The sequence below is a fragment of the Electrona antarctica genome (assembly GCF_951216825.1).
Source record: "Electrona antarctica genome assembly, chromosome: 14".
Lineage (NCBI taxonomy): Eukaryota > Metazoa > Chordata > Actinopteri > Myctophiformes > Myctophidae > Electrona > Electrona antarctica.
The window spans coordinates 18078865-18150953 of record NC_136795.1 but is presented as its reverse complement, the minus strand read 5'-3'; the positions used below and the strand labels follow the sequence as shown (position 1 = coordinate 18150953).

Below are 72089 nucleotides of genomic sequence, written 5' to 3'. Positions count from 1 at the left end.
ATTGAAAATTATGTTACAATTTAAGGTAGCCTATTGCAACTCTTTATTGGTTGTAACTATAAACTATAGATAGCATAATGAGCACCTGCACCTACACACACGTGGGTGAGTGAAAATAGTGATGCTATACACATTGTGACCTTGTAGATTGGCTGTTATTTGTTTTAGAAAATTTGCAGAAATATGTTTTCCAAAAGAAAGAATAAAAGGATTACCGGTAAATTCAAATGTTTCGGTTAATGACACGTCACACGCGCAAAAATAGAGGTTAAAAGAGGTCGAAAAACATGTTTAGGGTTTAAATTGCCTCTGTATCGGTAGTGCGCAAGTACTGATGTAGTAAATAACAAAAATATTCATAACCTTTTGTATAGTACAGTATATATTGCATAATAGTAGCTTGTCACAACATGACACAGAAAACAAGCACACAACTCCAACCATTCCTCGTCAATTCAGTGTATACTGTAAGTCCATTTGGTTCTGTGGACAGATATGGATAAATGAACACTGAGGATTTTACTGTGCACTATAATTCTCTGTTCAGGGTGGACGTGTTATAATTTCAATAATATAATCTACAATGCAAAGTGTGATTAGATAAATATCTCACTTTTGAGCACTCCGAGTCCTGACCAAACCCCCATAGCCCTCTGTTATGCCTTCATGCAAAGCTTGTCAACCAATACAGGAAAATGACATGCATGAAGTGAAATATACCATCAACTTTCACTCAAGGAGGACTTCATTTGAATATAGCTTTGAAATAGTGAAATGATTTAGTGGATATCTGTCTTTTAACAAATGAATGTTTCTGTCTGGTCAGAAAAAAAAGAATGTCTGGATATTTATTGTGGTTTTAGCCACTTAAACACTATACTTTGTTGACCCCGGCCTTCAGAGGTCTATACTTGGAACTCTCCTTTTGGCCTTTACCCCAAAAATAGCTGATCTACAAGCCCACAGGTTGCAGCGTGACATTTTCAAATGTTCACCTATTGTGATCTGCCCAGAACAAGGACTCTAAGGTTCATGTGATTCAATATGGAAAAACAGGAGAGTATGATGTATCACCATGATGTTATCACCTACGGTACAGTGACAGGTCACCAATGACCCAGTTACTTTAATATCAGTCTATGAATAGCAATTGGAATCACTCCAGTACTTACAGATTCTAAAGAATCCTAGAACACAGACAGCCTGCATAAACACACCATGAATGTTACATCATAATCCATACTTAAACTTCAACAAATATTATGGTTAATTTGACTTGATTTATTTAGCACAAAATACTAAAATACAAAGAAATTAAGAAATAGTACACAAAATATAAAAAGAAAGGTGCCAGGAGGCAAGAAGCCCAAATGGCTTACACGAGGACTCTATCTACATCATAGTCAACCCACGGTTGTCCAGAACCGCCCCAAAAATACCTCTGGACAGGGCCCCTGCCCACTGCCCAGGGTCCATATATGGAGCTGGCCACCACTCCTTATTTGGGCATGCCTGACATAGAACTCCATAAGCTGGCCTGTTCTGACATTACAACACTCCATATTTGGGCAAAGAACTCCATACAGTATAATGTATATGGGCATAAAAGGGACACATACATTATAACTGGGTGGGGCATGCATATCCGGTTGTCCAGAACCAGCACAAAAGCCTAGCCTGGCCGGGCTCAGTACCTGATCACCCCTATATCTCCATATATGGATCTGGCCTGTTCTGACATCACAACATGCTCTAGTATTGCAAACAAGCAAACAGGGAATAGACAAAAAAAGGTTATCAGCCATCAAACTGTAAGTACTACCTTTGAAAGGTTTGCCCTCATAGTCATAAATGGAGCACACATTTAATTACGGTAAGGAAATTAGATTAGAAAAGGCATGAGATAAGATAACAAATTAATCATGATGTGATTCCTTCACATTTATACTAAGTGACACTGAAATGAAATGAAAGTTTTGTCATAACAAGGATATTATATATATATACGCGTGTGTGTGTGTGTGTGTGTGTGTGTGTGTGTGTGTGTGTGTGTGTGTGTGTGTGTGTGTGTGTGTGTGTGTGTCAGTATGCAAAAATACATTGGGAGGTTGCAGTTCTGCTATTTCTGTCAAATGCTCTGCAATGTTCCCCTATTTTTCTTGAATGTTCACATGACATTCCCAGAATATGGATATAGTCTATAGTTAATGTGGTTCACAGGGAAAAATAATGTTGAGAAAATAACTAATGGCTAAAAAGAAATACATTACTTGTTGAGTTACTTCATTCCACTTCACTTTAGTGACGACAGTGAGGGTGAATATAGCCTACTGTACATCTAATCACTTATCTAATCACTGCCAGCTCAGGTTATCAGGGTGAGAGTTGCATTGGTCTTAATGGAATCAATAGCTATTTAAAATCTAAAATATGTGAAGGCTGAACTTGGTATCACATTTTGGCACAAAAGTCCTCATGTCTGTTAACATCTTTATGCAAAGCTTGACTCCCATGCAAAATACTCTCCCCACAAGCAGGGGCTGAAATGTCTGCAAACCACAGTTCATTTAAGAGAGATATACATTGTATGTTCCCAGCTTTATTCAGACCCTGCTCGAGACATCAGTTAATTTAAATAGCACTAAATAAAAAACTAATAGTGAGATGCACTGCCTGCATAATAAAACAAGTTATTCTTGGCATTAAACTAGAGAGACCCTAAAGTTTTAATGAGCGAGTGACCATGAGGTGAAGTTTACTTTGTTTAACATCTAATGCAAACTGAAGGCACCAATTGCTTTGTATACAGCATAGCAACATCCTCTGTGTTGATGTTGAGGTACATTTTACTAGCTAATTGATCACTGAGTGTTTTGCCCTCAAAAGGGACAATAGCCAAATCGGGTGTCCAGAGCAACCCTAGAGTATTGTAGCACCAAACAATGTATTGATTGTCTCACTGGTGGCAGTGGTGGCTGTGTGCATTACTAGCATTAAGCTATATGAGCACAGCACAATGACTAACCTGACTAACCTGAGGCCGATTTGATTCTACCAATGTCTTTAGTTTTCTGAAAATCAGACCCGTCTGAGCTGAGCTGAGCGGTGCTGTGTGTACTTGTTCTGTACTGTACTGTCAACAAACGCTATTTCCATGCTTGGATGGACGTACACATAGGGACACACATTTCTGTCTATAGGAGTGGTTAGCACCACTCAAAAATGTATGTTTCTATATAAGTGGTGCTCAAACCTTTTCATGTCAAGGATATACATATTTGATATATGTATTTGGCCATCAACCCACATCTCAAAATATTCTAAGATTTTTCAAAACTTTCACTATTTTTCAAAAATAGACTCATAGCGCGGTAGTTCAAATAAAAACATGACACAGATGCATTTCAGGTCTAAATGAACAGTGATGGACAAAGGGTATTCTCAAGTAAATACTCATAATGTATTCAAAGGTACACAATTTTAAGTACATTTTCTTTTCTAATATCAATGCAATGAAATAGGATACAATTCAAATAGAATACAAAAAATGTATAGGCTACAGAGATTCTACTCACCTCTCATCAGTAGCATTAGCAGAGTTCCTACACGGAGTAGTTGGCAGACAGCCATCATGTGTGTGTGTGTGTGTGTGTGAGCATGTCACTGAAGTGATTCTTGTTTAAATCAACTTATCTACTCCTCCCTTTACCAAACACACGTAACACACGTACCTATATAGGAGGTGTCACTTCATCAGCCCCGCCTGTCTGTCGGTCCCTACACCGCGTCAGTGCCTCTCTAAACCAAAGTACTCAAAGACTTTGACCAAAGTTATAGTTGTCAACAGCAAACAAAACCTGTTTTTGAGATGCTGTGTATATATGCCTTGGGGAGTCAGTACGCTGTATTCTGCTGTACGTCCACCACTGATGGCATATTGGCTATTGGGTCAATTCTCAAACGTATTTCATCATTTGGTCATTGCACTTAGACCACGAGTGGAACTGGACTCAAGTGCTAATGAATGTCATTCTGTCTAATTGTGTGCGACCTTAGATTAGCTTTTGTCTACCTGCTGTCCACATGTCACAGTAAAGATTACTTCTTAATTACTATTATCGGTTTTATTCGTCCCTGATCTTCAATAATAATAAGAAATATAATAAAGGTTATTTCAGCAACAAATTAATGTTTCCTTATGGTAGGTAGGGTATTGTTTTGGTTTAAAGGAGTAGTTCACCCAACAAATTACTTATTTTCTATCAATTACACATGCCATAAAGCCTTGAATTCATGGAGATTTCTTTTTGCCACATTCCTGAGCCAATAATTTGATGCCCAGGTGGGCTGCTCGGTAGGACAGTCTGAGACTCCTACCGGATAGACTCAGCCGGTCATCAAATTATTGTCCATCCCTCCATCCCTTTAGTTGGACCTTAAAATAAGAAACGGATGGACACTCTCTTATGTTTTTGGATAGATTGTTCCAGCCATAGCTACACTATAGCTGAATATAGCCTCTCCAAAACAAGAACTGAACAAACACTTTATAGCAGGGGTCTGCAACGTTTTTCCAGACCAAGGATCCCTTAGCTGAGAGAAAGATGAAGCAGGGACCCACACTAAATATTGTATACAATTGTGTTGCAGATTTCATAGATAGAAAAATTAGACTTGTTTGACAACACAATCATCAGTGTTGTGTAAATGCATGTTTTTGTTTGTTTACTCACTCTCACTCTCTCTCTCTGGGTCTAGGCCTCTAGGGCATCCTCAGACGAGCTCTCCTCTCCCAGTCATCCCGGTTCTCCATACATCTGGCCAGCTCGTTGGGGCCTGTCCTGCGTCTTACTATTAATATGTTGAATTCATGTTAATATGTATTTTCAGAAATCCCACTTAATCCCTCAATACTTAGTAAACTTGACCTTTGGCTATGTACTTGGTCTGCTTTTTTCCCCTTTGTACCAAATCTATAATATAATAATACTAATACTACTACTACTACTACTACTACTAATAATAATAATAATATATTGGCAGGCCCCCAACTCCGAGGTGTCCCCCTTCAACCCCTTGTTGAAGACCCATGTATTATTATTATTATTTTATTTTTTTAATTACGTTAGTTCATCATATAGAGGTATGATATAAAGGTAGTAAAAATAGCCTATCTACGAGGTCACATTGAGACGCATTGTGAGCTTGCATTAACAATTTGTAAGTGTAATACATTACAGATGATATGGAGGGGTGTTGTCCATTTTGGGTAGTTTTTGACTGCTAGTTGTGTGAAAAAAAAGAAAGAAATGGTTTTGTGTCACTTACGGTAGATCAAATGTGGGAGGGGCAAAACAGTTTCTTTGCAAAGGTTTGAGTCATGATTGATTTGTTGTTCTCTTATCTCATGCCTTTTCTAATCTTATTAACTTAATCACATGCATCCCTGTTGAGCATGCCACACCAACACTCCACTGCTTGTACCAAATGCACCTGTATGAGAGAGTTACAACAAAACCCTCTTGAATATTGATTGCATAATGTACTGAATCCATTCTGGACATAATGGGCATTCTGTGAAAATAGAGCGTCGCAGTCCCGCCTCCTACCCTGGACCAGGAAATGAAACCCAATGCATTTTTCCCATAGACATTTCTTAAAGTATTTATTTAAAGACGGTTACACGACAAAGCCAACTCGAGTCGTGACAACTCATGACAACACAAACAATATTTTGGACCAAACAAATAATTACAAAGAAGAAAAACAACAAAAAAAGTGTTGTAACCTGCCGTTTTTTTCTTCTTTCTAATTATTTGTTTGGTCCAAAATATTGTTTGTGTTGTCATGAGTTGTCACGACTCGAGTTGGCTTTGTCCGCGGCGTAACCGTCTTTAAATAAATACTTTAAGAAATGTCTATGAGGAAAATGCATTGGGTTTCATTTCCTGGTCCAGGGTAGGAGGCGGGACTGCGACGCTCTATAGACAATAAACAATTGCTAAAAACCACAACAGCTTGTAGATCTGCTTTTGTGGTGAAGAAATTCAGTGACAGAAGGGAAAAAAGGAACTGGGCGACACCAGGCAATGAAGTATACTGTAGTGGTGTAGTGGATTTATGGACATTCCTCCTGAAGTAATCTGCACTTCAAGCCTGAGCATAGCGGTGCCTAACCGCTCCAATGCCTGTGTGTGTACTGTGTATGTCTGTCGGTCTGTTTGGGGGTACGACACGTTGACCCATGCAGCTGATTGGGGTCGCATTCGGGTCACACACTGTGGAGCAGCCTAAAGGGCCATTCACACTGAGCAGTACAACTAGAACTGAACACTGTGGAGCAGCCTAAAGGGCCTTTCACACTGAGCAGTACAACTAGAACTGAAAACTGTGGAGCAGCCTAAAGGGCCTTTCACACTGAGCAGTACAACTAGAACTGAACACTGTGGAGCAGCCTAAAGGGCCTTTCACACTGAGCAGTACAACTAGAACTGAACACTGTGGAGCAGCCTAAAGGGCCTTTCACACTGAGCAGTACAACTAGAACTGAACACTGTGGAGCAGCCTAAAGGGCCATTCACACTGAGCAGTACAACTAGAACTGCAGCCAGCCAGTGGTGTTGTTGAGCAGCCTACAGTTCGCAGCTGTGATTTTTTAAGATATTTGGGCATTTGGAGAGAGACCGGAAATGTGCATAGGGACTAGAGGGATGAATTTAAATAAATATAGTCTAGCTTGGCTGGCCGGGGACTGGCTGATCAGAGCACTTCCATGTGGTACTGCATGTGCCCCAACCACTCACACCGTGCAACCACCACAATGGAAACAAGTTTCGGCTTGTTTGTCTATTCCACTGTGGTACTTTTGATTGGCGACACTGTTTTTAAAATTGCCTGCAAATAAAATGTGAATTTTGTAATGCACAATCAATGTAAAGCACCTTGGATAAAGGCGCTATATAAATGCACCATTTACCATTTAAAAGGAAGGAAGGAAAATTCCATGTCTAAATAAGAGACAAATAGAAAATGTAGACATATTCAGTTCAGTCAACCTGGCGTCAACCTGGCGACGAACTGTGACAGCTGAGCTAAAGGAGATGAACTTTACATGGGCGATGCACAACATGCAGTACAAGACAGCTCCCGATGGAGGAAAAACGTTAAAGCCTTATGTAAGTAAGGAAGTAAGTAAGCTTTCTAAAGATAGACTTTTAGATGTTTAGATTTTTAGACATGTATTGTAGATAGATACTGTAGGTCAGGGGTGCCCACACATTTATGACGTGAGATCTACTTTGAAAATGACCAGCTCAACATTACCTACAGTGTAGGTAATGTATTGTTGTGGTGTTGTGGACCAACAGGATGTATCAGTTTGAGAACAAGGATGTTGCATGCTAGTTCAAAATAACTGTACAATCCTGTATTTTTGTGCTGTGTCACTCTGACATTCTAATAAAGACTTATTCTAATAAAGCAATATGATGCTGAATAAAACGCTGTAGGGCTGTCTCTGTTTTTTATGTTGGTGTGTTTCATGGTGTTTTTCTTCTTTTTTGTGAATGTGTATATGTATGCAGCTGTGACTGTCTCCAAGACAAATTTCTCCTGAGGGAGACAAATTAAGACAACCTTGAACCTTGAGGCCTCCATCTCTACCAAGTATCAGCCACATGGGGCTGAGATAAAGTAAGGTGTAAATGTATTCCTGATTTTGCTGTCAATTCAATTTGTGTTGACATTTCCTGGGGTTGCTCCGTACCGGAATGAATGGAAGAGTAAAGCCTGATTCATACGGCTGAGTTTTGCACCAATATACAAGCTCACAATTTGACAATTCACGATGTGTCGAAAGTCTTGGATTTTTGATTTGTTTGAATTGTTTGTTTCTGAAAACATTAGAAAATGGTCACAAAAATAGGGAGGGATAAAACAATTTAAAGTCAAGTGGCTAACATAATATTTTGGGGTGTATTAGCATTTTGAAAGCTGTAAGGGTGAGGACAACTGGAAGGAGGCCATAGACTCTGTTAAGAACATTTTCACTTCATTTCTTCACACTTGTGATACTAAACAAAACGGATCATCACACCTGTGATACTAAACTAAACGGATTGCACAATATCACCTCTGTGTACTAAATTCTAATTGTTTTTTGGTACTGTACTTGTTAGCTAGTATCCAGGTTAACGCAGTGGAACGCACGTAATCTCTCAAGACATTCATTTAAGGTCAACATAAAGCAGGATCTGGGAGCCTTTATCTTGGGCCTTTATCTTTATCTTTTGGCCTCCCCTCACAAGAGCTGGAACAGTGGTGATTCATTGCGACCTTGTTCTTTGCAACTGGAATTGACTTATTCTGTCAGTCCACAATAAAACCTTTTCCTGTATTTATTGAACACCACTACTCTGCTTGACAAATGAATAGCGGCCAAGTAACCGCGCCGTCATGCATCATGTGTTTTTGTTTTTTGTTCCGTTTTTGTTTTGCTTGCTGCTCACACTCCACCTGCACCTCCCCTTTCAACCCGACTGATTTGTCTTTCTCATAGGCACTATTGATACAGCCAGGGGTCTAACGGTTGTCCATCTTAATATTAGAAGCATCAGGAGCAAAATTGATGCCCTTAGAACATGGGTTACTCTTTACAAACCCAATATGATCACAATATCCGAAACATGGTTACACAATTTGCATGAAAATTGACAACTATGTTCTCTATCGAGCTGACAGGGATGGTAATGGAGGTGGACTGGCTACATATGTAGATTCCAATCTTGTTTCAGAACGTCTTACTCCTGCCATAGAGCCAGTTAAATGAATGTCTTTTTATTAATATTAAGTTTCATGATAACAAACATGACCTTAATCTATAGGCCGCGCTCAGCCCCGGCTGACTTCACCAAATGCATCCTGTCCACCATCAATTATCTTGACAAACAAAATGAGCTTATAATTTTGGGAGATTTTAATAATAACTGGCCGGACCATGCCTGCACAAATGACAGAAACCTATTTAGAAGTATAAATCTCACCCAATTAATTAAGGAACCCACTAGAGTGGACCACCGGTCCTCATCTCTTTTAGACTGGATACTTGTCACTAATCCTGGGAGAATTATTAAGTCTGGTGTCCTGTCTGATTGCTTTAGTGACCACTTCTATATTCTGTGTCTGGAAAATTAAAATCCCAAGATTTCCCCCCAAATACATAACACTAAAATATGAATGCAGACTCCTTCATCCAAGATCTAACTAGAATTGACTGGAATAGATTTCAACTAATTCCATCTGTTGAAGATGCTTGGGACTATTTCCACTCTGAAGTCACCAAAGTAATTGATTTGCACGTCCCTTTTAAAACAATTAGAGTAAAAGGTTGACAAACTTGACACCTACCTTGGATCAGCCCACATCTCATTAGTCTTTTCAAAGAATGGGACAAAGCCTGCATGGGCCAAACACAGAACAGCTAAAGACCCTGGTGATTGGGAACACTATCGATACCTGAGGAACTTATCCAAGACTAAAACAAGGAATGCAAAATCAAATGACTACAAAAACAATTTCAGCCACGACTTCCATAATCCTAAACAGTTCTGGAACAAACTAAACACTTAACAAAACCGACAAAACAACTCTATAAATCAGATACAAATAAATAATAATATTATCTTGAACCCTCTACTCATTGCCCAAGCTTTCAACAATCATTTCTCATCAATCGGTAGTTCCCAATCCATAAACTCCTATGTATCAGCTGATTCCCCAAGAACAAATGCTCTTAACTGTTCCTTTTATTTAAAGAAAATTCTGCCTACAGATGTCCTCCATGGAGTCCACGCTATAGGTGAGCTGAAAGATAGCTGTGGTGCTGTTCATGCCTCTAATACTGCTTGCACACATGTTTACCTCTAACTTTGACACAGGTTATAGACTATAGTACTGTTTTCTCCATTCTTTCCATTTATAAACAAGTTGTGTCAGGGGTGGGGTGAGTGAAGGGGAGCAAGCTAACTGTACCTGTATGTCCTGTGTATTTGTACTGTATGTTATGTTGCATATGTGTCTTTAGTACTGTGTACTTGCACTGCTGTAATGTTGTAGTTGTATGTATAGGACCCCCTCTAAAACGAGATGCTGCATCTCAAGGGGCCATCCTCTCAATACAATTCTAAATTCTAAATATATGATGATTTCGGGTGTGACTGTACAGTACAGTAGAGGGACCCCCTGGGGACCCCCACACGGTAACATCATTTCTCAACCGTTTTGGACGCGGGGCGGCTCACCGGAACCGGCCCGGCCCCCTGGTCGCGTTCCTGGGGGTAAAAAGCAAAGCAACAATACATTACCGGTACATTAGTGATCCTCACAGTGGGGTCTGTCAGGGGTTCCCCAGCAAAATGTGTTAATACAGTATCAATCATTTTAAACACTTTATGCATTGGATATCCAAAAATAGCAGATGATCACAGCATGGCATCGAGCTTGTACATCTTTGTACAGACGCAACATGGCTAAATGCTTCATCTTGGCATTACATTTTATGAATGAGTGACATAACTTACTCAAGTAGTATGTTGGGCGTGTGGTGGTCAATGTTCCCTCCTGGTGGACCCCAAGACCAGACTCCGAACCTGGGGTGACGGGGCTTTCTCTGTGGCTTCACCCTGCTTTTCCGAGTTGAGATTGATCTCAACACTTGTTTTACACTTTTATTGATTTCACATATCTTATTTTCTTGTCTAAGGCTTTACTTATGTCAAAAAAGTAAATCAAAGGACAAGATTCTTGGGGAGAATCTCCTCCTTTGTTAACAAGAGGGCTCTCAGGACATTAGCTGGGGCTCTTATTCAGCCCATATTTGACTACGCCTGTACCTCCTGGTTCTCGAACATCTCAATGTCACAAAAAATGAAGCTTCAAACCTCCCAGAACAAACTAATCCGACTCCTTCTAGGCCTAGGGCCCATGACACACCTTTATGCAACGCATTTTGATGGCATAGGATGGCTCCGGGTAGAAGACCCGAGGTAAAGCAGTTGAAAATGGGGCTGACATTCAAAATTGTAAATTCAGCCCTGCCCTCTGTGCCCTCAGTCCCCATTTACTTAACTGATTACCTCACAAAGGTGAGCAACTCTCACAGCCACAACACTAGAGGGAGTATAAATAATGATCTGGTGCCACCCACATATAGAACAAATATGGGTAAATTCACTTTCCACAGCACTGCCACTCAGGTGTGGAATGCCCTGCCCCCTTCCCTCAAAACAAACAAATCACTGGCTTCCTTTAAAACCGGTCTGAAAAATCACCTATCAATGTTAGCGGGTCAAAAGGAGAGAAGATGACTGCCCAACCGCCCTATACCCCCCTCAGAGTGATTTATTTGTATTTTGATTTTTTTTATACTTACCTGTAAATAGTCATCATGTTTTTGAGGTATCTCGATTACTGTCATCATTGTGTTGTGAATGAATGCATGGGACCCGAATGGAAACAAGACCGCAAGGTCTTTTTTCGGTACTATCCTTTTGGATAAATGTGCTTTGACTGTACCATGTACTGTTTTGCATATGTTATTGTCTAATAAAATAATCAATCAATCAATCAATGTTATTTTCTTGTTTGAGTTTCTTTCCTAATAAAGTTGTCCCCCCTCCCTGACATATATTTTAAATATCTTTAAAGTAGGAATGTCCCGATCTCGTATTTTTGCTCCCGCTCCGATCAATTGATTTTGAGTATCTGCCGATACCGTTTTTTCCCAATCCAATATTTATATTTTTTATTTAACATGCCATATCACAATAATGTGTTAGAAGTGTTGGATATTTCCAACACTTCTGATGTACAGACTGTTAATTTATGTTCAATTGTTAGCTTGGGTTGGTTTGGGTATTTTAACTATTTTTGACAAGCAACACCGCTTTGCGACAAAGTATGAATCATGCTTCTAAGAATTGTGTGAGCCAACAATCTGTCTCCAGAGACTCCAGAAACGGGGAAGTGGCTGGGTGCTTTACCACTAATAGGCAGTCACTGCCAGTCAGCATTCAAAGAATGAAGAAAAACAAGGAAGTATTGCTCTTCCCTAGTAGTTGCTGTACATAATTACACAACTCAGGTGATAACAATTACAAATGCCCGCGTTCACCGGTTTGTTTTAGGAACACTTTAATTTAATAACAAATAGGGACACGATACAAAAAGACTCATCCGCAATAAATACGACAGCAAAGGAAAAGCTAAAATCAGTTGGAGCTATACCATGACCTCTGAGGGACAGACACTAGGGGAATGTGGATGTGTGTCATGTGAATGTAGAGTAGACAAACAAAGAGAGCAAGACTTAATGGAAACACAAACGTAGAAGAGTTACATAGTGTCGGGGGACATAGAATGTCTCATGACAAAACAACGTCACCAGACATGTAACAGCATCCTGGAGCATGTGTGGGAAAGGTGTGGTTTGGGGTCAGAACGGACGGTGACGGAGTGACTGGTCCTGGCGTGGTTCAACAGGACAGCCAGTTCCAGCATGGAGGAGTTAGTAGGGCCTGTCTCTCCTCTCTTGCCTGTGATCCCCCCTGAAACAGAGACGTGTTTCATCCGATTAATATTTTGGCCTAATAGTTATAAAACTAGTTTCCTCACTGGGACCTGAACAAGGTATCGGCAGGTATAAAGAAGCGAAATTCAAGAAACTAAATATACATCATTTTTCGACCGCGGTCGAGATCACCACTCAGGAAATCATCATAAAGGAGGTAAAAACGGGCAAAAACATACAGTGAGGGGGAAAATGCGTGCGTGCGTGCGTGCGTGCGTGCGTCTCACCTTCCGTCCATCTTGCCAGGTCCGAATCCTCCCCTATCTCCGCCTCGGCTGCCTCTGAAGCCACCTCTATCGCCACCTCTATCGCCACCTCTATCGCCACCTCTATCGCCACCTCTATCGCCACCTCGCCCGCCTCTGTAGCCGCCCCGCTCGAATCCCCCGCGGCCACGCTCACCTCCATATCCACCTGCCAGCAGAACAGAGACATCACGCAGTTTGGTAATGTGCTGTGCAGACGCACCCAAACCACACCAGCAGGGACTCCTTGGGACTAAAACCTTTTAATTGCAAGGTTTTGTCCCAAGGAGTCCCTGCCGGTGTGGTTTGGGCTTAAGACTGGAGAATGAATCGCAAATATGGAATTTTAACTTTGTGTTTTTTTGTAAAATTAACACCCCACCTACTACTACTACAGCCTCACACAAAAGTATCAAAAATAGCAGATCTGGGAGCTCAAAATCCTGAAAAGTAACAGTTTTGGACAGTTTTCCATCCAACAGAGACGATATGCCATAATGTCATATTATAGTATTTATCACCACTTTGGTAATAATAAATAATAATTGTCATTGTTTTCCAATGACCCACTATAGGTAGCTGCGAGTGCAAATCCAACGTAAACACTTTAATTACGATTACTAGTAATTACTTATGTCATGCCGACAGAATGGTGCCAAAATAAACAGGCCCACGTGTGGCAGTATTTTTGTAGCTGCTGCTACAACCTTGGTAGTAATCCCAGCTATGTGGTGGTGTTGTATTACAGTGTTGGCCTGTGTCTGCTGCTGTGTCTGTGGCTGTGAATAGTGTCTGTCACATGATAGTGGTCCTACCTGTCTGCACAGGTCGTGATCGTTTACTGCAGGGCACTGCACTTGGTAACAACACCACTCACTAACAACAGTCTAGCATCTAAAAGAAATGGCAACGCACTGAAACACTTGATGCAAACTAGGGTGGCGAGACTGGCGACTATCGATTACTATTCTATCAATTACTTTTTGATTCAAGTTTTATGTTTTTTTATGTATCATATCAATTAATACATTACATTGAATCGAATCATTATCGACTAAATCAATTGGTGCGATAAACCAGTTGTCGACTTCAGTCACACTGTTATATTATGCGCAAAATACCATAAATAGCCGACATACAACTTCCCCAAATGATTAAAATCGATTATTTTTCATAATCCATTAAATCGATTGATTCAAGTAACCGTTGCACCCCTACTGAGAGTTGATTGATTCAGAAAACGTGTCCAGATCATTCAAAGATACTCCCCTAACCCAAGTGATGGCACGTGGTGTCAAATAACTGCTGTATCACAAGATGTGATAGTGACTAATAACTCACCCACTCTTTGAGGACCTAAAGAAGAGCATCATGTTCTTACCTCTCTCCATAGGGGGCATGCCACCAGCGCCCTCAGGTTTAGAACCTTTGCACTGGTTACACTCATTACGCCAAGAGAAGTTCAGGTTTCCACAGTCACTAAGTAGAGACAGAAAGAGAGAATCCTAGGAAAATATGCTGCATGTAAACATGCACAGTTAATCAAACTGATTCATTTAATCATATATTAAAATCGATTTGCTAAAATAAAACAAATTGTGGCTCCAATATGATATGACTACAAAGTATAAAACATGATCAATGGCTAAATAATTTCTTGTCTTTTCTTTTTTTGCTGGTGAAAGATACAAGATCATGTGTGTGTGATATGAAATGTAAGCATATTATATAAACACAATAATCATCGTTTTAGTTAACAAACTTTTCAGTTGCTCATCGTCAACTTTGTGCGTAAAGGGGACAGTCCATTACACTGAAAAATAACGGGTCATTTCAGCCCTAAATCTTTACTCACGGATTTGAACACTTCCAGTCTCCGGCTCTTTGCTGCCCTCCACCTCCTGCTGCACCTCCTCTTTCTCCACCCCCGTTACCTCCTGGGAAGCCTCCACCGCGCCCCCCTCCGAAACCACCGCGTCCCATTGGCCCTGCAGAGTTAAGAGCATGAAAGCATCGCGTCCCATTGGCCCTGCAGAGTTAAGAGCATGAAACCGCCGCGTCCCATTGGCCCTGCAGAGTTAAGAGCATGAAACCGCCGCGTCCCATTGGCCCTGCAGAGTTAAGAGCATGAAACCGCCGCGTCCCATTGGCCCTGCAGAGTTAAGAGCATGAAACCGCCGCGTCCCATTGGCCCTGAGGAGTTAAGAGCATGAAACAGCCGCGTCCCATTGGCCCTGAGGAGTTAAGAGCATGAAACCGCCGCGTCCCATTGGCCCTGAGGAGTTAAGAGCATGAAACCACAGCGTCCCATTGGCCCTGAGGAGTTAAGAGCATGAAACCACCTCCACAGTCACTAAGTAGAGACAGAAAGAGTGTTGATGGAGAGAATCCTCCATTGGCCCTGCAGAGTTAAGAGCATAAAACCACAGCGTCCCATTGGCCCTGCAGAGTTAAGAGCATAAAACCACAGCGTCCCATTGGCCCTGAGGAGTTAAGTAGGGATGGAGCTCGTTGTTTTTTATTGATAACCAGCACCTTATCGATCAGGCTCATCGAGCCGGGTTCTTATCGAGCCCACTATCGAGCATTTTATATTATTTTGTGGAAAGACGGGAGACAATAAATTCTGAACAGAACCAGTATCTTTTACTAGGGCTTTCAAATACAGTACTTTTCTAACAGACAAAAGGCAATTGAGATTAATTGAGATTAATAAAATAATAAAATAAACTGTTAACTGGTTCAAAAGCGTAATTTTGTTTACCCGGACAGCGCTGGTTGGCAGGTATCAATACACTTTTAGACCGAACATGCTTGTGCCAGCATGGGTGATTAGATTTATTTCTTGATCGCCTCTTGTCTTGATTGTTTAAACATGACGCCATGGGCCGCTATGCTCGATAACCCCAAAGCTTATTGATAACGGGTACTCAAGATTTGTTCAGGTATCAGTTATCGAGCTCCATCCCTAGAGTTAAGAGCATGCCATGAGGATGTCTACTGTAGCTACAGTACTTGAACTAACTATTTGTGTATTTTCGCAAATTAATGCCCTACTTGATAAGTAGCAGATCTGCAAGATCCAAATGTGGCGTTTGAGCTTGTCAATCTGCTACTACATTGTTTTTATTTGAATCCTGAAAAGTAACTGTTTTGGACATTGAGTTTTTAAATCTTCTTTAAATTTTCTTTTATTTAGAGTAGCCAATAATTTGCATCCCAGTCCCTGAGGAAGACATGAACATAGAACCATAACAACTAGAACAAGAACATAGAAATGCAACATCTAGATAAGCAGAACATAGAATCAAAACAAGTAGAACATAACATAGAAAAACAACATCTAGATGAGCAAAGTTTGAGACCGTGACAGCTTCAACACCCCCCTGCTTGTAGCGACAAAGATTACCCATGCCATTGGGCTTCCCTCCCCCAAACACGACCAATATTGTTTGTGTACACACTCAGCCAAACCGGCTGCATCGCTCTTGGATATTAAACCCTGGTGGTGGGCAGGTACTTTACCCCTGTGCCACCTGAGCACCCTTACGCATACGCACACACATACATACTGTACGTACCAGACTCACCTCCCCTCGGCCCTCCTCGGCCTCCCCTCATGCCTCCCCTGCCTCCAAAGTCTGCCCTGCGAGTAGCAAAGGACACCTTGATGGGGTTTCCATTGAATTCCTTCCCTGTCAAAGACAGTCACACATATAAATTCAGTCAACAGCTGCAGTCCTGTAAGAGTAGGAGTTTGGTATGGCAACAAACACTGCCTATCACATGAAACCAGGTGTCAGTTCACAGTTTAAACATTGGTCTTGGAACAAAGGGCCAAGTCAAAAGACTTATATTTACCGTCAAACCAGTCGATTGCAGCCTTAGCTGATGGGGGGTCGTCAAAGGAGACCGTGGCTTCCCCCTTCAGCTTCCCGGTCTCTCTGTCTGTGTACAGGTTGATCATGGGCAGACTGGTCTTCTTATTGATCTGAAAACACGAGGGAAAGATTTAGGCAAAGGTTCTATTGAAAACTCTAATCTCTGCCTGGTGGGATTTTTCAGGTTTACTGATGGTATAATAACTTTGTACCTTTCATACATAAAATGCAACCCAAAATGCTTCACATAATAATAGTGTGTGAGAGGTACCTTGATGATGCCAATCTGCTTAAAGAAGGTGGCGACCGATTCGACAGTGTAGTCGTCTCCCAGGCCTTGCACGAAGATGGTATTATTGTCAGAGTTATCCTGGTCTTCATGCACTGTTGGAAAAGAAGCCGTGGTGTGTATGTTTTATGGAAGTGCATTACAGTTGGAGGCCATCGATATTGTCCTTTTCTTTTTGCTGAGGTTTGCGTGATCTGCGCAAAAGGACAGTTAACCCATTTTGGGCGGGAACCCCTTTTGGTGTTTTAAACATTGTTATAATTTAGCTATTGAAAAATAGCAGATCTACAAGCCATAGCGCGCCACCGAGTGGCGCGCTATGAGCTTGTAGGTCTGCTATTTTTGAAAAATCGTGAAAATATTTATTTTAGAAAACTGGAGGATTTAGAAGGATTTATTAAAATTTTGAGGTCAGGCCTAAATGGGTCAAATAATAAGGGACAATATCGGTGGCACCCAACTGTATATGGTCTTTGAGAATGTCCCCATGCATGCACCCAACCTAATTTTACGTGTTGTAAAAACACTTTGATCAGAGGCAAGATTTTGTAATTCAGTGCTCATCATCACTTTTGAGCAGAAACCTTGTATCTGCATATTTCACAAATGAATGAACTATTTTATAATTTGTCGGAAAGTAGCAAAAAATAGCCAAAACATAGTGCCTTCTAACCAACAGCGACAAAATATAATATTTTCATATCCTCTAAAATGTAAATATGAGAAGGACACTTACTGGAGCTGTGTCCTCCATGTCCTTGTCCCTGGTCCCTTGGTCCTTGATGGGGTAAGACAGACAGATTTCAGTTAAGAAGCACTATGGATGATGTACACTCACACATCACACCATTACTCTTCTCACTAATGTCCATGGGCTGCAACTATTGATTATTTTCTCAGCGATTTGTTTTTGATTAATTGAATAATTGAAAAGTGAATTTCAACAAATCGACACAACATTCTATTAGATCTTTTTTTATGTATTAGTCTCCACGTAAGCCCTTCTTTATACTTCGCTGTACAACGGTGTCATGCAAAACAATAGCCCAAAACTGTTGCAGCCCTATTGAATTTAAAAAATGTAAAACAAAAACTAATTTGAGAACAAATGTTTCCGCAACATTTATTATTTTATAAAATCAATATTTATTTTGTTTGATTAACTGTTGCACCCCTGGTACACTACAAACTGAAACAACCTGCGTACAATGCTATGTACAGTAATGCTTCAGTTGATTACCATGACAGCACGTCTGTGTTCCACCATGGAAATATACTAAACATTTTTCAACCATGACATGATTGCCATCACGCTGACTGTGGAGCATTTACACCCTACACGACAAGTCACGTCACACAAAGGAATGTTTTCTGATGGAACCGTATACACTGGACTGAAATAACCCTGAAGCCGTTTGAGAGCAATTTGAACAACAAAAAAAACATGATATTTGAAGTGCTGACATCCGTGTCCTTGTGTCTATTGGAACACAACAATAATAGCAGGATCTCCCCGGATTAAACGATAGACATGGGCACACATTTCCATGTACATTCCGTTGGACATCTTATTTGGTCAGATGTGTTTAAAACCAAGCAGTCTCACGCTTGTGTTCTTGTAACTGAGGTGAAAACACTCGCCACTCCATAATCTATTTATTTAAATGCTCTCCTTTACACTGCTTGAAATGATACTGGCTCAATTCCCAAACAAATGTGTTACTTTAACCCATTAAGGCCTGAGGCCTATTCTACAAATGCCTTCTAAACCAGGAGTTCTCACACTTTCAAGATTTCTCAAAAATGTTCAAAAATAGCAGACAAGCTTGAATATCTGCTATTCTTTAATAGACAACTCTAAAATCTAAAATTACACAGTTGCTTTCCCAGTTTTAATGGGTTAAGAATGAACAAGAAGTCAACAGCTTGATCCACCGGCATCAGCTGAAGTGCTGTGAATATTTATATGTGTGAAATTCAGTCCTTTCAACATAGTTTCACAGTCTTGACATTGCACACCATTTGTGAAGGTATTCAACCAAGTTTTATAGAACACTTCCCAACAAATGTCAACAAGCTGTCACTTTGTCATTGACTGACACCTCATTTCCGTCAGTTAGTTCATGATGGATTCCCCCCGTAGAACATTGAATGACCATACCAGAGATGACCATACCAGAGATGACCATACCAGAGATGGTACCCATCAATACCCATTGAAAGCCAAGGTCAACCGTTTAGTGATATGGTTCAACATCAAGATCCATATTGTTTGCAACACCTTCTTTGGTGTGTCACCTTTCAAAGTCCATTTATACAGTACCGTTTCAATGGATTGACATGTAACGGTATAAGCGTGTAAGATCAGAAAACTACAGGGACTTTAGATGAAATAATCCCCCTGAACAAGTTAACGATTATAATCAGAAGTTACCAAATGTGGCCCGGGCAGCTGGTGTAGCTGTCTGGGAACCTTGGCTGGTAATCCAGTCTGGCAGTGTGCCGTGGGTTCGACTCCCGATCCCGACGGCCTTTACTGCATATCACCCCTCCATCTCTCTCCCCATTTCATGCTTTTTGGGAACGACAACCACAACCGTACCATCCCATGCAACAGAGATGCAACATGGTAAACACAGGAAGCGAGAGTCACAATTATTTTGTGCTCAGTTCCAACCAATACCCCTTACTTTCACTGACAGGCTCTCACCAGGGAGCAGGTACACCAAGGTATTTGAACAATAATTTCATGCTGGTTAGAGAATTACATGGGCAGGACCACAGACATTGTGCCATGTAGATTTAAGACATTTTCTGTGAAAAATACCTACGTGTATACGGTGGTAGAGAGGAAGAGACTTCCAGTAATGATCAATTCAGGGACAGACATTACCCCAGCCACATATTACACTCGGATCAACTTGCACACAGTCTTTGTGTATAAATAATTCTTACGTTTTATTTGTTTGACAGCAGGAGACACAGACAATCACAATGTGGTAAAGAAGTCTCTTTCCGGAATGTGTGACTCCACACGAAGCATTCCTTAAACTACTGTTGTCCCTATCCGAACCACTACTGCGCCCTTGACCTGGCAGAGTATCATGAGCCATAACAAGAGAATGTGGCAGAGTTTTAGCAGCTATCAGGCTGCTGAACAAAACCATCGCCTGTGCTTAACTCATTTGCACTTTACTGACACACTTTTAAGGACTTCTAAGCAACATGATACTGACATGCACTATACTGAATTCACTACATGTGTTACAGTTACTGTATAGGACCTCTTTTAATCGCAATATACTGAGTTTAGCATGCTGCTTTTTGTGCTAATTTGTTTTCCATTCTTCACTGCAAAGTGCAAACATTCTTTTCATTTTTTTATATATATATATATATATATATATATATATATATATATATATATATATATATATATATATATATATATGGTAAATGTATATAGCGCCTTTATCCAAGGCGCTTTACATAGATTGTGCATCAATTCACCCATTCACACACACATTCATCCACCGATGGCGGCGGAAACCATGCAAGGCGGTGCCTTGCATGGTTTCCAGCACATCAGGAGCAAGTTGGGGTTCAGTGTCTTGCTCAAGGACACTTCGACACTAACTCTGGGGGAGCCCGGGTTTGAACAGGCAACCTTGCGGTTACCATCCAGCCACTCTACCCCTGAGCCACCGCCCCCCATATATATATATATATATATATATATAAAAATAGGCCTATAATACAGGCATCCACACATACATGAGAGCATGCAGTAAGACTGGATACAATTACAATATGCTTTGTATTGATTTTCAACTGTTTCTGTTAATCACCCTGTAACTCAACCACCTTGGAGCTGCTTTTACACCGAAGCTCCACTGCAGCCATCAGGCATTCGTCAGCATCGTGTCATCGTCAACGCAGGGAATGCACCCTTTTTAAGACAGATTTGCTCACATTTTACTCCCAAATAAGATGGCTGGATTGCCATGGAATTTGCTGTGTTCCTTCATGCTCTACAAATGATGGCTCCTACCAATAAATCATGGTGACCCAATGGCCTTTCCTAGGCCAAAGTTTTCACTTGCACACAAGATACCTCAAAATGTATTTGGGAAGATTGCCAGGAAACTTGCCATGATCATTCATGCTAACTGAAGTATTTTGGTGACCCTTTCCTCCATTGCCACCCGTGGGCCAAAAGGCATGTAGCCTTCTTTATTATCATACTTAATTTTATTTCACTTTCACTTGCCGTTACAAGTATATTACAATATCTGTTGATTCGTTCAGTGAATATACAATAATTTTACCTGTGCCACCAAGACTCATGGAAGTGTCACTTGGTTCAAAGTTGTGATCATAAAAAATTGTGCAACAACCCAGTGCCTCTGTTTAGGTTTAACCTTCATATTCAGGATGATCTGAACAGATTTATGTAATCGTTACAATGGATAAATCACTCTATAACAGCTGTTTCCAGACCCGACAATATGCCTTCTTCATGCCTGAAGAAGGACCGAAAAGTTCCCTTATTAAAAGATAAAACTCTTGTACCGAGCAGATACACAGTGTGCGGGTGTATTTGTATTCCTTTCATTGATGTCCACTGGCCTACGCACCTGTGCATACGCCTGATTTCTAGGTGTGTGAAAGCTTTTTCCTACAGACCCGACAATACAAAGCCGAGCTCAAGCATAACATGAAAGCATAAAGAAACTGAGACATGATCAACCAAAATAAATAAATGAACGACATTCACAAGTGATTAGTAATCTGTGTTTAACTTCCTGATACTTTGGCTTAACCCACACAAGTTTCTGCTGTACTTTTTTTGAAAAGCATCAATCTTCACGAGTGTCAAAGCAACCAAACCAGTTACCTCTACAACATTCATGCTGGGAAACTTGCTGACTACTTCCTTTTAATGCCATTGTGGGCTCCAATTTCAAGTACTGACATCACAGGATGAGAACACATATTTTCCCCCATTTGCATTAGCCAACTACTCACGCCATGTTTGTCAAGTTTATCCACTTGAATCCCATACACTTTGTTGTACAAAAAATAGCGAGGTGGAAAAAAAAACAGAATTGGCTGAATGCTTTCATATTTTTGCAGAATATTCACGTACGTTCGCTTGACAAGCCCAAAATAGGGACACTGGGCTCATGTGGTTAAATCGAACTGCAAACTGCAGGCATCTTTCCATGCTGTAGTTGTGTTCCTTGTGACATTCTATAGTAATTATATAGTAACTAGAAAAAGTGCCCTTCTGGGCACAGGTCAGGAGGATAGGAGTGTGTGATGTTTGGCAAAATGTTGAGTAATAATGAACATGTTTTGTGTGTGTGTGTGTGTGTGTGTGTGTGTGTGTGTGTGTGTGTGTGTGTGTGTGTGTGTGTGTGTGTGTGTGTGTGTGTGACACGGCTTGGCCTGTTGTAGCGCCACCATGAGGCTGATTTGAAAGTGGCATTTCTTCCTCAGCCTAGTGGGAATATGCATGCACAGTTGCACCGCAATCGGACGCTGCGTTGAGTAGTTGTGGCGATTTGTACAAAACGGGTACAAAGCGGGCTACTCCTGAAAAGTTTAGAAGCCAATCGTAGGCAATGAAGGTGGATTATGAGAAATCAAACAAACCCGTCTTGATCACATGACTATGGAGAGCATGTGTACCGATTTGCGTGAAATTTGGATAACATCTGAAGGAGTAATATTAGAAAATGTGCTTTACATATGTCGGCCTCCTGGTGGCGCTATAAAGAGCAGATGTGAAAAATTCCAGGCAAAGGTTTTTCCTTGGCCTCTAGGGAGTTGGAGGTTGGAGGCAGTTGGAGGTAAAAACACTTTTCGGCCAGTTATAGCGCCACCATGAGGCTGAGTTGAAATTTCACGGAAATCACACGATGTGTTCATGATTTGCAGCATTTTGTTTAAAACTGAGCACTCCTGCGAACTTTGGAAGCCAATCTTAGCCAATCAGGATGGAGTCTGAGAAATCTGAAAGACCCGTTTCGTTGAATGGCTCTAGAGAGACGGTAGGTGTACTGTCCAAAAACTTGTTTTGCACAAAGCGGCCTCCTGGTGGCGCTATAACAGGCAGTTCTGAATTTTTTGGGGCAGAGGTTCATCGTTGACATCCAGGGAGTGTGTGTGCAAAATTTGGCATCGACCGTGTTAACGGTGCCGGAGATTAGCTGTTCACAGACGGACGGACACACGGACGGACGGACGGACACACGGACGGACGGACACACGGACGGACGGACGGAGTGCAAAACATACTCTCTCCCCATGCCTTCGGCCTGGTGGAGACAATGAGGACGGCAAAATGAACATGTATGGCGGTGAAATTGGCGCTGTGATTGGCTGGAAGGTGTGCCATTCTGCACTGTGTTTGGCTGAGCATGGCATAGCAGGTGTGCCACAGGGGAGGGGACCACCGTTATATAGAAGTGGCAGATATTCTGTATTTGTAATTGTACTGACTGTATCATTAATTAAAGATGTAATAAATGAAATCTTTTGCAATATTTATAGCACAAAATATTATTGGTATGGCAAGCCTTGGGCTCTTTTAACAATACACATAATATTTTTTTGTTACGATTATGTTGTTAGGCCTTTTCTAGGTTGCTGTATTTAGATATAGGCTATAGTACAGTGAGACAAGCACCTGAGGGCAGGGGGATGACAACATGTATTTAGATATAGGCTATAGTACAGTGAGACAAGCACCTGAGGGCAGGGGATGACAACATGTATTTAGATATAGGCTATAGTACAGTGAGACAAGCACCTGAGGGCAGGGGGGGTGACAACATGCAAAACAGGTCCCCAGTTGAAATCAACCCAGGAACGTTGCAATTATGTTAACACATTATCAGTCAGCTACCGGTACGTCCCTCTTCCACATACCACATGCCAAAGTATGCTACTATGTGTAACACCAGTGTCTTAACCACTAGCCTAAGGGGTTATTCCCCTTGGCCAGGGGCGATAGGATTTGGGTCATCAGGCAAAGGCTCTGAGCCACTACTGCTACATATACACATATCACATACACACCAAACCAAAATTGCGCTAAATAGCACTAAAAGTCGTTTGCTGGCTCTTACTCAGAATCAGAATCAGAAGCCTTTATTGCCATGACATGTAAAACATGTTTCGGTGAACAGCAGAGTACAGTTACAGAATGCAGTTACCACAGCTGCCATGGACGGCGCTTTACTCATAAGGGAACCACTTTTTTGTTGTTGCTATATAGCACCATTTGTTAAATGATGCTATAAATTTAGAACCAGTAGAGGTGCTTAGACGAAGAACCAGACTAGACTAGAGAACCTCTAAAGAACCTTACGTGGGCTTAACAGGTTCTTGTACCAGGGGCCTTATGTATCAAGGCTATGTACGCATAAAAACTATTCTGAGCAATAATCTATCTATGCAAAGATATCAGTATGTATGAAAGGGAAACTTGACGTAAGAATGTGCATACCTATCCCCACATTCGACACGTTTTCAGGCAGCGAGTTGTGTTGAGGTAATACAGGAACAATTACAAGTCTTTAAATAAAGACTAATTGCAACATTAATGTTTGTGCATTTGAACGACTTGAACCCCGCCATCAATCATAGGCGATTTCAAATCCATCTTTCTATATCCGGTCCGAAATGCAAGCGGAGATTAATGCTATTGGGTGCAAACGCAGCGAGGGCAGGTCTTCACTCGGTAGATCCAGTAGAAACCCTAGAAACATACCCTACTTTATCATTCATTTTAAAATGAATGGGATCATAATTTACTAAACGTATACCATGATGATTTAAAAAAGACTAGCAACTGAAAACAAAGTGTTTATGAAAAGGTTTGCTAAAATCAAGTGTAAAGTTTTCCCAAAACCTCTTTGAGATTATATTGAGATTCTAATGTATTGCAAACGGTAGAATATGAAATAACAACTTCTGCTGGGCCATCTATTGACCATATGCAGACTGCATCCATCTTGCCAGCAAGGTGCTAACTAGGTGCAACTTCCCATTGACAGCTCATTCATCCAAACAGAAAAGTCCTATCTAATTATATTAAACAACGCCAAACTCACCAACATTGCAGCTGTACAAAAAGCTTGAATTATCCTCTTTCAATCTGCAAAGTGTTTGTTTAATACAAATCCACCATAGACATGTTATGAGCTACTTCCTGTCAAGAAATTCCTTGCAGGTGATTTCTTTCTAAATGTTGGAGTTTGGAAGTGCTCGTTGAATATCACTCAACGGCCCATGCCTACCACCTTGCACATGACGCAGCAGGAGGTTGCTTCACTGCTTCTTTTTCACTGATTTGGGGAAATGTATAGACCGGGTATTTATTATTTAACGGGTTAATTGTGGGAGTTTTTCTGCCCATTTAGGGGTACAAATGGGAGTGAATACAATATGTGAGTGTTCCCAGTTCCACACTGTTTTGGCTGAGATTTGTTTGGCTTTATGAACAAAGATAGGTGTTATGTAGAGACTACGTGTCTCTGACAAAGCCTTCCATTCAGAGAAATGCAGAACAGTGTGTAAACATCTATTTGAAGCTGTGCAAACCTTGATACATGCAGCCCCTGCTGATGCTCTCCATAGAACACCGAAGTCTGAAGTAACTTTCAGTAGAGGGCGCCAATGCACAGGTTCATGTATTTTTTTAGTTGCATTGAGATCCCCATAGGGCGATTTTAGGTCGCTTCATATAAGAACTGTGTTTGAAAAAGAAACCGACCACCCCGGCCTTTCTGTCAGGGGAGTGGCTGTGCGTCGTTAATGATGTCCATTCATATTTGATACAGCCAGTTTCTGGAGAAAATGGAATTAATGTGGCCGCAAAAGCCTTGAAAATACATATGAAGGCAATGTCGCTGCTAATATACGTCACGCCCAGCTGTCAACACATTGCGTTCCTGAGATTCCTCGTTGACGTAAGCTCAGCTGGTGGTGACTCGACTCGTACTAACCACGAGACATTAAATATCAATAAAATAAAAATCACACCCGTGTGAACTGAGTGGTGTAAGGTCTTATATAGCCTGTCTGACGTAATGAAATCATGTCTGACTTAATGAAATCACACCCGGGTGAACAGGGTGAACTGAGCAACCATGCTCATTTTTTCTGCACAAACAAAGCCAGTTGTAATGAAATCACACCCGGGTGAACAGGGAGAACATAGCAACCATGCTCATTTTTTCTGCACAAACAAAGCCAGTTGTAGGAGTGGTTTACACCACTCAAAAATAAAAATCACACCCGTGTGAACTGAGTGGTGTAAGGTCTTATATAGCCTGTCTGACGTAATGAAATCATGTCTGACGTAATGAAATCACACCCGGGTGAACAGGGTGAGCATAGCAACCATGCTCATTTTTTCTGCACTAACAAAGCCAGTTGTAGAAATCACACGCGGGTGAACAGGGTGAGCATAGCAACCATGCTCATTTTTTCTGCACAACAAAGCCAGTTGTAGGAGTAGTTTACACCACTCAAAAATAAACGTAATTAACATTCAGTTTCTGTTGTGCGACGGGCAGATTCAGCCACCCGCCTATACCGGAAATGTAGTCTCTGGGTCATTTCTAACGCTTTTTTGAGTGGTGTAAACCACTCCTACAACTGGCTTTGTTAGTTTACGTGTCTGTCTGTCTGTTCGTACCAAAAAATGAGCATGGTTGCTATGGTCACCCAGTTCACACGGGTGTGATTTCATTACGTCAGACATTACGTCAGACCACAGCTGATCAGTCTATATAAGACCTTACACCACTCAGTTCACACGGGTGTGATTTTTTTGTTACTCTTTGGGTATATTTGTACATTTCCACCTTCAGTCGATGCTTCATATCCATATGAGTGAAAAGGCCGGGGTGATCGGTTTATTTTTCAAACACAGTTCTTATATGAGGCGATCTAAAATCCCCCTATGGAGATTACAATGCAAATAAAAAGTAGACGAACCTGTGGATTGACGCCCTCTACTGACAGTGACGTCAGGACTTCGGTGCTCTATAGTGAGACAATATAATTGTAATAGTATAACATTTTGTCACAATGTGCGACAATTTATATTTGCTACTCCATTGTTTACCATTAAGGTACTTTTTCCCCAAATGTGAAATGTTGATAATCATTCCTCTTCGTGCAACTAATAGTGGAAAACTATGGCTGATCTATAAGCTCACAAGACATTGCATCGCAACACGTTGTAAGTTTGTACATCTGCTATTTTTGCTATTTTAAGAAATTGTGTTACTATTTTTCACAATTTCCACCTATAACAATATGCCCCAAATAGGGATGCCCTGATTTCTTCACCTTTTTGTTCTACCCTCCCATTAGCTTTGACTCTTCAAACGCATCAAACCTCTTGTGGGAAGTTGTTTTTGTCACTTACCACCAAACTTATTGAAGCCTCCGCGGTCGCTCATTCTGATGAAGAGGGAGAGAAAAGGCGACACGCATTGAAGACTGGTGCAGACAGTGCAGGAGAGGGTTAACCTTCACTCTTGTTAGTCTCTCCTTACAGACTAGCCAGTTTTTCCCTTTGGCACTTGCTCTCTGTTCAACCCCTAACCCCTTTCTGGTCAACTCCTCACGAATAAAACCCTTTACCTTTTCTATTGTTTTGATCCTTGTTGTGGTGAGGATGTGGTCAAAGAGGCCAGTTTAATGGCCTTGTATATTTGCTGAATTTGTTCACAGGCAGCTGAAATTTCCAGTTTTTGCAACTCACAAGTTCAAAGTCTCCTTTTCGGGGACTTGTTTGTAAACTCATATTAACGTTGTTTTCCGTTTCCATCAACCAACCCAAAGGTTTTTGAGTCCAGGACATTGTTAGGTATTATTTTAGGTATTCCACCACAGTTTTCTTCACATGGAATGTGAAGCAAACATTTCCTGGGACACCGAGAAGGCATTTCCTGGGACACCGAGAATGAACCCAGGCAGGTACTCTCTTCTACCATGAATTGAACACTTTGGTTCACCGCCCCCTACTTCTCCTACGAACTGTGTATGACCTTTCCTCCTTCTGTTATTTCCCTTAACGAAGACCTAAATGCAGAAAGGCACCCTGGAGAGCGGGTATGAAGCCTAAGGGAAAATTCAAACATTGATTAAAGCATAATATTATACATTGGACCTGGCGGAGTGTAGTGGAAGGTGGTGGGGAAAGGTGAAGGAGGCAGGGGGATATGGTGGTGTCTGTGTGGGAATCATACTGAATCCAATCCATAAACAGCTCTGACTTATAGCCATACGAACATTATAAGACACACGTCTGGTGAGGGACAACGTGTTACAGTAAGGAAGGACCTCACTCACTTGCAACATTTTTAAAAGACTTAAAATGACAGATTGGCATCTATAGTAACATGTAGGCCTTCGTAAATTCAGTGTATCAACAAGAGAATAATTTAAGCCTTAAATTAGGCCTTATTCTGGGTAAGATAAATCAACTACAAAATTGAGAATTGGACAAGAGATTGTGTCTTTTTAGACAGGTCATGTGAACAGCAACTGTGAACAGCAACTATCCTTCTGTTCTGTCATAATATGGCAGGTAATATGTGGTAAATTATGTTATATCATCTACCAGGTAATGGTGTTAGGGCGTTCAGGGGATTGAGCTCCAAAACATTATAATGGCAGAAAAGGGTGTGTGTGTGTGTGTGTGTGTGTGTGTGTGTGTGTGTGTGTGTGTGTGTGTGTGTGTGTGTGTGTGTGTGTGTGTGTGTGTGTGTGTGTGTGTGTGTGTGTGTGTGTCAATAATTCATATACTTTTCATGGATGAGAGTACATACTATGAAATGGCAAAAAAATGTTTTGCTTGTGTGAGTTCAAAAGGCTGAGACATCACCAACATTGTGAGATAACAGAATTACAGTCCATCACACTGGTAAGAATTTACCATACCAGATTACAAGATTATCTAGTACTGGATGTGGCATTTGTTAACAATGAAAAGCTTTTACCTTTTTGCTGTGACTTTTAAAATTTACCAACTTCCAAATTAAATTAAACACACTCATTTCACTGCCTCATGACACGTCTGCAGTTTACATAAATCATATCTACCTGTTTTTTGTTAATGTCCCCGTTGTGCAATTTCTTCATTGTGCATTGCTATAGCATGCTTCTGTTTCATTAATTTATTGTGAATTTTATAGTTTGTTTAATTATTTTAGTATACAACGTAGTATACAGTCCACACAGCTAGGCAGGGACGTGCTGGCCATTGGGAAATGGCCGGTCCAGTCCAGGCCGGTCTGGGCCAGCCGTTTTTTTTTATTTTATTAGAGGGCCTCCGCAACTCCACTTCCCGGGCTGAATTATGGGCCCACCACGTCCCTGCAGCTAGGTCTATTTTGTCATAATGTTGACAGTCACTGCTAACATTTTATATTTTTAGGGGTATTTTGTAAAGTGAAAGAAGTAAAGTGACCAATTGGCAGAGGGTGGAGTTTCCCCACTGCCATTCATTTTGTCCATGAGACAATCATTCATCTATAAATGGCTTCTCTTTTTTGTTATTATTAATTGCAGTCCCTCACTTTTATAAGTCAGTGTGTTTGCCTTTGTTCTACATATTCCAGTTGATTTTATATTTAAATTCAGCTACTGCATTGCAAGTACCTTATGCACTTACAGTATGTGAACGCAGACATTTCATCCGTCATAACATTGTTAGAGGTATTGGTCAGTAAGATTGTGCAAGAGCACCACCAAGAGCACCATGCAATTATGCATCAGCTACTATAAAGTTATCTTTAATAAGTCTAACTGTAAATGTAAAAACATCAAACTCCTAGATTGTTGTCTGATTACAGTCATAAGCTTCCTGAGATAATTGAAACCACAGTAGCCATGTACCGTATCTATGACAACACCAACAGGAACAAAGGAAGCCGTTCATTTTAGTGCATTGTATGCAAACAACTTTTACATGGATTGCAGACCTATTATTCATGATTTCATCACTCAAATGGACCTGTTCCATCACCATTGGGTTGTGGTTTTAAACTCAACATTAAAGCATGGCGGTGGTCGTAAAGAGTAGTCTTTGTTATAAATACTTTAAGTGGATTAAGAGTATCTGCTAAATGCCTAAATTGTAAATATAATCTACATTTTTAAGCTATTTGTAAGGCATTTTAGTCATTGCATAATTACAAATGAAATGACAATAACTGCTGCAAACAGCCAAAATGAGGTACTTTGTAATTTTTATCAAAATGTCCTTATCAAGTTCCTGGGCTCACACTTTCCTACAAAAGCAGCAGGGCAGATCGAGTCATGAAATGAAAGCACATCACAGGAACCGACGATTCTTTGTGATAATCCTGCATTTTTTCGTTTTTAAAATGTTTGTGGTCCACATTAAGTGACGAGCACTGACGACAGTTCATAACATAATGTATAGCCTATGCATCTCTGTACAGACTTCGTCTGCCGTCATAAGACAGACGGAATGGCATGCAGGACCAGGGATGTGTAGACCGGAAGTAGAGGACACTCACCCCATACTGCCTCTGCCTCGTGGTCCTCCTCTGCCACCGCGGTCAAAACCACGGTCGTAACCGCCTGCGCCACGACTCCCATATCCACCTCCGCCACCTCCTCTGCCCCTCCCGCCACGACCATCCTGGCCACCGTAACCTCCCTCCTCACCACCGTATCCTCCACCTCCTCCACTCAACGGTGGGCTGTCAGGTCCGTATCCTGAGGAGAAAGGAAAGGAAGTCCTGGAACTCACATTTTTGGCGGGTGCCGGGCAGCGGACACTTTTTACCAGTATCGGTGTCCTCGACTTTTGTAACATTAGATAGATAACGTCTAAGTTAATATAACATGAATTCAGCCATTCCACCTTCCAAAAAGTATATAACAAAATTATTTAAAAAATATATTGACTGACATAAACTGCTTTGTTTGCTCATATGCTATAAATTGTGATTTTGAGAGCGGTTTCTCCATAAAGGAGAGTGAATGGAATCACTACTTATGTTTTCTCGATCAGAGCACGGAAGCAACAGATATAGATGGTGGACAATCTTTTGACTTACATCATTGGCAGGTACGTACCGTATACAACCCAAGGTTTTACAAAAAACGCTGCTTTACACTTACCAGTACTCTGACCATACTGGCTCTGCTGGCCGTAGCTCTGTGAAGGGGGGCTGTTATAGCCAGATGATTGGCTGTAGGGAGCACCCCCAAGTGGAGAGGGCTGTTGGTGACTCCCACTGCCTCCATAGCCAGCAGTCTGACCCCCGCTGCTCCCATAACCACCTCCACTCTGCTGCTGCCCATAACCAGATGCCTGCTGGGAGTTACTGCTGTAACTGCCGAGGAGGGTGAATCAAATGAAGGGTTAACCGCTTAAAGGAGTAGTTCAAACAAAACAATTATGTATTTTCCATCAATTACACATGCCATGAAGCCTTGAATTCATGGAGATTTTCTTTGTTTTTGTTGCATTTCTACGACGATAATTAGATGACCGGATGGCAGCTCCGAATACCAGCTCGGACGGTCATCGCTGGTCATCAAATGATTGGCTTAGGAATGCGACCTAAAAACAAACAAATCTAAAAGAAAAATATAGCTGCAAGCAGCAATAAGGCGGGAAAGAAGAAAATACGCAATAAGAACAATATGCACAAATACGACTGACGAGCTGAGTTGACAGTACCCGGATTTGAACACACAACCTTGTGGTCCGAAGGCAAGAGCTCTACTGACTGAGCTACACAGAGACAATGAACATTTCATGCAAATTGCTTAAAAATCAGGCGTTTTTTAAACTGCTCAAAGTGGCAGAAGATCTGAGGGCGGAGCTTACTGATCAAAGTGACACATATGTTCCCCATGAGTCAAATAACAAGTGGGAACAAGTGCCATGACTTTTGGACAAACGAGGCATGAGATATGCCTGTTCAAAGATTTCATTTAAAAAAAATTGCCATAGCGCCCCCCTTTGACCTATTGGAGTAAGACTGCTTTCAGTGCTATTTGGCATGACCCTCTACCATACTGTACAGTTGCAAAAGCATATGACGCTGCATGTATGTATTAGGGACAAACCAGCAATTTTCATTGGCTCATAAAAACGTATGTACTACGATTTCTTGTCCGTATAGGTCCAAAGTTCACGTGTAGAAGTTTTCGTGCATTTTGATCAAAGATGCTGGGAGGAGATACATTTTAAATGTTTTTCATATAATTCAAAATGGCGGGTGATCTAAAGGCCAGAGGTCAAAAGTCAGAACACGAAAGTTGTTCGGCATGAGGAGACACATATGTGTATCAAAGTGTCATTGCCAACGGTCAAACGGTTCATGAGATATGCACATTCAAAGTTTGCATTTTCAATTGAGTGCGCCACCATTTGGCCAATCGTCATGGGCTTCGCATAGTCACCGTTTGGCATGGCCCTCTACCTGATTACCGCGTTTCGCGAAAACCGACTGCACGGTTCAGCCAGAACTGCTATTTTTGGCGGAAGGAGGAGAAGAAGAAGGAGAAGAGAAAAACACACAAAAACAATAAGTGACCAAAGTCACTTTGTGACTTCTTGGTCCCTTAAAAAATGCTTTGTTAAAGATTTTTGTCTTTTTTCAAAAGCATCAGCTCTCAGGTGGTGGTGTGAATATTGTAACACAATACATGGACACAACAGCAGGGTAATTTCATAAAAATGTGGCATACCTGATTTTTGCTCAGCATAAGCCGTTCCTAGTTTCTACAGTTTAACGTTTAGCACGCGCACACCAGGGGTCTTACCCTGAGGGGGGAGATGAAGAAGGCTGCTGCTGGCCATAGCTGGAGTAGGATGACTGCTGGTTGTAGCTGCTAGGAGGAGGCTGGCTACTGCTGCTGTAGCCCCCAGAGCTGTAGGACTGACTGGACTGGCTGTAGCCACCTCCACCCTGGTTAGGGGGCGCAGAATCGTATCCCCCTGAGTGGAGGAGACAGTATGTTTATGATCACTATGTTCTGATTTATACTTACTTGTGTGGGGGTGTCACACCAAAGAATTAATTAGAGGCCTCCTGCAACAACATATGAAAGTAGATGAAGGAAGAAAATGTTTATTTTGTCTATATCTGGGTCTTATTATACTACACTAACACATCAACTCCACTGACAAATAGGACAGCTGCTGACATGAAATGGCTATGTACAAAATATTATGAGACATTGGATAAGACATACAACATTGGATTTGACCAGGTAAAATAAGAAGAATGAATGTGATGTACACTGCCCTTACCTGACTGGGGCTGGCCATAGCTCCCATAGCCTCCTTGGTTGTAGGAAGGTGGACTGCTGTCTGCGTTCTGACTGTAGCCTCCATAGCCTTGCTGGCCATAGCTCTGACCAGAGGACTGCTGCCCATAGCTCTGGTTCTGGGTACCACCACCACCACTACCTCCACCACCACCACCACCACCACCACCACCACCACCATAGGACCCATAGCTGCACAGCAAATGAACCCCACCCACACAGGAGAGATATTAAAAGTTCTAGATGACAAACCATGTGGTTCTGGATACCAAAACATTTTAATTATATAATTGGACATGGCAGATTTAGTGATGTAGATGTAGTAATGATTATATTAGCCTACACCCTAGGACAGTGTTGATGGGGAATAATAAGGATTTCGGACTTACCCTTGGGCAGGTGTTTGGGAATAATCTAGAATAGAAACATTAGAGCATATCAATCAGTCTTGCCACACTATGTTAGCTGCATCACAATTTAAAAATTGTAGGAGGTCAACGTCAACCTCCCGACTGCCAGGATGTAACATTCTATGTTTTATTCAGTGAGTAATACGTACCCTCTTATTTGTTGTCAAATGGAACCAAATATGGACCCTTCTCTATAACTCGAGACGAGTGTATACAAATGGAACCAAATGGCCAGTGCGTATTATGATATGCGGGTTATGCGCCCTGTCAAGTGTAGCCGCCTATAGCCTACTGTATGTTTTCTGCAGTAAATTACACAGGCCTACTGTGCATGGGTGAGACTGGCCCACATATGACAGTAGGCTATAATGCTTTAGGTCAGGTATTGATTGATACGATATTATAAGATATTAATATGACCAGTGATGCTTGGCAGGTTGATATATGCTTGCTTTGCGTCCGTGCCACTATTTTATTGTTAATACCAAAATAAAGATGTATTTTTGTACTGTCCTAGATGCGCTTACGTTCGTATTCGTATAATCAAAAGATAGCTAGTGTGTTTAACCTCAACTGAAATAAATGCGTTTTGCTTCTATCAAACGTTATACGATCATATCATATGTCAAATAATCCAGTCACAAGATTAAGCGTATAATATGATCCTCCTCCTTACCGTTAGATGCCATTCCTGCAAACCAAATAAAGCCTGCAAGCTTAGCTGCCGACGGGGAAACAAGCGCACCGCCTAGCGCTCGCACCACCAGTAGGCTGATGGGGGCAGTGGCAGCCTGGGACATGCCGTTTGAATATCCAGTCTGGAGCGGATACGGAAACGGTTCGTGTCAGTGCACGTATGTGTGTGAGGAAATGAACGGATACAGAAGGCGGGCTGTAGACCGGATGTCAAAAATGAACAGTAAATAGAAGCCATGCTTTCCACAGGTACTGTCGAAAGCCTGGTGACAGTCACAGTACATCCATGTCTAAGCCTGAGTGCATTGCTGCCCTCCAGTGGTTGAATACTGTATATGTATATATATATATATATATATATATATATATATATATATATATATATATGTATAACGGTCCTGAAAACGGTCCTGAAAGGTATGTATAACGGTATAATGAACTAGCTCATCGAGGCTTTCAGAAGTCAAAAATCTCTTTGAATGTCATTTTTCAGACTTACTGACTCCACCACATAGCACTTCACATATGACCCCCCAAAAAGACTGGGGACCTTAATATTACTATTAGTTGTTAAAGCATAATATCCCAATTTAAAGGTCTAATTGACCTTACGGTCCTTCCTCTCTTTTTCACAGCACATGTATATTGTTATAGTTGATTTTGAGACGAGTCTGTACAGTACACAGGACTACTGTATTTATCCGGACCGTTATACATACCTACTGTGATTTTGGGGGCAGTGATCTGTGGGAACAAAATCGAGCACAAATCACTGTATCTTGGTGTGAACTCTGCCGTCCATTTGAAAACAACATTAAGGTGTCAGTATAGGGGAGGGGGAGTATTGGAAATATGTTGAGGGAATGTGAGTCAGTCAAGAGCAGCTTTCCATCAGCTGAAGAATGTCTGGGGAGCCTCAGATCTTCCCATAAACACGAAGATCAGGATTTTTAATTCTATGGTGAAGCCGGTCTTGCTGTACGGAGCAGAAACCTGGAGAACAACTTTAAACACCATGACAAGAATCCAGACATTCATAAACACCTGCCTCAGAAGAATCCTCCGAATACGCTGGCCAAATAAAATCAGTAACCGGGAACTGTGGCAGCGAACAAGTCAACACCCGGTGGAGGCGCTGGCGATGGATCTTCGCAAGCCTGCATCTAGCATCACAAGATATGCCCTGTTCTGGAACCCACAAGGGAGAAGGAAGAGGGGCAGACCACGAAACACCTGGCGCCGTGACCTGGATGCAGATGTGAAGGGATGTGGCCACACATGGGGACAGCTGGAGAAGATGGCCCAGGACCGGGATGTCTGGAGAGCTCTTGTTCGTGGCCTATGCCCAAAGTTGGGCTATAGGCGTAAGTAAAGTAAGTAAGTAATGTGAGTCAGTGACTCACTCACACTAACACTCGTAAACTGAACTCTCAGCTACAACAATGCAGATGCAGATCTTTGTTTGAATACCACTGTTGGACACCTGGACACCGATGACTGGACTGTTCACAATTTGCACTCATTTCAACCCACACTCCAAAGCAATTGAGGAGTTTTCTAATATGGCACCATTTCCCTCAACAGGTTTGCAGAACAGCCACAGAGCCACTGGTTGAACATAACTTCCTACAGGTGTGTGTGTAATGTTTCTTTCTTGTAATGAAGAAACTGGTTGTGTTCAATAACTTTTTATTAAAAACATACAGCGCCAGCATCTCTCAGTCACACTGAGAGATGCTGTAAGGTAGCTGTAAAAGAAATCTAAGCTTATCACCGGAAATGACCCCCACCCAACTGTTTACTGACATTGTACATATCTCTTTTTTACTACTACTCGTATATATGATGTTTTGCATATAATTGTATATTGTATATTAATGTCTTGATGAATTGAATATACAGGACCTCAATGGAAACAAGTTCTGGGCTTATTGGGTTATCCTATTAGCATTATAAATCTGTGACACCGTGCCATTTTTGCAAACCAATAACTCATTGCCTGTCAGGCACATGCGCAGTTTTAATAAAGTATTCAATCAATCAAAAATTCAGGTAGGCTAGTCTGTGTTGCCCTCTATTGGTTGGAAGCATCGATCAACTATCACTACAACCCCTTTCCTTCAGATGTAACCCGCAATCAACATTTATGTTAACTGTAAACGCTCGTGAACTGTGAACATAAGTACAAATGTACTTACACGACAAACTTCTTCTGTGGCAGTTTCAATCACAACATGACATTTTTTTTACACTCAAAATAAAACATCCCAGCATGGATATGTGTCCTTAACTTAGCAGTGGAGTCAGAGTAAATATTAGTAATAGACCCCACATTGCCCTGCTAGGTGAGGCCCCGCTGATGAAATGAGCCTCTGGCACTCTAGATCTGATGAAATGGGTGAAGGCCGACACCTTGGCATAAACTCCAGGCCTGTTGCGCTGAGCACAGCCCTGTCCAAAGCTCACCACACCAGCCTGGATCCATGTCTGGTTGTCTATGGGGCAGACCAGCGGTCCTCCAGAATCCCCCTGGTTCAATGATCAGATAAGTAGACAGATATATGTTGTTAACGCGGAGTAACATTTTCCATTAAAGAAAATCTTCAACCCTTTCTCATAAATGTATTGTGTGACCACTTCTATAAATGCTATTGTTAGTATAGGCACAAAAAAATTGTCAATTCGTTGTGTTGTGTACATCTACATAAAGTGTCATATGTGCAATTGTATGTTTCATCTGTGTGTGAATCTCTTGGATACAAAATTAATTTGAGAGTCAACTGACAAAATGGTATTGGATTGAACCCACCTGACATGAGTCCTTGCCCCCCTCTGGGAAGCCTGCACAGATCATGTCGAAACGGATGTCCACCTCCTCAGAATTGTAAGACAGGGTCTGGTACATCCTGCGACAAGATGTCTGCTCGATGATTGGCACCTCAACCTCCTGCAGAGTTCCCGCCCCAGACAGAGGCACTGTGTTCAAAGGTGGTGTCAAGGAGAAGTAGATCAGTGTCAGGATTTTATATCAAAGTGTGTAGAATAGGTGAAAATAGGGGCTCATCATGGTTGAGTTGAGACCATCATCAATTGCAGAGGAAAAAAACAGTAGGCCTAGCCCTAGTTCACACAGTAAATGTTACATCTACATGAAAACCACAACCAATTTTTAATTGTGATATTTTCAGACAGTCTACATTTCCCAAGGGGAAGAAAGGCATGTATTTAATTCAGTCTGACCAGAAGGGATAAAATATATCCCTACCGGTGAAAAAAAAGAAAAGACCAGATGGAGGACATCAAAAGCAGAGACATGGATTTACCCCCAGCTAATTGAGCCCTGTTCTGCGGTATTCATTTCTATCTTCTATGACTGACAAATTTGAAGAGCGATAGGCCATGGAACACAAGGCACAATTGAACACTTCAATGACTAGAATGATAAAAACACCTCACTGTAAGGGCAAAGGGACATTGCTTCTTCCTGCGTGGCACAGAAGGGGTCAGTCGTCTATAATAACACTCAACAATCTTAGCTGCCTCTGAGTCTCACAGGGACTGCACAGTTTAACTTGAAAATCTGTTAAAGCACTAGATCCCAACCGTGACCGATGCCAGAGTTTTGTGTTCGATGCTGATACCTACCTATATGAATCCTAGACCACCAATTTATATATACCCATTAATATATAGGCCTACGGCCTACTCAGAAATGTTCAAAAATTGCTGCGCTGCGCTATTGTGGCGCAGTGGAAAGTCCCTGCCAACCACCACGGATGTTGTGGGTTTGAATCCACCGTAATGCAACACAATGGGCCCGTGTTTGCGGGAGGGAAGCCGGGCAGGGAGGGTGATATTTGTCACTGCATGTATTCCTACGGGCTTGGGCGGCACCTGTCAGCAGGGAGTGTTGGGTGGGAGGAGTAGGACAAAGGCTCTACGTCCTCCTGGTGGGGACTCCTCACTGGCAGGTGAGTCAGTAGGATACAACAGCAGTGACAACACAGAAATGTGTGTGGGGAGGAATTCATTGGAATAACGACAAGAAAAACAAGAGAAAGATTTGCTGATCTAAAAGTCCACAACGTGTTGCATCTTGTTATGAGCTTGAAGATTGCCTATTTGTCCACATTCTTTAAACATTTCCAAAAATGTTCATAAATCTTCGGCAATAATGACATGACCAGAATTCAGCCTTTCAATTTACTTGGATAGGATCAGGAACGAGTACATCAGACGGACAGCACATGTTTTGGAGATAAAGCCAGAGGTCAGACTGAGATGGTTTGGAAACGTACTGAGTCGGGATAGTGAGCATATCGGTAGAAGGATGTTGTAGTTGGAACTGCCAGGCAGGAGGCCGAGAGGAAGACCAAAGAGAAGATTTATGGATGTAGTGAAAGAGGACATGAAGTTAGTTGGTGTGAGAGAAGAGGAGGCAGAGGACAGGGTGAGATGGAGGCAGATGATTCGCTGTGGCGACCCCTGAAGGGAAAAGCCGAAAGGAAAAAGAAAAATGTATTTTCTCCACTCACCCCCCTCCTGTGTGTGTCCCCAGCCAGTGACGTAGCACAGGGTGCCACTGGCGAACGCGACGCCGGCTTCAGGAAGGCAGACAGGCTGAACATACTCGCTCCAGGCCACCGGCTCTGTCAGCTGTACCAGAGCCACATCGCAGCCACTCTGGGGGTCCTGGTAGTCGGCAGGCACGAGCACCCGCAGCACCCGCCGGTGGCTCTCGTATTGGTTGTAATTATTGAGGTGGTGACGGCCGATGTACAGACTGTAGGAGGAAACGTCCGACGGGCTGAAAGGCAGGGAGAGAATGGAAATTATCAGAGCAGATCAATACAAAACAATCACAATGTTGCCTTGGGTTAGTGAGTATGCGACGAGAAAACAGCAAAGATTCAGTGTATCCATTAACCACTTTCAACCTGATGTCACTAAAACCTTTAAAAAATAACCGATCTACAACTTCATAATGCGTCACAATGCAATGTGAACTTGTAGATCGGCTTTTACACCATCACATGGTGAAATATTAAATAGTCCAATATATGTGGAACAGTGGCAACTATTTCAGCCCATACGGCATAACCCATCCAAGCATCCATGCTGTATGCTGCAAAATATATCCATATATTTTTAAATGCCATTTTTACTTTGGAAAGCAATGGGCAGCAGAAAGCACCCAATCGCTGGCGATGAGGGAGCCCCCGCACATATGTCCACTGGAATCCAACTGGATCTGCACCTGCCAGGGCCAAGCCCCCTGCCGGGCTGCGTTCCCTCCCACTACACGGTTCTCCACAGGAACACGGCCACAGGCTGAAGGAACATTAGATGTATGAGTGTAGTGTGTTGGTGAAACACACGTAGGATGGAGTGGCATAGAGCCACACAAACACTGCCAACCCTGCATTCACTGACAATGACAATAACCCTAACCCCCCCCCCCCCCCCCCCCCCCACACACACACACACACACACACACACGAATGGTAGCCCTAGAATACAATAACAGCCTAAGGCTCTCACAAATTGCAAGGACTGAAAATTATGTTTCACAATGAGGCCACCTGTTCCTAAACCCTTACTGCCTGCAGGGCATTAGGTCTTCTATATGGAAAATAATACAGAATGGTTTTAATTCTTTGCATTTGCACATCGTTTTCAATTACCTTGAGCCTTGCATACCCTCAAACCTGTCGAGCACAAAGAAGGAAAATTCAGTCAGTTAAACCAAAAATATACAATATCAATATCTAAGTAGAGTAGCTTATTATTAATTCAAATTATAAACTAAGTCAATAAATAGGGGACTTACTTGATGCTGCAACGATAAGTGTGATGAGGTTCAGCATATTTAAAACTTGTAGAACACAAAAATGTTGACATTTGCTTGGGTTTCCGAAACATTCCTTTTAAAATAAAGCGTTCACATCCCTGGTTAGATGCACGCACACCGACGTTACGCGTCTCAAACAGATGTGGTTATTTAACGCTGCATTGTGCAAACTGTGGCTCTTGGCATCCACACAAAATAGATTAAAAAATATATAGATATTTCATTAATGTTAGTCAGATAGCTCGACAAATTTAAATGAAACGTCCCGTTCAATCTGCAAGCTGCAAATAAACAGAACAGAACAGAAAGAGGGAGGAGCAGTTTTACCTGTAGGCTATTCTACACCTGAGAGCCTCCAACAAAACCTCCCACTACACAATCAAATCCTAAGACCTAAGCGTTCATTTAACTGAATGTGTACAAATGGAACCATTTTGTTACATACCACAACGGATTTTACTCCACAGATGGGGGTTCCATTGTCAAATGATTTGCTTCAAAACCAGTTTAACTACTCTTATAGGGGTGTAATTAGTGTTGATCAATAGTATTTGGTGACACAATGCCTGCTATTGAAGCACCGAAATAGTACCTGGATAGGCTGATTGTCGTACAATTACAATAATTACAATCTCCTTCATGAAAACACTGGTTTACTCGGCTCCTTACGTAAGTAAGTAGTAGTGCCCTTTGTTGAGGCTAGATTACCGAAAAACGACTTGCTTCTACTGGTGCACCTCACCGAATTATACAATAAGCTTGTTAATTTACCAGGCTCTAAAACACTTATATATTATATAATTCTGGTATAATTGTGTAGTGTGTATTGCGTTTAATGACATTACCTGGTTATTTCTTGTTGGTTTTTGACCAGAAACCTGGTTAATTTAGTTTCTCCTATAAAATAAATTGTGTAATTCTTCATTAACTTCTTAAACCTCTGCTTTAGAACTATTATTCAGCGGTTTCTCTCATCATTGATACAAAATGTAATATACACGACTATGTCATAAATGCAAAACACTGATAATTAAATACGCAGACAAATATCTGAATTCAACATGTTTTACTTAAAAAAAGAACAAAATATTAACAGTCTGGTAATGTACATTGGTTCTTCTTAACCACATGAACCGATAGCTTCCCTAGAGTACCGACATCCTGAAGTCACTTGTTCATCCCGAGTAATCATCTCATAAGCATTGTTGTACAAAAATAAACAAATTGTCCTGGCGATATTGTAGTGGCAATCTTACAGTGGCTCTGTATCGTTTACCACAGTCACTCATATTTATGGCAAAAATGAAATAAATGTGGCAGCGGTAACATTAGTGTTTTCTCACTGTCACTTGATGCTTCATATCAATATGAGTCAAACCACCGTGCTTGTTTGTTTATTTTTGGAACACAGTTCTTATATGGTACGATATTAAACACATCTATGGTGACCCAGGTAGGATGCGTAAATTACGTCAGACTTCGGTGGTCTATTCTGGGCATGTCATACATGCAGATCTACAAGCTCAGTGTGTTGCGATGGGACGTGATGTGAGATTGTAGATCAGCTATTTTCCCTTTTTTTAACATAACATAATATAATATAATAAAAGAAAGTTTTTGGACATACAAGGTTTTCACCCCACAGAGCCTATATAGGGTTAATGTGGTTAAGAATGGAGCTCCACAATTCAAGACAGATTTGTGGTAAGGAGGGGGAACTTGGTGAAGGGTCGATGAACAGGCCCAATCCACCTCTTATTTCTTCGACAGCTTGACCTGCTTGTGTTTGGGCGGTGCCCACTTCAGACACATGGTGTCCACTGTGGAGGAGAGAGAGAGAGAGAAAGAGAGTCACACGTGTTCATCACTACGGCTGTCACCATCACATTGTTCGGTGTCTGTCCAGCTGCAATAGTTCCAGGCAGACCCACAGCAACACAACCTGGATTAGAACATTGAGCGTCGCGGACCCATATCAAACACACCTGTGCGTTTGTACAGTGGTCGCTCCCACAACCATGAGAAATTGATGTTTAAGCTGTTGAAAGAGGCTATGCTAATGACACAACCTGGCTGGATTAGAACATTGCACATGTGAATCTGCGTGCTATGATGACGATATCCAAAGCACCCTCCCGCTCATAAAACACAGTGTGTGGACAGGGGCCGTAAATGAAAGTCCTTTATAAGTTTGAAGCGTTCTCGGTCTGGCAGTGGTCGCAGGCAGTAAGCAGCAGTGGCTGTAACCATGGTGATGACAAATCCCATAGCCCGACCACTGAATGCCCAGTGTTTACATAAAAACACTAATAAACAGTTTAGATTTTGGGAAAGTGAAAAATGGGCATCGTTATTTTGTGCATATGCCATTGACCAATGCCCATGTGCAAAATGCAGATCAATTACTCCAGCCACAGAGGGGAACCAGTCAGAACAGACAGATTCTGAGGACAGAGGTTTGCCTCAGGCCTGTGGTAAGATTTTTTTATAGATGATATAATAATTTGACAGTCCTATTCCCACGTCCGAGAGCACCATGATATCAGCTGCGCCTGGCAGGGCAGGGACACAAGGCTATATTCATATCAGCTGCGCCGTAGTGCGTATTAGTTTCTCAAATCTGATCAGTTTTGATTTGTGAATTCAGACATTGTTGACCTAGCTGCATTGGTTGCTGTGGTAATGCTATTTCAAACTTATATAGCGCTTTTCTGAGTACCCAAAGAAACTTTACATGGGGGCAGAGGAATAGCAACAAAATAAGAACAATAATGTTGGTAATGGTAATGTTGCAATGACATACGATGGTGTCACTCACTGAAGGCCTACAAGCTCAATGTGTGTGAGCTAGATCTAGCTGTGTAGATCAGCTATTTTCGCAGTGACACCATCATCATGCGACAAAGTCAAGACTGACGCATCTTTAGGAATCCGTTTTTAACTAGCATTTCAAACCATCTAGGCAGTAGGAACATGGTTTCCATGTTGTTTCTTACAGTTTAGACTTGATCAAATACCAATCTGATTCCAATCGGATTTGGGCTGCCAGTCTGAACATAGCATGAGTGAACTGGTGTATACCTGTGATTGGTGGCTTCTTGTACTGTGCGCTCTTGAGGTGTTCCTCCACCAGTTTAGGTGTGACACAGATGACATGCTGGCCTTTCCAATACTTGACCATGTTGAGGGACTGCAGTGTGCTGATGATGTCACTCTGGGTGATGCTGGTCATTTGGCTGTAAGGGGTGAAGTAGCGAGTTTGACACAGTGTATAATATAGTAGTACAAAATCTATAGCAGTAGAGAAACTAAAACATCTGGCAAGTGGACCCGGGTGCGACTGCGAACCCAGGACCCTAGTTGTAAATCTGCCTTTAGATTCAGTAAATCAGTAGGGGGAGATCTCCGACTATCCGGCTATGTGAAGACTAGGTTTATTCACAACTAGCTTTCACACTAGAGCAGTGGTTTTCAACCAGTGGTCCTTGAGGGGGTTCCAGGTGGTCACCAGCTAAATGATGGAGTTGGTAACCAAATGGACTCTTATAGATCTTTAACTCTCAAGTGTAAAATGAAACCAAATGGAACCGTACAGGTTTATTTGGTTTCATTTTACGCACTCAAGAGTTACATTATTGTTAAACCTGATACATCTGCATTACTTAATTTACAAGAAGTCTACAAAATTAGAGAATGTAGAAGAATTGTAATTTTGATACATTTTCAATGCTGTTTGCCAACAGCATTGAATTGTGGACAAAATCTTAGCCAACGATAACAAAATATTCTTCAGTTTTGGGTCTGCAAGGGTAAATCTCATCAGATGGTGGTCCGTGGATCAAATGCCAAATAAATAATGGAACTTGATATGAAAAAGCTTAAGTGACCATTAAAGGCAGAGGGGGAATGTACTGATGTTACTGACATTTTTTAACCGAGTTTCTTCGCAATTTGTTTCCATTTGACTTGAATGTAATACGTCTTTCAACCAGTAGGTGTCCTACCCAACCACAGATAGGACACCTACTGTACTAACTGACTGTACAGCACTTTGGTTCAACACTGTCATTTTAATGTGCTATATAAATAAAGTGGATTGGATCTGAAATTAGCAGTTGTGTGTGAGACTGAGAGAGAGTGTGTGTGTGTGTGTGTGTGTGTGTGTGTGTGTGTGCCTGTCATAGTTGACAGAGGAGAGGCTGTCTCGCTCTGTCTGCTCTCTAGAACTGACACTGATAAATGACAGACATTAACATTGTCTACCTGAGGTCCTTGATGGAGAGTGTACCCCTAAAGTCTCTCAGGATCTCCAGGAGCACCCAGGACCAGTAGCTGCGGTAACTCAACTTGCCAAGGTCCGACAGCGGCTTCTCTGGGGAGCCCACAGCACTTTCCAGCTTAGACAGCTCGTAACCTACAGACAGACACACAGTTAACTGAATGCTAGCTAGACTAGTGCTTCTCAACCTGTGGATCAGGACCCTCAGGCCACTGCTCTAGACCAGGGGTTCCCAACCTTTTCTGGATCAAGGGCCACTCGAACATCTCAAAAGATTCTCACCATCTGACCATTTAAAACAGCAGCCGTGGCTGCAGTGTTAAAAGGTCAGATGGGTGGGCTGCGTGCATTTTGAAGCAGGTTTATTTTAATGATCAATCAATAGATTGTGTTCCCGCTTGGATCAATGAACGAACACAGTATCGTTCTAAAAGGTTAAGTGATTTTCTTTGGTTAAAATAAGTGTTAGATAGCTCTATATTCTGATCAATGTTATGTTGTGTGTTCAGTAACAGGAGTATCTTCTCAGGATAACAATTTTATCCAATCAGAATAGAGGACTCAGACAGGATACAGGAGACTCCCGTTACTGAACAGTCTATATGAATGATTAATATCAGAAAATAGTACTTTAGCCTTTTGACGAAAAACTTTTTGTTTTAACCAAAAAACATCACTTACTCTACCTTTAATATGCGTCTTATCTCCTACTCACTGAATGCTATGAGGAACTTTCCATAGCCTCTGCGTTGGTAGGGCGGCAGTGTGAGGATGCATGCCACATTATTCCCATCTGGAGACTCTTTCTCCTGTACAAACAAAATCATAAGATCCTATTCATTAACCGCTAAACCAGTTAACAAAAAAGAAAAAAACAAAACAAGGACAGCAGAACTTACTTTGGAGAAGTAACCGACTATGTGTGCGCCGTGTCTGTTGACTTCAGTGAGAATATAGAAGATGAAAGGCTCCACGTCAAAGTACAGCGTCTTGTGATCCAGGAAGAGCTTGGCTAGTAGACACAGGTTCTGACAATAGATCTGACCACAGAAACCAACAAACAACCATGATCATTAATGGCTCGTACACACTGCACGATATTTGCTCCGATTATGCTGTCGGGGACCATTTTTGGCGCTCGCCGATCTGACGCAAGATCGGGCTTTGATCGCCGAGGTTTTGCTCGCTGTGTGTGAAAGGCTCTGCGAGAAGATATAGCGCCGATAAGTGCTCGCCGACGCCTTCCTGACATCTTCTGAATATCAAGCAGGGTTGATATTTGGCTCTGTCGCCGACTGGACATCGTACAGTATGAAATGGGTTGCGATCGCGTCCAGAGAATTCCTGTATTACAGCCAATGAGAGCACAGGACAGCTATGCTCACTGACACTGTCTGTCTGTCTGTCTGTTGTGTCAACTGTATCGATAGATGATCAGATGATAATATATATAACCTTTATTCCTTGGGTAAATTCCTGTCCTGTGTCGTACATGTAAGCTATATTATCCCAATGTTGCTGTTAAATAGTCTATAAAAGCTATTCCTGATTCCTGTGTGTGTGGCGTGCACGCAGAGAGAGAGAGAGGTCTCGCGCTTGTATCACAGTATCCTGCACCTGCGTGAGATGTCAAAATGAATTGGAATAAAAAACAAATGATGTAGCCTATGTATCGGGTCTGGATCGCATCTTGGTGTTTATGTTTATGTTTATTGAAGGATCCCCATTAGAGACACATGACTGAGCCTCTAGTCTTCCTGGGGTCCTGAATAAAACAAATACAATACAAATGTACAACTAAAAATACAATTTAAAATAAAAAACAGAACAAAATAAAAACAAATACAAAGAGCAAATTCACATTATAAATCAAAAGAACAAATTCGCAAAATCACAGTTATGTACTTGGCAAATTGGCAAGGTATATCTTGATATTATTTTTGAAAGTAATTTTGTTATGAATTGTAGATAAGATGTTTTTGGGCAGTGCATTCCAGAGAGTTATTGACCTATATATACCAGTGTCAGTGTTTAAGACAGTTTGATTTTGGTGTTGTTTTTATTCTTATGTTGCCAGAAGCTGCTCCTCTGGTGTTGTAACCATGTTCAGAAGTCATTTTTAACTGGTGAGCCAAGCTATACGGCTTACCAGTGGAAATAATGTTCCGCAGTAGCATTAGAAGACTCACTGCTAATTTCTTTTCAACCATTAGCCATGCCAGATGTTCGTGCATATAACTAATACTTGACTCCTGCAGTGTGAAATACATAACGATCTGATGACTCGCCGACAACTTTAAAACTCCTACAGTGTGTAGGGGCCATAAGAGGAGTATGAACTAGGGGTGCAACAGTTAAAATAGTTGAAGATCTACAAGCTCACAACACATGTTGCAATTGTGAGCTTGTAGATCACCTCTTTTCAGTATTTTTGCGGTGACTGTATTGTACGACAGACTTAATCGATAAAAAAAAGAAAAACATTGTTTTTTCGCAATGATTCGTTGATATACAAAATTAGCCCCAAAAAGCACGCTTTTCAATTAATCAAAAAAGCAATTAGCATAATAATCACCAAGAAAATAATAAATAGTTGCGGCTCTACATGAAACTGAATCATTCTCATCTTGCCTCATCCAATCTCACTTTCCTCAGTGTTGATTTAACTCAAAGAGTTACTTAGGATTTACAGTGCATTTCCCCAGCTCTGCTTACCTTGTGATCTCGCCCATCCACCTCGTACACTGAAATGTTGCTTCTTCTGTAGATCTCTTTACCGGGCGGCTGCTTCCATTGGCAGTTGGACTAGAGACAGGAAGTCAACAGTTAATCCTCAGATGCAAGTCACCAGTTGCATCCACAGATGCAATAATGACATTTTCTAAACCACCAAGCAAGGCCACAGAAGACAAGGGGATTTATTTTTGCCACACTATGATTTCCTAGCAATGAGAAGAATGGGATTTATGTTCAAAACTGATCCCATCCCATTTCCCTTTAAATGGGGTGAGTGACAAATAAACAGAGATAGGCCTGGGCCATGGCTCAGTGGTCCAGGCACCTTGGCTGGTAATCCAGTCTGGCAGTGTGCCGCGGGTTCGACTCCCGATCCCGACGGCCTTTACTGCATGTCTTCCCCCCATCTCTCTCCCCATTTCCTGTCAGCCTACTGTCTGTCCCTCCATTAAAAATAAAATAAAGGCGAAAGCCACAAAAAAAACCATTAAAATAAATAAATAAACAGAGATACAGTACATCCTGTGTTATGATTATCCCGATACCATATCGTTGCTGTCGGGCAGAATCATTGTATCTCCATATTTCAACTTTTTTCGTAAATGAATGTCCTACTTCTTCATACAACAGTGTCCCACAAAAGTTGTGAAAATAGCAGATCTACTAGATTACAACGCGTCACATTGTGAGCTTATATCTTTTTTATTTTGTTAATCAATAATCTTTTTCATAATAATTATTTGGACAGATGAGATTTTCATCCGACAGCGACAATATTTTAGCTTGAAAACAGAACTAGTCCATCCCCTTTTGCAGCCTACATGCAGGGTGTTGAACTGACCAAGTGATATCGGAAGGTCTTCTCGTACTTCATGTACTTGAGGCAGTACTCGCAGATCCACAGCTTGGGCTGCTTGCCGTAGTCTTCTGGAAACGGCGAGAAGTACCAGGCATCGATCTCAAAGTTCCCTATCTGGATCTTGTCCACATATTTCACTTTGGTTATCTGGGGGAAGGAGACGCACAAGAATTATTTTCTCTTTGTCTGTGCTGGAAACATACATACTGTGAATGCAGTATTTATTTATTTTTATGTAGAGCTAACTATAATGGCAAAACGCTTGATGTGGATTTCAGTAGAGTTGTAATAGGCTGCAGCCTATCTTGGCTTATAAATACAGCTTACTCGATTCTGATGTGTAATTGTAAAAGACATTCTGATCATTCTGCAGTGGAAGTTTGCAAAAAATACAAAATAAAATAATATTTGAATGTCAAGTTATTAATTTTGGCGGTGAAGTAGGACCTCCACTTTGTGTCGGACAGCCTTTAAGCCACCTTGCCGGGTTTTGTTTTGCTTGCATACAGTTGAGTACATGGTGTATCTGAGCATTTGTCTCCAACTCACACCTCCACACATTCCTTACCGCCTCATGCTCCTTCTCCAAGGCTGCTGTTGTGGGGTCCATCTCTGCATAAGTCTATAGAGAGAGATGAATTAAATCCTGTCAGAATCATAAACCAACAAACTGCCACAGGTCAGGTACACAACGCTTGTTTTTTTTTTGTATTTACATTGCACCCTGACCCCAAGTAAAACGCTTCTCTGGTCTCAAGTGGGATTCCATCAACCAGTTTTTTTTGTGTGAATAAATGTCCCAAAACTTGATATTTGGCACAATAATAATAATAATAATAATACAAAGTTTTACATTTGGAGGAGGTGGATCTTGCCAGCTTTATAGAAAAAAGAAATGCGCAAATAGGGGATGGAGACATTTTTGATCAATTGAATATGTTCTCGAGAGCATTACTTGTATAATTCCATCAATAAGTATTAGTAGAAGATAACCATGTGAAGAAGATAACCTTGCAAGCCTGCAAGAAAGCTTGAACAAACAAAACAGTCCTAGGCAATGCCAATTATACAACCAACAATATAAAACTGACCTCAACAGTGTAATTGGGGGAAAATCAAGAAGCTCAAAGCAAGCCTTGGTCTGCAAAACAGAACTTTGACTGCAATCGAACAAAACAAGGCTCACGGTTTATGACACAAATCCCGGTCATGAGCATTCACAGAAGAAAATCTCTAGTTCTGGCTCTGACTGCTTTAGTGTTTAGACAACCTGGACAAGATTACACACCTTCTGCACATGGTTGATCTCATCATGCTTCCTCTTCTGGTTTCGGGTGATTTTTCTCTCCGGCTGCTCCCCTAGCTCACCGATGCCTCCGATCTCTGCACTCTTCCTCACTGCATCCTTCACTGTCTTGGTGAGTGCCAAGCGGATCTTGCCAACCCACTCATCCAGGCGCCTGTTGACTGCATGGGCCAAAAAGCAATGGATGATGGTAGAATTTTAATGGAACTCTATTTCATGTTTCTGTAAACATTTCAGACACTTTGATACTGACAGACTACACAAAATCGTTTTTAATGCCATCAATTTACAATTTAATTCAGGCATTAGCAAATACCCTTAATCCAGAGCGATTTACAAATTAAGCAAGGAAAACATAAGGCAATACATCAAATGCATAGAAATGGTAATCTATACTAGGAGCATAGATAAACCAAGAACCTATCATCAGTGTAACAGTATAATATAACACAATCACACTCGTGTGAAGTTAGGGGCACCTGTAATGTTTGTTTAAGGTGCTGTAAACAAACATTAAAAGTCCATAGACTTGACTGCCACATGACAGCACGTTTAGTGCTCTAACAAACATCAGTGATGTAAATAGGGTGCGTTTTGCGTCCCAAAACGCACTTTATAGTTATGGGACGCATTCAACCAAAAGCCTCTGCATCCATAGGACGCAACTTTATCCTGGCTGCACTGAAGACTATGGCACTCTCTCGGTCACACACTGTTCTACGTGGAAGTCTAGCACTCTTTCGGTCACACACTGTTCTACGTGGAAGTCTAGCACTCTTTCGGTCACACACTGTTCCCCCCCCCCCCCCCCCCCCCCCCCCCCCCCCCACACACACACACACACACACACACACACACAGAGAGAGAGAGAGACACGACATGATGAGCCCTCGATCGTCTTAAACGTATTTCTTGGACCACTCTGGAATAATATTGATCGTTATACATATACAGGTCTGCTAGTACTAACCTTTTCATCTCAAATTGACCGGCCAAAATAAATCCACGACCGATTTTAGTGTGTTGCTCCGCTAGCTTGTCACTCCAACATGCTTTGAGCTCGGTGGATCCCCTATATACTCTATGCGGTGGATGCGCTTTCAACGCAAATATGAATCAGCTGGTTAACGAGCCTCGTTGACCCTGACCCTGGTCCCTGACTTGACTTGACTTGGCAATCAACGGCACTATTAATGGCAGCTGTATAAACGCTTCTCTTTTGTCTCTTGTCTTGTGTGTATGCGTGTGTACTAGGGCATTAACCAAACGTGATTTTTGATAGTCGACACGAATACCATCAAAATCGATTTATAGTCGATTAGTCGGCGGTAAAATATGATATTTTTTTCCATCCAATCAAGCATTAAAACATCGTGTTCTGAAACGGCCAGCGCGAGTGAAGGATTAACTGCAGAACAGAGCCGTTGAATGCAGGCCGAGTGGAATAGTAAGAGAGTGGCGACACGCTTTGATCTCGCCACAAAGCGGGTGCCTATGGGCTATAGTTCCAAACATAGGAACTATCCCATTGAGATATAATGAGCACTTCCGCATTCCATTGTTACAATGGGAGTCAACGCTAGTGCCGCCACTCTCTTACTAGATTACGCTGAATGCCGCTCTGATTGGCCGAAATTCACATCAGCTGTTAAAAGTCAAGTCAAAGTTGCAAGTCCACAATGACTCACGGATGGACGCGCTGTGAGCTTGTAGATCTGCTATTTTTGATGCGCAAGACCTTTCTACGGCGCAGCATAGCATGTTACGTTGTTGAAAATGTTTGTTCAGTTGGAGAGTGGAGAGTAGACGGAGGAGGAGGAATGAACGATGCGATAATTTTCATACAACCCATGTTCAACAACAAGTTACAACCACAGTTCCTTTGTTTTTTAGAAGGAGCTACAAGCTAGGAGGGGGTTATGATTACATACTAGGCTTGCTAGCTAGCAGGCTTGCCAGGCTATGAATCAGATGATCAACTCCTTCACTCCACCGCGACTATTATAACTATGATCGCGCGGCATAGCTGTTTGTTTTTAATAATGCCGCACGCCTGCACTTTTGTTGGATAAGCATGAAGAAAGATTAATAAGAAAAATAATCATGAAATCACGGGAAGAGCTACTGTAGTTTGACTGTCACCAAACTGGATATTATTGGGCAGAGTGAGGAGGGAGTCGAGGGACTCCTGCTATACTACTCTACCGGACGAAACGACGACACGTCTCCAATCTAACTTGTTGAACAAACTACAGTAATAAACTCACCAATAGTAAAAGTATTTACACACTGTAGTTGTCCCCATTGAGCGTATGAGCCTATGAGGCATATGCTGTTTGAAAATCTGTCTTAAATGCTGCCAGTGCCACCGCCGCACACCGCACCTACACGAGTGACGGTGACGGCAAAACCCACGTACAGTCGGCTTGTATATGATATGAAAACAATCAGCCAGGAATGGATTAGTACTTAAGTTGGAGAACTACCAACACAACCACAGAGCTCACAGCTGCATGTCTGCTGTAAAAAAAGAAATATTAAAAATAATATTAACGATTACCCGATTTTTGATTTACAGTGTCGACTACCGTTTTGCTATTCGACTAGTCGACTAATCGATTTTCGGCCATTCTTCCCTGTAGACAGGGACTCACTCAAGTGACTTCTAAGTTCCAATTTTCCAAAGAAATTATTTTACATCCACAATGGCAAGCCTATTTGCATTTTGGCTAAGTACAATAATTGCAACTGCAAACAACTTTTGATTGGTATGTTAAATCCACTGTTGCCTATAAAAACATATACTGTATAGGCCTATTTGATATTTTAATATATATATATTTTTAATGAAAAATAAAAAATGTTTTATTATTATTTTTGAGTGGTGCAACCACTCCCTTACGGAGCTATGTGTGTGTCTGGGTGTCTGGGTATGAGCACAACAATAGCATGGTTGTTTTTCACCATCTGTGCGCAACCTAACGCACACACAAACACACACGCACGTATTAACTGTATATATGATGCTTTCGGGGGGTGCCAATACATTACAGTGACAGTACAGTACAGTACAGTAGAGGGTACAGTAGAGGGACCGCCACACGGTAACTCTGTCATTTCTCAACCGTTTCGGACGCGGCGCGGCACGCCGGAACTGGCCCGGCCCCCTGGGCGCATTCCTGGGGGTCTGGAACCCCCCCCCCCCCCCCCCCGCGAACCCCCTCACGGAGTTGCACCACTCACTTCACACAGGTGTGATTTTTTTTGGGACTCATAAGAATTTTTTGGGACTCATTCGAATGACCACCTGTGCATCCCGGGACCCATTACATTGAAAACCTATTTACATCACTGAAACATTACAAATCTATAGACCTGGCTGCTGCCATATGACGTAATTCCAAAAGCCAGACGCTAGCACCCCTCAAAAAAGATAAATTATCTGTACAATGAAACTATACACACACACACACACTATAGTAGTGGATCCCATACCTTTTAACTCAAGATCCAAGAGGGAAGCAAACTAGTTAAAATAGCAGATCTACAATTGCAGATCTGCTATTTTCACTACTTCAATGTTTTTCCAATTTTTGTATTCATGAAATACTTTTGAAAAATGTTGGGATTATTTTTACTTGCGTTGTTTGTTAAAACTTTTGAAATCTTTTGAAATTATAGATCTTTATCTTTATTTATATTTATTTGCGACCTATACAAATTGGTCCATGACCAAAACATGGGTCCTGACCCACTGTTTAGGAACCATTACTATAGACCAGCTCAGTGGCCTTGTGGTTAGTGTCCGCCCTGAGACTGGGAGGTCGGGGTTCAATCCCCGGCCGGGTCATACCAAAGACTCTAAAAATGGGACCCAGTGCCTCCCTGCACTGCTTGACACTCAGCATCAAGGGTTGGATTGGGGGTAAGTCCCTGCGACATACTAGCGTCATGTCCAGGGGGTGTACTTGTACATCAAGCTGCCTCACGCTACAGAAACAGGAGATAGTATCCTGCCCTATGGGCCTCATGGCTCGGCAAGGCTTACTATAGGATTCCAGGTCTACACATGGCATCTGTCTAAATAACATACTATGTAATGTAGATGCAACGATTTTACATAGCAAAAAATTAAAATACAAAATGCGCATTGACATTATTTTTGGTAGCGTGGCATTGGTTAGATATCTCAATTTAGTCAGACCATTATTAACACTATCCTAAACCCTAACCTAACCCAAGCCACGATGATTTGTAACCCGCAGCATGGGTCTGACTAACGAGTGGTCTGACTTGAGGGAAGTCCCCTTATTTTTGAGGGGCGCAAGCCCCTCCTATATTCAGCTAAGTGTAGATTTTTGTCTTACACAAACATTAAATTCCTGTTGACAATGAATGGAGAATTTACATCATAGTGTCTGAGCAAATAGACATGTTACGTCATGATGATGTACAATGATAAGAGTGCCCCTCACTTCACACGGGTGTGATTTTTTAATTGTAGAATAGGCTTCAAATAATAGAGCAGTCATACTATTAATATTGTTTGTTGTGTAATATTACACAAGGCTGTAATACACAGCATATCTCCAAATAGCAAATAATGTACAAATACCTTACATTTAAATTCAAAGAGGGGATGTTTATGGTTAAGTGTTTAAAAATAAGAATAAGAAGTGTTTAACCTGTAAACCTTAAGGAAATGGCAACCTGTTAATTAATACTATGGTTTATTATTATTATTATGTGCAAAGGTACCTTTTTACCCCTAAAGTGATGCCTGCATGTAACCTGTTAATTAATACTATGGTCTATTAATAATAATAATAGTAATTATTATTATTGCTATGTACAGTGGTACCTTTTACCCCTAATGTGATGCATGGAATCAGCTGCGCTATCATGTGACAAAAGCCTTGAGCCTTACCGACAGAACTCGGGGAGAAAAAAAAAATACCTCAGGACGTTTGTTATGGTGCTGGTGTTGTGCTTATGATACTTTAGTTTGCAAACTCTGTCTTTGTCTTAAGAATTGCACTAAACTTACAATCTGAATCAATATTTGAGCTTCTGACAACAATGTCATGGTTTGATAACTGAGCCAATTATATAAAGACGGATTTAACCGCGACGACGACGTGCGCTTATTCTTCATCATCATCATCGTCACAGCAGCATTTTTTTCAATGGCAATAATAAAGTTACAAAGATTGAATCACATAGCGCTAAACAGCACGTGTGTGCAGTTAATATATAGCAGAAGAATGGATTACAAGAGCAATCTCATCAACAACAATGTCAGAACGCAGCTGTGGTGTGGAGATGCTCCACCACACAACTGAACTGCGCATGCAGTGACTTGACTGATCCGTGCGACGACGGGTAAACTTTATACTTCTAATACTTGTAACTCTGTAAGTGATTCCATTCTCTTGCATATTGCACCTTAGTGGGGCTTTTTTCTATAGTCTCTGTTTGCAGTCTGTACATACTGGAGGTTGGATTCGCTCACTGCACTGTCTGTGCAGGACGGTCTGTAGTAAACATTAAACACGTTTCCGCCTCCTGTATCGGAGCGTGTATCGGTGGCGTCAAATCCGATCTCCGATACATTAATTAAGCTGGATCGGAGGCCGATCCCGATATAATATCGGATCGGTTGCATCTCTTAATTACATTTTTGCTTTTGCATAAGCCTGCAAGGTCATCAAGACTAGGGCAAGTGCTACGGTAAGTGCTATAGACGCTAAGGTAGTCTGAAGAGGTGAGTCTTCAGATTACAGTTGAAGATTGGGAGTGAGTCTGCAATTCTAACTTCAATGGGGAGTTTGTTCCACAGTTTGGAAACAAGAAGGGAGAAGAGTCCGGGACATGTGGAGCGCTGTCACAGATGTTGAATTACAGAAGGTTCTGACAGCTTCCCTGTGTTAGCTGATCTGAGTGAGTGGGAGGGGTTCGGTTGTAGGGTTGAATCCGGCTTTGAAGATATGGGGGTGCCATAAAATTAAAATACAAACGTGTTGAATGGATATCATTTTATGATATTAAATGTGTCAGTGTGTGAAACAAAATAGATAAACCCTATGGACCTGAAGTGTCATATAAAGTAAAGCATGATCATAGTCATATACAGTCTTTATTTTAGCTATTGTTAGGAAGTTGGTGTGTTAAGTTAACTCACATCCCACATAGTGGACATAAAACTCCTCTCTGCCCTCTTGTTCGTTCAACCGTGTCTGGATCACCTCAGCTGAATCTGAAAGGGGGAAAGGAGAATAGTTAGCAACCTCAATAAAAACAAATCCAGCGAAGCGATAGTTCATTGAGACACGGAAGTCAGAAGGTTTATCATATAATCCCCCCTTCATTCTCTAGCAGTAATTCATTCTGCTCCTTTAAATCAGCTGTCTCTCTGCATGTCAACTCCCTTCACTCTCATTTGCTGCCAGCTACACATTATAGGACTTTTAAAGTTGTCGGCGAGTCATCAGATCGTTATGTATTTGACTACAGGAGTCTTTTTTTTTAATTCGGCTGTCATTATATCTTTGTGATTTTCACACTAAACGATCGCCGACTAGGGATCACACACTGCAAGACGATGGGATCCAGACCCGATACATATAGGCTACATTTGTTTTTTTATTTAAATTCATTTTGACGTCTCACGTATGGGTGCAGGATCCTGTGATACATGCGCGAGACCGAAAGGATGTAGCCTGCGTCTCTCTCTCTCTCTGCACAGTGCACACACAGGAACATACAGGGCGAAATAGAGCGAGACAGGACGCTAAAATCTTGATTTTCATTAAATAATTCTGACACACACACACACACACACACACACACACACACACACACACACACACACACACACACACACACACACACACACACACACACACACACACACACACACACACACACACACACACACACACACACACACACACACACACACGTTGGTGAGATGCGTTGGTTTTATAGACTATTTAACAGCAATATTAGGCTAATATAGCTACCTATGACACCTGGATTTACCTACGGAATAAAGGTTATATATTATCATCTATCGATACAAATAGACAGACAGACTTTCTGTCTGTGAGCACAGCTTTCCTGTGCTCTCATTGACTGTAATACAGGCCTTCTTGTGACGCGGTCGCAACCCAGTTCATACTTCATACTGTATGATGTCCAGTCGGCGAGACAGCCAAATATCAAACCTGATAGATATTCAGAAACGCTCGGGGGGGGGGTTGTCGGCGAGCGCCAAAAATGCTTTCCGACAGCATAACCAGAGTAAATATCGTGCAGTGTGTACGAGCCCTAACTCAAGCAAGCCCACATTCAATCAGGTGTTCCTTTTAAGCAGTCAATAGACTGCATCCAGACAGTAGATTCACAAAGATGCCAAATGCCGCAAGAGGCAGGCGTCTCTTCCTGGTGGATGGAAATGAAGCTCCACCCACGCTGCAACTTGCAGTGTCGGCCAGAAAACTGGAAACGCTTGCCTCCGCGACAAGTGGAAGCTGCGCGCAAGCTTCATTTTCCATCCACCAGCTGTCTCAAAACCAGGAAGAGACTCCTGCCGCTCACGGCATTTAGCATCTTTGTGAATCTACAGTCTGGATACACTGTCCTCAGTCTACATGCTAGCTGACTCTGTGGGTGTTCAGATGTCAGCGTTCAAATTCCCTCCACCTCCCCGGCCTCCTCCCTGTGGCATTAGTTCTGTAATGGGTGATTCTATGATTATAGATGTGATTTATGGATTGTACTATATGTAGTATCTAGTTCTGTTAGGGTATCTTAGCCGCAATTTGCAACTTTCAGGGCAGGCCCACAGAGATCTTTAAATTAAAATAAATGTCTAAACATCCTAACAAAGGGTCTGGGAAGGGACTAAGGGAGTGCATTGCAACTTGCAAGGGGGGCTTTGATAACGTTAAACAACAGGCAGCAGCCTCTCGATCGATTCACCTATCGTCCGGATTGTCGATCGATATATTGCCATATCGATTAATTGAATGCAACACTAAATGCGATATGTTCAGTATCTATGTGATAGGCCTATATGGAAGTTATGTTGTTGATGACATAATGTTATGCTCTTCTCTGGGGTTTGTTGTTTATATCAGAGCTGTGTCTCAATGCAGATAATCTGAGATATCAAATACGATATGATATCAGAGTTGTGTCTCGGTGCACAGGTGATGATATCACATGAGCCGAGCCACACCGCCATACTAAATGCAATAGCCCTCTCGGAACCCTCGTAAAAGGTTTCTGACATTTGGATGTTTACCTTTTACGGAGGGTCCCTTGACAGTTGTCGCCCGCAACATGGCGATTCTGGGATACAGGCGGACTTGGCCTCGCATATGTCCTTGCTGCGCTGTTTCAGTGATGGTTATATGTCTCTAAAGAAGCATATATCTGCAATAGGAGACAACGGAGACAACGGAAACCTCAGCGAACGGCGCAGAAGCCGTTAAGTATTTTTAATCTTTGTTAGACCGTTTTGGCAGCTCTGAAAAACATCCTGCATGTATGCGGTCGGCCAATCAGAGGCAGTAACTAGGACGTGCAGCTAGCCAGCCACCGCTCGGGAGGCGGGACATGGGAAGAGAGAATTTCAGAGCTGCCAAAACGGTCTAACAAAGATTAAAAATACTTAACGCCTTCTGCGCCGTTCGCTGATGTTTCCGTTGTCTCCGTTGTCTCCTATTGCAGATATATGCTTCTTTACAGACATATAACCATCACTGAAACAGCGCAGCAAGGACATATGCGAGGCCAAGTCCGCCTGTATCCCAGAATCGCCATGTTGCGGGCGACAACTGTCAAGGGACCCTCCGTAAAAGGTAAACATCCAAATGTCAGAAACCTTTTACGAGGGTTCCGAGAGGGGCTATAAATGCAATAGCTTTACAATAAATGGTTAATGGTCAATCTGTGCTGAAGTCTTAATGAATGGTTGTTATATAGTCTTTTGTAGCCCATGATGCCCATCGAATTTAGACCTATGTGACTCTAGGGATATACAGCCATAAGCTATGACATAATGCATATTCTACCAACATGAATGATATGATATCTATGAATGCTTTGAAACTGCCAATATTCATTTCATGTTACATGTACCTCTAGAATCCAGAATTCCGGACCGGATAAGCACCATGCAATCTGCGACGTGCATTGATTCCAGTCTACTAGATTGTTGTTCTAAGTTACAAGTTTCAGTGCAACGCGACCGATAAAGCAATAACATTTAAATTTAAACAAATAAAATGTAAACAATACTCACGCCATGTTTTATCGGCTCGCTGACACAAGTACGTCTCTCCGATGTCCACCGTAACCTCCTGCTCCCTGCAGCCCGCCAAGTCCTCTCCATCCCCGCCGTGCAGGAAACTAGAGTCCCCGGATTCTCGAGACCGCTCCAAGGCCTCCGACTCGTCGTCCTCCCCGCCACTGCCGTTCGAGGAGCAGGCGGCCTGGATCTGCATCCCGCCGCCGTCCAGATCCGCCCGGTCCGCCATCCCGTGTCGTGTCTCCATGTCCACCATGTCCATTTTATGTCGTTGACGGTAGTCCTTTTGTGTAATATAAATGGCTAACAACAAGCTAAAGTGAAACGTAACGTACATACGCCGCTCACAATCTGAAAACAAACCCTGCGCCAGTGCGCTTGCTTGCAGTGTTTAGCCCCGCCCAGAAGATTGGCGTCGTCGGACTACGGTGTCGCGCGTCAGATCTACAAACTCACAACGCGCCAGTTACCCATACACTTGGTACCGTCCGCCACGCAATGTGAGCTTGTAAATCTGCTATTTTCGGCTCTGGACTGTGGGGTCCCACAGCCTCGGAGGAATGGTCGGAGAATACGTATGTATGTATGTGATGGGCTAGGTTTGTTGTCACATGACCGCTTTTTAATAATAATAGAGTTTAGAGTGGGGGTCAGGGGCTGGTCAGGGGGTGTGACTGTGCACGCACGTTTCACTTGTTGTAGTCTTTGATTGATTGAAAATGTTATTAACAGTTTGCAGAATTACAGTACATTTCAAGCACATTGATTGATTGATTGATTGAAGAATTTATTAACAGTTTGCAGAATTACAGTACATTTCAAGCACAAACTCAATACAAAGGCTGTTAACTGTGAGTGGACGACCCAATTAAGCATTACACTTGTTTCCAACAGGGTCCACCATGTTCAAATCATCAAAACATTTAGAGACGTACAAATAGACACTTCTATAGACAGAACAGGAATTCAACACAAACTCAATACAAAGGCTGTTAACTGTGAGTGGACGACCCAATTAAGCATTACACTTGTTTACAACAGGGTCCACCATGTTCAATTCATCAAAACATTTAGAGACGTACAAATAGGCACTTCTATATAGACAAAGAACAGAACAGGAATTCATCATAATGGAGGTAAAAAGGGAAAAGAAACATATACAGTGAGGGGGAAAGGGGGGGGGATTCAGATTTTACGGGGGCCAGTTTCGAATTGCAGCCATCCGTAGGTGCCCTTTGAGAGCGGTTTTGAAGGAGTCAAGGGATTTGCATGTCTTAATGACTGTTGGTAGGGCGTTCCACATTTTGGTGGCATAGGAGCGAAAATAATTTAGTCCCTTGTTTGTGCCGAATCTGGGTTGTACACGGTTCGTTGCACTCCCTCTGGTGTTGTGGGTGTGGACTTCGTTAACATTAAGGAAGTATCTAGACAGGTACATGGGTATCTTGGTGGAGTATCGAATCTTGTGGACCAGACCCATTGCAAGATGCTGTACTCTGTCGTCGACCCTAAGCCATGCCAGTCTGTCAAAGTGGGCAGGGGTGAGGTGGGTTCGGGGGGTGAGGCCAAGTAGGAGCCTGACCAGTTTGTTTTGGGAAGTCTGGAGCCTAGTTTTAAGGGCCTTTGAGGTGCTGTGGTACCAGGAGGTGCATGCATAGTCAAAGAAGCCTTGTACGAGGGCTCCTGTTAAGGTCTTCAAGGTGTTTTTGTCGACCAGTGAGGAGATCCTGTAAAGGAATCTTGTTCTTTGGTTGACTTTTTTGATTACGTTGGTGGCCATTTTATCACCGGAAAGATTAGCCTCCAGGATGGAACCTAGGTAGGTAATTTCATCTTTACGTGTGATAACATTGTCACCCACTCTAACCAAGAAGCCATTTGCCTTGCTGAGATTACTATTAGATCCAAAGAGAATGGATTCAGTTTTTCCCAGGTGTAAAGATAGTTTGTTATCAGCGAGCCAGGTGCAGATTCTACCGAGTTCAGAGCTGAGGGCATTTTCAACCTGCAGTTTGTCCCTGTCCGAGACCAGCAGTGCCGAGTCATCTGCGAACAGGAACAAGTTGCAGTCACAAGCTGAAGTCATGTCGTTTACATATATTAGGAACAGTAGAGGCCCTAGTATGCTTCCTTGTGGAACGCCACAGCTCACTGGGAGGGGGGGGCAGTGTTCCGTTCACTTCCACCATCTGTTCTCTCCCCTCCAGGTAGGATTGCATCCAGCTCACTGATGTGTACAGTGCTATCGAAACCAATTGCTTTTAGCTTGTTAACCAGGATGGAGTGGTTCACGGTGTCAAAAGCCTTTTGGAGGTCCAGCATGACCATGCCGCAGTATTTGCCAGCATCCACCTCTTGTTTGATGTGGTCGCTCAAGTAGAGAAGGCATGTGTCAGTGGAGTGGGATGTTCTGAAGCCAGATTGGAACTCGTACAATAATTTATTAGTGGCAAGATACTTTTCAACCTGTTCATAGATTTTTTTCCATCACTTTCGGGATGGAGCTTAGAATAGAAATAGGGCGGTAGTTGCCAGGGTATAATTTACTCCCTTTCTTGTGCAGGGGGGTTACTTTGGCCAGTTTGAAATCTAGGGGGACCTGTCCCTATTTGATGGAGAGGTTTACTATGTGGGTGATGATTGGAGCTATAGAGATGGCTGAGTCTCTGAGAAATTTGGAGGGAATATTGTCATGGCCAGTGGCCTTGTGGGGTTGGAGGGCACTCAGTTTCTTAAGTACCTCATCAGTTGTTACCATAACTAGTTTGAAATCGTCTTTACAAACACCTAGGTTTCTGTAGGTTTTAATGTGCTCTACACCAAAGAGCCCAGAGTGGGAGGGCAGATTGTTAACCAGCGTTGTTGCTATGTTTGTAAAGAAGATGTTTAAGTAGTTGGCCACATCAAGCTTGTCAGTGATGAGTGTTGTTCGCTTTAATGTTTAAGTTTGAAAACCTGGTCTGTACCTGGTCTGTGCGAAGTCGAAGGCCTACATATGAAGGCACAACAGGGCAACTTAAGGCCATCAAATAAAACAATGACAGTCATGTAAATACATTTCAAATCACCAATATTTATTCAAACTCCTGAGTCAAATGTTTATACACGCTCAGCCTTGGACTAATCAGTCACTGGGCTTGTTTGTAGATGGCGAGTTAAGAATTCAGAATCTCAACAAAACACTGATGTCAGATCATGTCACAGGTGTCTAAAAAACATAGGACAGAAAATAGGCTGAAAACTGTGATATCCGCAACTGCACTGGTGCTGCATCAAGGCGACGATGGCCCCAGGATTAATAACTAAGCACATATGGCCAAATTGAAGGAGCACGACCGCCATGCCCTTCATGAAATTCCTGCCCTTTTGTAAGATAAAACAATGACAAATCTTGTCATCAAATTGTTAATGAGTATTTCAGGCAAAGTTTCTCAGACAGACGTTTTGAATCCCCAGAATCGCTTATGATTTGCATATACCGTTCACTCACATTTAGCTTGCCAGGCCTGGTATGTGTGTATATACAGGTAGTAAATACACCCGGTATGTAACATAATTGTTGACTGGAGAAACATACTACATAAGATGCCTGCACATCATTTCAGATATCTTACAAAACACAGAAACTCCCAGAGAAAGATTACTTTAATTTTTTGCTCTTTCAATTCATATGGCAGCACAACAGAGACCAACAATAACCATCTGCATCGGATATAAGCCTGCATGAATGTGCATATCAAAGACCAGGACAACACCAATGCAAAGGATGGTAAGATGCTATATAGGACTTTAGTTCTGGTGCAGGGCTTTATGTTATACATGTTGATAATGGAGGCACACACACATTTGTTCTTTTGCCATCGCATGGCCCTTTGTCATAGCACCCCCTCCTTACCCACTTCTCTCTCTACCACTTTTTGGTGGAATCCTCTCCCATGACCCCGTCGAGGCCCACCTCCTCTGTTACAGGGATTATAGGCCCCTCCCCTGCTTCTTGGACCACGTCCATCCCAGTTATGGTGAGCAGATTCTGGAGCATCCCATTGGTCCGGTCCTCTAACATGCCTATCCTGCCAGCGGCTAGGTTGTTGTCCAGATCCACGAGGGCCTCTTCTCCTTTCTCGATGTGTTCGGCTATGAACAGATTCCCCGACATCCTTTGGGCAGTCGGTTTTCAGTCCATCCAGATTTGGCTGGCAAATTGGCTGTTTGTCAGAAACCAGAAGCTCTTTATCGTTCTGGACTGTGGAGCACTCATCCTCTGTCATCTTGGTTTGGTTTAGCTCTACATTTCCTACTTTCTCTGCATTTTCTACTTTCTGAAGTCTGGATTCAGAAGCTTGGCAATTGGTGCTGGCTGAAGACAGGCTGAGTTTGACAAACTGCTCTGAAGGTGGTGCAGTTCTTCCATGTTGTGGCCTTCCCCTGCCTCCTCTTCTTGTGTACTTTGAATGGATAAACCTTCTGTGACCTGGCCAGCCTCTGTGATATGACTGGCCAGTGTGCAACTGCTCCCCCTGGACACGAACTTCATTAGATGACACAGGATAAGTGAAGGGCACCGATTGGGTAGTAGAGGCATCTACATCCAGGTTCATATTTTCACCGTCAGCAGGTGTCTGCAGAGGTTGACATTGACAAACATTTTCACATGAGCAAAATAGACTTGCTACTCTACTTTGTTGTAGGGTCATTTATTGTTGCTCACCTCATTGATATGTATGAAGAAACGATTCGATTCCACTTCAGGGTCAATGAGTCCTCCTTTGGCCTTCTGTCGTTCTAAAATGCCCTGTAGTTTACGCCACTTCCGTCTGAAGTCTGCCCCGATCTCCACTCCTTGCATCTGGGTTACACAAACAGGTTCATTACCCTTTCTTATAACTCACGGCTTCAGGTGCTCCAGAGAGTCACCAGACAAGTCATGGTGCAAGAATTGAATTGAACTGTCCAGTGTTGGCATGATGCATGTTGGCATCTTTAAATACAATTCTCTAGAACAGGGGTATTCAACTGCAGACACACACACAGTAAAGTCTAAAAAAGTATTTATTTCCCCCAGGGTCCACAAGGGGGTGCCCTGCAGACCGCATTTGGCCTGCGGGCTGCCAGTTGAGCTCTAGAATTAACAAATTGCTATTCATCATGATATATTACACCAAACATACATTCAAGTGTTACAGTAGCACAGGTGCATACAAAAAATATATTATCTACCCATGTCCATACAACTTTTATGCTTATTCTACTTTTAATCTTCTAATGCTCAGTCAAAACTCTTGACTTTAAAAACCTTGAATAGATGGACCTAAAAGTGTTATCTGCTGTTAGCCGATAGCTATACTGGAGCTGAATGTAAAATGCAGGATGTGTTGATTTTACCTCAGGAAAACAAGGAGCAGGGGAAGACAGGAGCTGTTCAACATCATACATCAGAGGCGCTCTGCACACCGGACACACAACAGTCAGCTCCTATACAAAACAAACAAAAGGGTGAGATTGTAAGGGTGAATCTATGTATACAAGGTTTGTGCCAGTGACAATATACAGTACACACTGCATCTCAGGTGCATTTGTGTCAGTGTGCAGAACAAGACATCTGACCTCCTCTTCTGTCCCCTTCCTGGTCTTGTCCTCCTCCAGTTCCCTTTCACGCTCCCTCAGCTCCCTCTCAGAATGTGTAACGTAGCGGCCCAGGCAGTGGGAGTGAAAGTAGTGATAGCAGCTTGTCTTGGTGAATACTTCATCCTCCTGAAGAGAGGGATAGAGGGTTGTTAAGCATATAAAAATTGGACAGTGATTTTAAAGGGGACCGTGGCCACTGGCCAGCATCAGTCAAGTACACAAGAGTGTGACACAAAGAGGGTCAAATGGATGTTGGATAAACAATGGCCTCTAGTATAACGGCTGTAAGAATTCATATTTATCGGCCGTGGAATCTTTGGGTCCACAAATTGTACACATTTTCAGCAACATAAAAGACAGCAAAACCAACCTTAAAGTCATAAAGGCAAATGACACAGTTCCCATGGGGAATATTGCTCTCCGTCAGCATCTCTTTGGCTTTCTGATGGTGGAAAGTGAGACAGAGGAGTAGAAGTTTAAAGCTACACTATGTAACTTGAATAAAATGTCATTGTAACCAATTTGCATGGTCATTATTATTAGAGTATTTTAATACGATACAACTAACAACTATACAAGTCGTATCTAAATCTAGATCCCTCTGTAGGGTCTGACCACTACTGGTTGACAAGTGGTACTGCCTGAAGGTCAAAATTAAAACAGGCGCACTCTATAGAGCGTCGCAGTCCCGCCCCCTACCATGGACCAGGAAATGAAACCCAATGCATTTTTCCCATAGACATTTCATAAAGTATTTATTTAAAGACGGTTACGCCGCGGACAAAGCCAACTCGAGTCGTGACAACTCATGACAACACAAACAATATTTTGGACCAAACAAATAATTACAAAGAAGAAAAACAACAAAAACAGTGTTGTAACCTGCCGTTTTTTTCTTCTTTCTAATTATTTGTTTGGCCCAAAAAATGGTGTTTGTTGTCATGATTTGTCACGACTCGAGTTGGCTTTGTCCGCGGCGTAAACGTCTTTAAATAAATACTTTCTGAAATGTCTATGAGGAAAATGAACGGAGAATCATTTCCTGGTCCAGGGTAGGGGGCGGGACTGCGACGCTCTATTGGCTCAGGGTAGCATTTGCATGGTGGACTCAGGTCAACTTCAAATCCGACAGGACATGAGTGCCGCTTTAAAATGAGGCACCAAATAATTGGATAGCAAAACTACTACACATGGTACACAACTGTGTATTATAAGAAGATCAGTATTATGCTGGAGAGATAACAGACCTCGATAAGCTGATATAAGACTGGTGAACCAAGACTGGCCTCTGCCTCGGTTTGCAGACACCTCTTAACACTTGATGAGAGCAGAGAGAAAGAGAGACACATCATTTGGACTGTTTGAAATTCAATATAGTAAGCGTATTCTGGAAATTGATCAAAAACTTCATTTCTATTTTATTTTCGTTGTTTAAAAAAAAAAAAAAATAGGGTTCAAGTGCTTGAACCAAGACAAATGGGTCCAACAACAAGGATTCAAACTCCTTACCTGTTGAGCTTCTCATCAGAAAGTCCTCGGGGGTTATGAATGGAGATGGTTGGAGGGGAGAATGGGTACTGTGAGAGGGACAGAGAAAAACACATATTACTCCTTGCATTGAGCACCCTTAAAACCATTTCAGTCAGATAACTCACAAATAGATGTAACCAATATTTATTATAGAATGAGAATGCACGTGTGCATATAACATTTTATCTTGGCGTTTGGCTCTGCTACATTTTCTCCCTGCTCAGCACAATTTAACACCAAAATACCATATCACTGCCAAGTCTCAATTATTGTGTTCTGCAGTGATATAAATGCTTTGCCCAGGAGCCGTAACACCCACTTGCACAAGGCTGTAGTTGGCCTAGTTGTATCCAGTGGTTCTTTAAAGCTGCAATATGGAATTTATTTGAATGAATTATAAAATCTTATTTTAATCTGGGTAGTAGTTCAAGTACATTAATTACAATATATAACTATCACATATGCAGTGGTTGGAGGTGGTCTCCCTGCTCTTCCATTGAGACATTTAGACCCTTGTGTCGCGTAGGACACCTACAGGTGTAGTAGTAGTGCTTGAAGCTGTGCATATGCACAATATTTCCCCAAGCAGTGATTCCCCCTTCGGAAGAGAGGTAGAAATTTGGTCTCCCGCATGGGGGAACAGAGTTCAAATTTGGCTTGCATTTGGCTTGCAGCTTTAACTGAGATACTAGAGACCAACAGCAGATGGGATAAGATACTGAATAAGCCTACCTCCCGGTCAAGGGTCATAGTCAGGGTGAGTCGGACGAACTGGGAGACAGAGTCCTCCGCCGTAGACGGATACAGCACCAGGCTCACCTCCCAGCCCCTGGAGAGAAGCACAACACAAACTGATACCATTGTATTGTCTTGAGATAACCGTTTTGCAATACAATTACATTGAAATTAAAGTAATTGAAAGTCACCAGGCCCACACACACATTGACACCTGACCAAACTAAGTCTACAGTAGCTTATGATTAAAACCATTCAACTTCCTAGCCTTATACCAAGACTGTCAAGAGATAAATTTGATTAATTCTGGCATGCAGAATCTCAGACTCTGATAGTTTGACATACATGTACAGATTAAAGGTCTTATCGTAAAGCCACGGATGTTACCTGACCATAGGTTCCGTAATATTCCGTATTGTTTAAAATAAGCGTTTTAATCCCGCCTGTGCCTGAATGCCAAAGACTTTCCTCGTTTCCATCACGTCTGGTACCAGCTTTCACATCCATACTGTACAACTAAACATTAAACCAACCTCTTTATTATTTAATATTACAGAACACAAAAGTCTGGTATGGTCAGGTGACAGCCGTGGCTTTAGGGTAAGCACTTTATAATTTGAATTTGTATGGAGAAATAAGGGCATTGAACACATAATTCCACAAACTAATTGGGGGGACACATGTCAGAATCAAGGCCCCATTTACACTGGCAGACAAATCTGCCTGAATCAGATCTGTGCCACATCGAGATTGAAATCAGATTGGTTTAAATGAGTCCAACATGTCACATGACTCATTTAAACAAATCAGATTCCAATCTGGATGTGGCTCAGATCTGATTCAGGCTGGATTTGGCTGCCAGTGTAAATGGGGCCTAAAACTATCGACAACCTTCGTCCAAAGCCATCAACTTCAGCGTGTGTACTACAAATAGGAACCAAACGGGCCCATAAGTTACAGGCTCATTTGGTTCCCCTTACGTACACTCTTGGGAGTTCAATTATGGCTTTGTTTACGGTACAAAAAGCAGTTTCTCACCCGTCACCTGTCCTGGTGACATGCAGTTCATCCAGGTAGATGGACTGGAGCACCTCAATTTCACCCAGCACACTATACGGAGGAGTAGTAGAAAAGTGCCCAGTGTTCATTCAACTTATCCATCAGCATCACCGTACAATAAATTCACGGAATCTGTGTCTGTCATCGCTTTTTGTCCAAATATGGAGATGCCATTAATGATATCAAACGGAACACACCCTAAAGACTAATCATTATGTATATTCCTGCACTATACCTGCATCCAGTGATCTTGGTACATAGAAATTGATCTATTGAAGATTCTGACTTTCAAATGTACATAGTTTTGATTGTATTGCTGTATTGTTGTATTGTGCTTTGGCAATGTAAACGTATGTTTTCTCATGCCAATAAAGCCCTTTGAATTGAATTGAATTAATGACGTCATTGATGAGTGCAGGCGTCAGAGTGGCCTCCAAGTCAGTGACAACGTACTTGTTATGTAGTTATGATGCAAGGCCAGTTTTTACATAAAAGCAGCCAGCCTGATTAGTGCACTGGTGTCCTAGACTAGTTACCGAAAACAGCCTTTATACAACCAGCTCACAGTCACAATATGAAACCCTTTAGATCAGAAAAGAATCACACACATCAGCTATCGGTGTTAGCAGTCGCTAGCTTAGCTGAGTCCTGCTGTTGCTACACACACAAACTAAAGCAAGATCAATATGATTTGCTCAAAACAACATAGCCACCGTTTGTGTAAAGCTGTACAACAAATGGCCGAGATGTGTCATTCAGAAATTAACAGAGAATCTTGATTTCAATGATTTCACACGCTGTCAGTGTCAACAACTCACTCGCACTCCGCAGCCATGATGTCCAACGATCCACTGATGAATAGGGTACTTTTTAACCCCTAAATAGAAATGGCCAGACACAGCAGCCAGAGCCATAGAGTAAGACGACAACTCCGTTCACTTCATAGACTGAACTGGCGCGAAGCCATAGAGTATATATATAATAGAGACTGAACTGGCGCGAAGCTCCGCCCCCCCAGCTATTCATGTCAGTGGAAGTTGCTCAGTGGCGTTTTGAAGCACCCGGAAGACTGCCGGAAGTCCCTCCCCGGACCTCAACTTTGAGGTCCTGAGTGACGTAGGGCAACCGAGCGCTCAACGTTAAAGCCCAGCTGCACGGGGTTTCCCGGTCATGAATCCACGGGTCCGCCTGTAGTCCCTCCTCCTACCACTAGGACCCAGAGCTTCAACGTTGGAAAGTCTGCCTGCCCCCTTGGGCCAGGCTCTTCTACTTCAGGGACAACCGGAAGTTTACGGAATGTGCATGATCGGAGTCGATGAACCACGTGACCGGGCTGTTTTCTGCCCCTCAATGTCGCAACAGAGTGTCTTACTCTATGGCTCTGGTCTGGAATGGGCATAAAGTCCATAGGGTATTCTTTTTATCCCGTGGTTCTGCATTACTCAAAGGCGGCTTGCTGTGGTTGGTCACCGTTGGTGTGATTTCATTTTGGACACGTTGGCTACAAACAGAAATGTGCATACACAGCACAGGGTGTGTGGGGCTGGCTGCCACATTTGCCAATGTCACTAGAAAGTCTGGTGACGAGAGATTACTGCTAATGTAGGCTATACTATATATATATGTTTTTCTTGTTTTTTCGCCCCAGTATTTCAGAAGTTAGACAAGATCTCTGGGCCAATTAAGTGGCCCCTCTAATGCATGACTTTTGAAATTGGAAAAAAAAACATTTTCCAGCCATGTCTGTCTATTGACTTTTAATAATGTTAATGTTTGTTTAGGGCACTAAATGATGATGTGTGAGATGTGGCCAATATATTAAAATACATCTTGTGACATGAATGTAACGTTTGAGTGATTGATTGATTGATTGATTGATTGATTGATTGGAAATTGTATTTCACAGTGGTATACATTTCAAACTAAAGCACAATTCAATACAAAAACTGTTACTGTGCCACAACAACAACTGTGGACGACACCATGAATAGTGGCAGCGAATCTGCAATTGTGTGGCAGCCACAATGGGAGAGTGGGCGCCCCTCACTTAATTCACACGAGTGTAATTTGTATTCATATACATTGTACAGTAGGCCCTATGCCCTAAATGGTGGACCCTGTTGTATTAAGTGTAATGCTTTATCATGGTGTCGTGAGTCACAGTAACAGTTTTTGTATTGACTTGTGGTCAATGGATAAATGAGCATATGTTCACTGAAGAAAGAAATGTCGTAGAGACACTATCCACCTAGAGATTCTTAAAAAGTCAACAGTCGCCTATAACAAAGCCTTATTGCGTCTGGCAAAGCAGGCATATTTCTCTGGCATTATTAATGAGAACAAGAAAAATGCCTACCTATTCTCTACCCTGCTTCTAAAGCTAAGTGAAATGAGTTTGCATGCTTTTTTGATATTAGCTGGTATTGTGAATGGTGCTGCTAGCACAAACCCTCCAACTGCAGCTAATGGTGCCAGGGTAGATCTCTCCAGGGGGAGCCTAATGTCATTCTGCGCAATTGATGAAGACGAACTCCGCAAAACCATATCACAGATGACATCATCCTCCTGTTCATTAGATAGGGCCTACAATTCCCACCACCATTTTTCAGTGGAACCAGAAGACCGCACTCACTGCTATGCCCTATAGTCTATAGGAAGAAATATTTGTTCATCCCCAGAGGCTGGCTGGCCCTGGCCTGTGAATGGTTCAATCCATGCCCGCCCATACATGACACATGACAGACACACATGTTAAGATATGCGTTTTCTAGACTGCACGATACATTTATTAGCTACTCTCAACCTGGCATCCAACCATCCCTAGTTTGGGCATGTCAGATGTCATTATAGGTCCCCCAAAAAACAAATTGCAAAAATAGTAGATCTACAAGCTCAGCTTGTGAGCTTGTTGCTAAATCAGCTTGCCACATCTGTTAAGAAAGAGTAGGCCAGCATAGTTGCATTGTCAACTGTCAGGGCCCTTCCAGCCTATCGCACACACTTATATCTGCTACCATAGCAACTATGACGTCGTCAAATTACTGATAAATGAATGTGGTCAACATGCAGTTGTGACGTACACATTGAGTTTTTAGATATAAATTCTGTCTGCACTGTAGAGTGTAGTTTAGTTAGTTGGGCCATGCAGGAGGAAAGTCCGAAGTTGACGTTATGGGAGAAGGTAAAGAGTCGTGTCATGAAAACATGGTTGGTGAGATGGAAAGAATCGACTGCCATTGCTATTTGTGTTGGTTTGCTCGGCGTGTTGTTTGGAGTATTTGGAGTATAAGATTTGGCTGATTTTTGGCTGCCAGCTTTATACCTACGGTCTAAATCCAGCATATTTTACAGAAATAAACGGAGAAATTAACAATCCCTAGAATGAGAAAGATGAAAAAAACTGGAGAGAGTATGAGACTGTTTGGACCAACAAATACATTATTTGGGCCAAAGAGAGGAATTCTTTGGAGGAGCGCATTAACAGAAAATGCTAAAAAGAATGTCTAGTGGTGGGGATCAAAATTACTACTAGCACTGTACCCCTGGAGGCAGAGGAAGAGGGCAGTTACCCAAATAAATGAATTGCACAGCAGACCTTGTCTCAGACATATATGATCAACTGCATAGACCTGAGACATGGTCTGTCTGATAGCAGCACACGTAGAGTCTGAGAAGAATGCTCAGAGAGAAGAAATGCCAAACTTACCAACAAGGATTGCATTCCTCCAAGAAAGGCTGTTTGAAGAGAAGACAAACACCACCCTGAGAGAGAGGAGAATCTGCCGTGAGTCAGAAAGCACAGGGCTGTTTGTGTCAGAGAGAAAGCCTGACCTGTGAATGTTAGTAACAAGAGACTAGAGTGGAAAAGGAGAGACAGACAGAAGATAAGCACACTGCTTGAAGAAAGGAGGCTTTGCCTGGAAAGCTTACAACACAGACATGAAGAAAAAGTTTAAGACAGACATTCTCTTCCAATCGAGGAGCAAGAGGGATGGATTCTGAGGAAGAGAGAATACTTGAGAGCAGATGAACCTGATAGAGAATTGGAGAAGTTCATGGAGATAAAAGACCTCAAATACCAGAATAGACCTCAGCCTCACCAGGGATAAGGATAGAAAGTCTAGGCCATGTATCTGAAATTGGAATTAAAAGCAGACATGCACCCTGCGATAGCCCTAAGAGTCTGGAAATGTGTTTGGAGATGGAAAGAATTTGGAAAGAAAGAATTGACAAATTCCTATTTGTGCTGGGTTGCTTGCTGTATTTGGAGATTTGTAATAGGTTTTAGTTGGCTGATTTT

General features: G+C 42.1%; 4 protein-coding genes across 4 annotated transcripts; all 4 read right to left on the bottom strand.

Annotated features, from left to right (window-relative positions):
• Nucleotides 1–12172: 12172 nt before the first annotated feature.
• Nucleotides 12173–34597, bottom strand: fus (FUS RNA binding protein; the record flags this gene model as incomplete). Its single annotated transcript, XM_079520709.1, has 15 exons — nt 12173–12602; nt 12853–13039; nt 14252–14349; nt 14726–14858; nt 16461–16565; nt 16732–16861; nt 17023–17135; nt 17777–17818; nt 27491–27525; nt 30615–30816; nt 31225–31439; nt 32881–33055; nt 33371–33579; nt 33777–33801; nt 34543–34597. 15 exons carry the CDS (start codon nt 34595–34597, stop codon nt 12563–12565), a joined length of 1764 nt encoding a protein of 587 aa, XP_079376835.1. The 3' UTR covers nt 12173–12562.
• Nucleotides 34598–35384: 787 nt separating this feature from the next.
• LOC306937034 (serine protease 27) lies at nt 35385–40360 on the bottom strand (the record flags this gene model as incomplete). Its single annotated transcript, XM_079520708.1, has 7 exons — nt 35385–35486; nt 36831–37022; nt 37303–37469; nt 39029–39300; nt 39659–39824; nt 40178–40201; nt 40324–40360. 7 exons carry the CDS (start codon nt 40358–40360, stop codon nt 35385–35387), a joined length of 960 nt encoding a protein of 319 aa, XP_079376834.1.
• A 1035-nt stretch (nt 40361–41395) lies between these two features.
• Nucleotides 41396–59267, bottom strand: kat8 (K(lysine) acetyltransferase 8). Its single transcript, XM_079520027.1, has 11 exons — nt 58835–59267; nt 55706–55780; nt 49507–49685; nt 48787–48840; nt 48201–48365; nt 47339–47428; nt 45523–45663; nt 45339–45432; nt 44608–44758; nt 43426–43580; nt 41396–42164 (listed from the first exon to the last, which is right to left on the bottom strand). The coding sequence occupies exons 1-11, from the start codon at nt 59175–59177 to the stop codon at nt 42100–42102; spliced, it is 1512 nt and encodes a 503-aa protein (XP_079376153.1). The 5' UTR covers nt 59178–59267; the 3' UTR covers nt 41396–42099.
• Nucleotides 59268–62467: 3200 nt separating this feature from the next.
• On the bottom strand, nt 62468–68783 carry rnf25 (ring finger protein 25). The gene is made up of 10 exons (XM_079521587.1): nt 68608–68783; nt 67769–67840; nt 66728–66824; nt 65975–66042; nt 65713–65782; nt 64836–64907; nt 64445–64591; nt 64223–64312; nt 63549–63686; nt 62468–63459 (listed from the first exon to the last, which is right to left on the bottom strand). The coding sequence occupies exons 1-10, from the start codon at nt 68622–68624 to the stop codon at nt 62716–62718; spliced, it is 1515 nt and encodes a 504-aa protein (XP_079377713.1). The 5' UTR covers nt 68625–68783; the 3' UTR covers nt 62468–62715.
• Between the last annotated feature and the right edge of the window lie 3306 nt (nt 68784–72089).

Excerpts from the sequence above, each read along its gene's own strand:
- kat8 (XM_079520027.1), bottom strand. The coding sequence starts at position 59,177 with ATGTACGTTACGTTTCACTTTAGCTTGTTGTTAGCCATTTATATTACA. Across the intron at positions 45,433-45,522 it reads TAGTCGGTTACTTCTCCAAA|GAGAAAGAGTCTCCAGATGG; the intron begins GTAAGTTCTGCT and ends TTGTTTGTACAG. Across the intron at positions 44,759-45,338 it reads AAAGTTCCTCATAGCATTCA|GTTACGAGCTGTCTAAGCTG; the intron begins GTGAGTAGGAGA and ends GTCTGTCTGTAG.
- rnf25 (XM_079521587.1), bottom strand. Across the intron at positions 64,908-65,712 it reads TCTTATATCAGCTTATCGAG|AAAGCCAAAGAGATGCTGAC; the intron begins GTCTGTTATCTC and ends TTCCACCATCAG. Across the intron at positions 64,592-64,835 it reads TTTGCCTTTATGACTTTAAG|GAGGATGAAGTATTCACCAA; the intron begins GTTGGTTTTGCT and ends CCCTCTCTTCAG.